Consider the following 70,627-nt stretch of genomic DNA (forward strand, 5'->3'; position numbering starts at 1 on the left):
GAAAAAAAAAAAAAAAAATTACAAATATAACATTTTTTTTTTTATAACAAAGTACTTTCTCTGCAGTCAATCAGTCAAAGGCTCTTCAGCATTTTGGTGCACACAAGGACTCCCTGAAGTCAGCCAAGGAAAGCTCACTCCCTTGCGCACCTCACACTCTACAAGCGGCTCTTTCTTTGGTTTACCTAGTGTTCCAGCCAGCCAGATGCTCTTGCCTTTTAAAGAAAGATTAGATTTGTTTAGGAATAGTTTGTCCAATTACATCAGTGAGTCTTTATGAGTAACAAGTCAAAGACTGAACTCTGCAGGAGTTACTAGGAACTAGCTGTTCAGCAACAGACTTCCATAGTTTTAGTTACCACCTCTTAAAAATGTTATTTTTCACATTAATCAGGACTTACATGAGATTATTGCTAAATCCATGACCTAGCATTACATTTAAGAGCTAACATTTTTTGAACTGTAATACTGGAATTGCATAGTTTCCTCCGAAATACTTGAATGGTAGCCTTTCCTCACATTTTTCTGTAAGAAAAATGAAACAGACCATTGTCAAATATAGAAACAAAGTTGTCTAACTTGAGGCTAAATAACCCAGACCTATACCAAAGCTCATTTCACTACAATTTGATTACTGAAAGAAAGCTTTCACATTTCAGACATCGTTGTGTAGGAAGCTAAAGTCTTAGCTTTTGTCTCAAGCTACTCACTGAGCATCTTAGACAGGAGCATGTAGTACATAGCTCATGGGTTCAAATAAACAGACAGATGGTTCTTCATGAGCATCATGTGTGATAGGAGGAGGAGCTTAAGCCGAGCATTTTAAAAATAGGATCTGTGTTTGCAGAAAAGCATGGTGCATCACTCTGCTTCTGCTGTGGTACTTGTCAGTACTGGAAACAAAGTTTTGTGTACCAGGAGAGGAGATTCCATGTATTTCTGCTTTTGCAAGTAGGGCAAGACGCTATTTCAACACGCTTCTGTGTGCCATTGTTGATAAATAGGAACAGTAATTATCAGGTAGCTGCAAAAAGATAAAATTAAAAAAATCATGCATCATAATATGCCTTCTTCTCTGCTTACTAGGTTGACTCATTTTCTTCATTAGATTTTTAATTACCAGTGGTGAGACTTGATTTCTGAGAACAAGCATATATTTAGCATTTTAATCAGAGGTTGATTTCCTGGCTATTTGAAGCAAACAGAGTTCTTAAAATAATTATCTCATTGTTCTATTCCCAGTTATTAAAACCTCTACTTTGTTACTAATACCTGAGCGCCTAGTTTGGAGAGATATTTATTCCTTAAACTAAAGTCATCAGCTTTTGGCCGTAACTTAGCCAAGTCATCTTCATTTTGACGTCTGAGTTTCTCTTGTTCTTCTGCTCTGGAAAAGAAAATTGGTTTAAGATATTTGCACTGAGGAGTGCAAACCCAAGCAACTTCTCTTGTGTATGCAGTTTTATTTTTAATAACTAGAATATTCTTGTAAAATTATAGATGAATACTGGATATCAGATTAAGTGAGACTAAGATGTGTATGGATTACTCTAATTCAGTGTAAAAAAGGAGAGAGGCTGTTTTCTGCAGTTTCCTTTTATTTAGATTGCAAGACTTTGGTAGAAAGGTAAACTTTTTGGTTTTCACAGATTACAATGTGCTCAGTGAGCTTTTCCAACAATTTTTACTATTTCTTTATTAAACAAGCTTTGACTCCTTAAAATAAAGATTACAATACAAAAAGAATCAACTGTCAAAAATGCAAATAAAAGACTGCTCAGCAGTCTTCAGAATTAACAGCAGTCTCCTACAAAAGTATTTGACCAGAGCATAATAGCTCTTTTCCCATACAAGTCTTAAAGAGAAACTCAAATGAAGCTCTAAATACATTCTGCTTAAGACAATGGTTTGTGTTAAGACAGTGATAAAGGCAATAAGTGACCCGTTTTTAAGCTCTGTAAGGCAATGAACCTTACTACAGAACATTAAATGCTATTACATTTAGAATTCTCAACCCTCAAGATGATAGTGCTGCGCATAAAAGACACTTTCGTGCTAGCCTTTATCTTAAGATGAACATGTTTGTCTCAGATTGCAGACTACCCTCTCCAATGACAGAGCTTAAACAGTGCAAAACGCTATAAACCCACTCTGTTCAAACTAAGAGATAACTTGGTATTGGTTAAAACTGATTACAAAGCATAAAATTCAGCCATTTACTGTAAACCCCCCTTGCATGTTAGTGGTTTTTCCAAAGAGCTAGTGTGCAGTGACCAAACTACACAACACTACAATTCTTCAAGTTGTCATGATGCTGATCAAATGCTCCCCACTTCTGGATGATATTTGCTATTCAAATTTCTTTTCTGAAAAAAATATTGTAATAAAAATTACTGAAAATATTGTTCTAAAGCACTATATCCCACAGCATACACAAATACAAAGCCATCTTTCATAGTAAATACTGGAAGTGTTACACATCTCACACAGGCCAGACAGACTGATAAACAGCTCTGCTTGGACAGAGAACTCCTCCTGGGTGCAAGGCTTTGGGGTTTGTTGGTGCATTTGCATTAAAAACTGCCTGTGACCTTTTTACTCGAGGATGACGTTCATCACAACTAAGCTAGGACACTCACCAGGTCTGGTGAGGTTTTAGTTTCCTTGAGTTTTCCTCAAGACTACTGTATAAAAAGCCCACAAATTAGGACAAAAAAAAAAAAATTCACATTAAACCCCACAAGTCACCTAACTAGACCTTACTGACAGGCGTTTTGATTTTTGTTTCAAGTCAACCCCAGTTCCCTTAGCCATTCCTCATCAGACTTGTGCTTCAGGCCCTTCACCAGCTTTGCTGCCCTTCTCTGAATATGCTCCAGCACCTCAGTGTCTCTCTTGCAGCGAGGGGCCCAGAACCGAAGACAGTATTCAAGGTGTGGCATCAAAGTGCTGAGTGCAGGGGGACGATCACTGCCCTGGCCCTGCTGGCCACGCCATTTTTGATACAGGCCAGGGTGCTGTTGGCCTTCTTGGCTGCCTGGGCACAAACTGGCTCATGTTCAGTGGCCGTCAGCACCCCCAGGTCCTTTTCCACCAATACATAATTAAGTACATATGTTAAGTACATAATGGAGAAACTGGAGCAGAAGAATCTTTTGTTTCACCTTTAAGGTGACATCTGAATGGACTTTGCCATACAATGCTTTTCCCTTCCTCTTCCCCTGATACAAGGCAATTATTCTGAAACCCTTGACTCCCTTGTACAGCAGTCCATATGCATCAAGAGCTTTACCCTCATTTAGCATTCTCAGATAGCAAAAAAAAAAAAAAAGAAACAAGTATACTTTCTACTGTGCAGAGCGGATAAACTTAGGAGCTATCCCAACAGCAAGGGACTGATACCTTCATGTTTGATCAAGCAACACTTAAAAAGCAATACTACTCCATTCCAGCAGTTAGGGCTATGCACAGCAAAGGACCTTTAACACGTCACCCATGTTTTGTCAAGACCAAGGAAGAGAACTTTGCAAGTTACTATTCTGAAGTGTCACTTTCTTTATTTTCTGTAGAGAAGGAAGTAGGACGTACAAGTCTCCCACAGAATGAAATCTGCTTAATTGGATGAACAGTTGAAATTTGCCTATTTCGACAATTTCTGCCCTAAGAACACCTCAAGTGCTCCATCTCCTTTTAAAGGAAGTGGATTCCACATTATTGAAATACCAGCCCCATTTTCTTTCTAAAAATTTGAATTCTTTCACAGTAATCAACAATATCTGACAGAAATCTGATCACAAACTGTTTCATATTAGCATAGCAATTTAGACTCAAGTCACAGTTTTCAGAGACAAGCTGAATTAAGACTACTAAATAAGATAGCAACAGGAGCATGCTGAAACTGAAGGGTAAGTGACTGAAGTGCAGTTTCTTCTGAAGAGAAATCTAGCTTTTAATGACACTTCAAAAAAAGTTGGTCTATGCATTACCTAACATTAAATCCAGGTCACGTTTGCTGCTAACTGGGCCAGTTGCACACCATAAATGAAGTGCATTTTTAAATAAGCAATACAACATTTTTTAAACACACTTCAGTTCCACTCAGTTGGAAGGCCACTAAAACAAAGAAGATAGCAAGGAAGAGTGCCAGGAAAGGACACCTGGTTAATTGCTACTTCCTCTAATTATCCATTTAGAGGAGGCAGGAATATGAAATCCTACTACTAACCGGTAAGAAAGAAAATAACATTCAGTACAAATGTCAGACCTACAAGAGACTGACTTCAGACAGTAATCTACTTAATCACTTCAGGTTAAACATTTCCTAAGGACACTGTTCTTTATACTTACTCAGCTGCAGCTGCTTTTTGCAGTTTTTCCCTTTTCTTCGCAGACCAGTTGAGATCACCACCTGCAACAGAAGTAGAATACACTTGAAACTTTTAAAATTGGTCTTTTTGTATTGTATCTTTGGTATCATACCTCTCTACAGAAGTTCTCTGAGCACTTTACAGAAGAAATCAGCAGAGTAATTACACAAAAGTAGAAACTGAGGTAAAGAGCAACGTTTTCATAATCATCTGAGCACGCAAATTCAGAACCCAAACTAAGCTCTCCAACCTGATCCAGTTTTCTGTTGAATAACAATGAAGTTTCTCTACAACTCACCATAACACTCCTGAAAACTAAAGAAAGTGGAAGCAACTTTGAAAAAAATAAATTAATATCCGTTCCAGGTCCTTCAGTAGTAACTGCTTCAAAAAACAGTTGAGAAAGAACACTGATATTTGAAGAAAAGTCTACAGAATTAAGTTTTCATATTTGCAGATATGCACACAGTCAAGTTTGATACACAGTTTAGAAAAAGCTGCAGAATACCCCACACATCTGTTCAAGCCAGCTGAAGGGATAGGTACCCCTGCCCTGTGACAAGGCTTCACATCACAGCAAGGTTCAGGGTGTTACACACTACAGCATTGACAAAGATGATGTTACAGAGACTGACTTCATCAAGAGATGCTCCTGGTACCAAAGCCATGAGCTATACAACACTACCTGCATATCAAGTTATCAAACTCAGCTTGATAACTTCAAGAATTATGATAAAAATAAGTATCAAGAGAAGCTGAAAACACTTGCTTACCTGTAAGGTGGTTCACAAAATACAGCATGACTACAGCTATTAGTGACACTAAAAAACAAACAAAAAAACAAAACCAAAATAACACAAAAAAAAACACAAAAAAAGAAAGAGGAGCAGTTTTAGCCGACAAATTTACAACAGAAGAACAGCTTTAACATACAACTGAGCAACAACCAAGATTTTTCATGACAGTTGTAACTAATGGGAGATTTTTGTCAGCGGCATCTCTTAACTCCTTTGGAAAATTCCATTATGCTTGTAAGTAGCATGGTAACTCAGAAAAGGTTGCTCTAGTTTTAGTTACATTAAAAACAGCCCTCAGACACAGCCTTTAAGAGTATCATTTACCTACCCTTTCACTCACTTCTCTTTTCTCAAGACATCGAAACTACTTACAATAAATCACTTCAATAAAACCACAAAACACTTCACTAGGTTTCAGTTACTTTCAACATCGCCCCAGTTGAAACCTCTACCTAACTGTAAGAAAGGAGGTATTACTGTCTTACAAGAAATATCAAGAAAAAAGCCTGATAAAGCTTCCTGAATGCACAGAATTCACTTTCAATGTTTTTAGTACTTACAGCAAACACAAGCACTGAAGAAGACTTCAAGAAACAAGTATCCTCTTGTGTCCAGAATCATCCCTGCTGCTATAGCAATAATTGCCAGACCGAGATTCTGGATGGACTGCATGCTAACACATAAACAAAGGATTACCACTGTGTAGAAATTCCTTTTTAAAGAAAACATTAATGACACTGGTCAAACAAGAAGATTAACTTCTCTCCGTTCACTATGACATATGACAGACACATGACTCTGCATTTTTGCAGGTTTCTGTGCACTGGATGGAGCTTTGAGCAACCTGGTTGGAAGGTGTCCCTGCTCATGGTGCAGGGTTGGAAGTACATGATATTTAACCCCCCTTCCAATCCTAACCATTCTATGATACTATGATCTACACAACCACATGCTCTACTACACATATGCTGAAACTACACTTCCTGCAAGATGGAACTTGGAGAAATTCGTAACCATTAACATGTAACTGCTTGATATTCAGTGGTTTAATAGTATCAGGACATAGTCACTGTAAAGCAGCACAGATGGACAAATTTAAGTACTTACAAGCCATAAGCAGTTCCCAACTGGTGTTCTGGAACAACAAAGGCCACCATGGGCCACAGGGCACAGGCAAGCAGTGAGTACGCCACTCCTAGCAAACACTGGTGTGAAATAAGAACAATTCAACAGATATTAGATGACAAGCATTTCTGCTCTAAAGTTATAACAAATGAACATATTGATTTTCCCCTTCTCCCAAAAGGGAGAAAAACAAAACAAAAAACAAACAAAAAAAACCCAACACTTAACACCTTTTGCAATATTGGTCTAAATACATATGCACATTTAGAAGGAGAAAGAAGTTTTTCCAGGAGTGACCCACAAACTAAACCCTAATTAGCATTAAGAGCCTGACTTTAATACCTAATGGAAAAGATCAATGCTGCAACTCACTAGAAAATACCTGAAAAACAAGGTCCCTATTTTTAAACACTGATACGCTGGTAAGTACTGTATTTAAGCCTGTAAACCTTAGTTCAAAAGCAATTTCTTAGTGAATCTGCCCTAGGAAGGGGAAATCAATAACAAAGCTTTTTACTGAAGTTTCCTGCTATCCAATACAGCGCATTAGAGACAGTTTAAGTAATAGTAATAAGCAGAACTACACCAAAAGAACAAGTTTCAGGAGAAAAGCAAGCATCTAGCACAGTAACCTAGCAATAGCTAGTGTAAGTAGTGTCCACAAAGCATGAGAACAGACCTCTGCAATACAGCACCATCAAAACACAGATACTGCGATGAACTAAAGACTTCTCTGAAAGGACAAGGAATTGCCACTCCATACAGACTTCCAGTCTAATCCCACCCTTCTAAGAAGCTGAACATCTCTTTGCACTAAACAGCTATAGAACTATTGCTACAGGCAGCAGCTGCCAGTCTTTTCCACCTCAAAACACACATAAATATCTAGTGCCTCTCTCCACAAAACACCAAAACCTGAAATGTTATCTTTAGGCCACAGATAGCTAATGATAGTTTTGCCTGTATTATGCATCCTTTGTTTTTTCACCGTCTTCATACTCACTTTCAAATAGTGTATCCTTCTTAAAGTTGGGGATATCAAAACAGGTTTTGAAGACTTTCTAAAGAGTCAAAGACAGTGGCTACTTATGCAAAACAATTCAGGATCAACTTTATTTCTCGTTTTATCATATATAGCTATAAGTCAGAAAGAATAGTTACCATTGCTATCCAGGGGTTCCAGAAGGTAAAAGCCAACATAATATGAGAAGCTAGTGTAGTTATTACAGCACATAAAACCCAGATGATATTCTTCCCAAGTTTATCCACCAGGAGTCCAAAGACTGGTGACATGGGTGCCGATATAATATACACAATACTACAAAAGAATAAAAATAGAGAACTGAACACTGTCTAGCCAGGGATAGCTTTAGGTGCTATACAGTACAGCTGTTTCCAGATAAAACACCATATTACCTTGTTACCTGTGAGGCCATAAGAAAAAATACACCAAAAATCCCCTGTAGCAACAGACTCCAGATTTCAAAACTCCCAAAATATCTGAGGACATGAAAACACTTGACATCCAAGGAAACAGTAACATACTCAGAGCTTTTGGAATCAGATACCACCAAGTGTTTTGTTGTTTGTTTTTATTTGTTTGGGGGTTTTCCACATCAAATATTCATCTTCAGACTAGGAAAATTTAGTTTATTTAGTGTTGCTATTAAACTGCTTTTGTTACTCAGAAGAAAACAATAGCCTTCAGACAGAGCCTTTTTTTTCTAATTCCTCAGTGTGAATATGCAAGACAATTATGCCTTGAGACATCTGAAATCTATCTATCCACTTAATACAAGTCACCACATACAACAGTAGATCCAAAACCTCCCACATGGTCAGAGCCCAAAGATACACATCCCCCTAGAACACAGCAGCAGCACATTTACTTACTAAATCAACCACAGTATACCTGTTAATTGCACTTGCTTCTTGAGGTGAGAATTTGAATTTCTCAATAAAGAAAACCCTAAAGAAAAAAAAAAAACAGATTTAGAAAAATGCACAGACATGAAAGCAAAATTAAGCTAGACACAAAATTAAACTAAAGACACAAGAACCTAGTGTACAAGAAAATTTAAAATATATATTAAAGCTATATAGGTTTGACATTAACATCCCACCACAGAGCGTCATTTATAATTCATTTAGGAGCTTATTATCAGACTCTACAAATTTGTGTCTAAGGACTATTCAAATTACACTTTGGGGAAAACAGCCAAAGTACATAACCAACATATAACCCAATAATAAGACATTAGCAGTAAGAGTATTCTAAGAGAGTGAGAATTTTTAGAATACAGAAGGATGCACAAGCAAAAAATAGACATCTGCATTGCTGACTGCAATGTCTCTCAGACTTTTCCATCTCACTCACTATAAAACACACATTGAGCTCAAGGGATCTGTTTCTAAATCCAAATATATTCAAAAGCCATTTGATGGAGATTGTAGGTCAAGTAATGTGGCTCAAAAGGGAAACCTACATATGAATGCCCCAAGTTTCAACATGATAAATATACCAAAGTCAGCACAGTAAGAGAACTTCAGTCCAAAGCTGTAACTATATTTAAACCCCCATGTCTCAGTTAATAGCTTACACATATGGAAGGAGTTCTATACAACAGCTGTCTGCAGCTTCCCACACCAAAACTCACACCATGCTTTAAATCTGTACCAACTTTTAATCAGGAAATGGAGCATGCATTATGCTTTGGAGTTCTGACAGCTCAGCCTATGTTAAGCAATGGCATTTCCCACAAAGCTCGACAGATAAGGAAGACGTAAGAGCTGTGTTTATTTGTATCGCAAGTATAGTGAACAATGTCACAGAACTATATGACAAACCACAGCACAGACTTGCTGGGAGACCAGGGATTCTGTAGGCATCTGTGATTCTTAAATAGTAGTAGCAATAATGCTAGCATTTTCACCAGCATCTAGTTAAGCCCCTAGCCACATTCAAGGGGAATAGCTACATAAGTGGAAAATACTTACTTTCCAAGTCCAATGAAAGGAAAAACTGCTGCATAGTAACAGACACAGATTACAAATATAAGCCACAAGGACAAAGAGAAGTCCTTCACATCAGTTAGCTTAATCACTTCACCTGGAGTGAGGCAAGAGACAATACTGTTTCAGCCAGCATAAGCATAGCTAAAATTCATCCACATTGACTAAACATTAAGGTGATCACAAGTCATTACTAACGCATATATTCCTGCCACTGTCTACTCCCTTGTTTAAAATTTACACAGTCAGTTAAGAATATACAAGTGCTAAATCAACAATACCAAAGTCAAGAACAAATTGTCCCTTTTACATTAAGCTGAATGTACGAGTTCTCTAAAGCCTCCAAAAGTCTTATGCATCAGAATTAAATACAAACCACTTTTTCAAGGAAATCTTTACCCAGCTAGCAAAATTCATGTCTGAAGTTTCATGTTAAATGCTCTTACCTGGACCTCAAATTGAGTTTATTTTTTTACTTAGTCTGAATTCTCTCACATGGAAAACTCAAAACACCACATGCTGACAGAGAACAGCTGCATGGTTTTGCACACCTACAAAATTCTAGACACAATGATGCAGATCAAATTGTTGTGAAGTGGGAAGCTCTCCGCATGCTTTATAAATAAAGCAGATTACAGTGCATCTGCCTGTAAACTGGTGTTTAAAACTCTGAAACTTCCTACTGATATTAAAAGGAACTAAAAATTATTATTAAAGACAACTGCAGAAAAAGACACAGCAGCCACTGAATTACCTAAAACACAAACCTGCACAGTGCACAGAGTGTAACTGAAAGGGTTTGCTCTAGAATGAAGCTGAAGGTAGGTTCAGCCACACCACGCTCCCACTCACCTGTTTTCCCTTGCTCTTTAGAAAGGAGCTTCTCTGCTCTCTTGTCCAGATAAGCAAGGATTAATGCACACATCAGTGAAAAGAGACATGTTACGCCACCTGCAAGAAGGCAATGCGACATGTTTAGTTGTTGAGTCAAGCAGCAATTCAGCTTTATGCACAACTAGCTTAGCATACCTTTACATATCTAACAAAAACTAGGTTTAACACCAGCTTCTCTTATATGTAAGACTTAATAGCTATACAACTCAAAGAATAAGGTGTAAATACTGAAGCCTACCACATGAGACATCTACCTTTGACTGGATTACAAACATGTAACTACATTCATTTTCTTTAAAATATTTATTTAAAACATTACCACCACTCCCACTCAGCACAGCCAAGCTCCTTATCTGCACCCTGTAATAAGAGAAAAAAACCTGTGCCTTGTTACCAGCACCAGGCCCTCAATACCCACAGCTGAAGGAAAAGATCCAAAGGCAGTGGAAATTTCACTTTTACACATCAGACAACTACATGCAAGCTTTGACATGATACCCTTCAGAAGTATTTTTCAAGTCTGTCCCTTACTCAAAGCACATGAAGTGTTTCATCTCCATAAGATATAAACCTGAGTTTGGCAAATAATCACACAACATTATAGCAGATGCAGTAATCATACACTCTGTATAAGAATATTAGCCATCGATACAAACAGTATTTGAACTGCTCTTCCTAGTCTCAAGCATACGCATCCTACTTTCAAGTTAGTGAGAAAACATTAACATGTATGCATTCTGTTAACATTCACAGGCCCAAAATAGCAGATGACATCAATTCGAAGTATTACTGACCTATCATGAGAGTTAACCCAAGAGTACTGGGACCAGTATACCCCAGAAGAGCTCGAACTCTAGAGTATATCCATCCCATGATATTCATGTTCACTGTGCTTCCCTAGGCAGAACAGATTCATGTGAACAATTATGCATTTCACAATCCTATTAATTCAAAAGGAACATTAGGCAAACTGCTTATGGAACACTGTTTCAAACAAACAGGTAAGACGCTACGCAGGGATCATAAACTATCAGCACCAAACATAAAATTATTTCCTGCTGTTTTGGTCACTTTTGTAACAAATTCATCATTGTAACAACAATATACCATCACAAACTGAAATTTTATAGAACTGTGTTTCAACAGAGATATTAAAGTGACATAAAATCCACATCATACACTGTGTTGGCTCAGAAACTAATTTAATTAAATTTAGTATCTCATGTTAAAGTAAACAGGATTGCCACCTGACAGGCACCAGGAAGAAGCACCTTCCCCCAACTCCCTTCTGTCCCTAGAAAAGGTGTCCATAGCTCCAAAATGAAGGCTAACAAGACAGTTAACTGCAGCTCAGCTGAGATGCAACAACTGATAGTTAGCAACAGCCTGACCCAGCTGTGACTATCTAACTCTCTTTTGCTGAGGCAAATAACCTGCAGTGGTTTAAGATACCACAAGCTGCTGGAGGAGCCCTAACAGAAGAGGGATGTCTCTGCTCTCTTCATTCCCAGCCTGGTATATTAGTGTAAACCCAGCTCTAGCAGCAGTTTAAGTGCTTGTACCAACAATCAATCTGATGAAAAACAGCAATGTGACTGTCCCACCCAGCAGTCTATATTAATAACACCACCAGTCTTCTAAAGAAGTTTGACAGGTTCTAAGAAATCTTATTAAACCATTTCCTTGTGTATCCTTTGCCTATTTACTACAAAAACTACTCAGAAGCATTAGAAATGCTGTTTCCCACCTGTCTCACTGCCCATACAAACCGCACACCCTAAGGTCTACAAATTAAAGCTACACAGTTTTACACTTACAATTCTGGCCATGCTTAGCTGTAATCCAAACACAAGATTTAACTCCTTGCCTTTAAACCAGCTGACTGCATACGTGTTTTGTGCCACTGCTAAGGACTCTCCACCTATTCTAAAAAAGGAAGGCACAAAAGAAAACACATTAACTGCAACAGGCAAAGCAATAGGAAGCAGTCCATCAGCTGCTGGCAATTCCAAAATGACTATTTCAGAGAAATATATCTGTGTGTAAGTAGATCTAATGCATATATAGAAGACAACAGAATTCTTAAAAGGCAATTCAAAAAAAGAATTGCAAGGTCTTAAGAATAATTGAGAGTACAAGGTATCTTAAGTAGTCTTGAACCAATTATAATTGCCTTTGGTCATTTAGAGAAATTAAATCAGTAAGCAGCAGTTTATAATTTCTCTTCTGCAGTGTTATAAAACCTGACCTAAATGAAACCAAAAGCAGGCATCTTACCTGGAGTCAGAATTTCATAGAGTCATCTGCCCACCCCCCAGTTCAGTTGGTCAGATTTTGTAACATTTTCATGCTCTGGCACATTTACACCTAGGAGGTTTTTCTTCTCACATTTGCTGCCACTGTAGCAGCCCTGTTGTATTTGCTGTTGCTTTCCTGAGTCTAAAGACTCAGGAAAGTAAGAATTAAAAAGAGGAGTAACACAGTTTTATCAGCTTACTGAATGTACTATTTTTTCTGTTTTCTAACTTCAGACTAGACTGGGAACACAACTGAAGATCTTGCATACCTCAACTTTATAGATGCCTCAATATCCAGCGATTTTGTCTCCGAGCGTACACATGGTAGTGGTCTCTAGGACACAAAGCCAGTCCTTACCTCAGACAGCAAATACTACGCTCTTCTAGACTTACCCGAAAATGAATCTGCCTGCATCCATCAGCCAGAAAGTATTAAGGAGTGCTCCCAAAGCAAAAACTACCTGGCAAACAAGTGTTTAAGGAAAAATCTTGATTTTATATTTGAAGTATGGAACAAAGCAGAACCATCTCAAAACAGATACAAAAATGCTCTTTCTTTCCCAGATCTGCACAAATACTTCACACCCACTTCATTCCTAGCTTATAGCCTTTGCTCCCTTGGCCTTGTTCATCATTCAGCTGGCTAAACGATATCCAACCTGACCCACCCTGAAACTTAGCTTAGAAACACCTCTAAATGTTCAAGTCATGTTTCCACCATACCGTCATACCCGACCCAAATACACCTACATAGTAGTTTCACAACAAACAAATAAAACATTTGATTCCTTTACATTATTTCACTCATCTTCCAGGTCCCCTCTTCCCAGGTACCTCATCTGTTCCCAACTGCCCCAGTAAAACCCAGGGCTCACCCGTTTCATTCCTCTTCACCTGCCTACTCCCATCTGAAATACCCACCACTACACAAAAGGCCATCTGGGCTTTTTCTCCCCAGCCCCAGTAAAGAACCTTCAGACAAGCATCACCCTTCACCCTCTCATTTGCACTTACCTGCCCAGCACAAACGAAGATACTAAATATTATAGTGCCCAACCTGTAAGGAAATTAAAATCACTTAATGCATAGCTAGAACCTTTTTTCCCTATAAGACACTACATTAGACCTACAGCAAGGGAACAAGTGGAACTAATATGCAATAAAAGATCCCTGTAATAAATGCTACAACTTGACAGCTTCCTTAAAAAAATGGTAGTACAGGATGCCATTTTTGAAGGAACTTTATTTAAGAGAAGGAAGCTCATTTATGCCAGTGGAATTTCCAAGATCATGTGAAAAAAGTTTGGAAAAGCTTATTATAATTTGAAAGGCATTATTATAATTTGAAAAACTCTGTATTACACAGCCTATACTTCACATGCACTTTAAGTTTTACCACCCATTGAAGGTAAGTGACACTATGATCACACCTACCGTATTCCAAAAGCTCTGTCTATCAGAAAACCTCCAAAGAAGCAGAGAACCACATTAGGCCAGGAATACCAGGCATAGAGTGCCATGAACTGAGCTGTGTTCACCTTCATATCCTACATAAAGGAGGGAGGAATTAAAAAAAAGTACTTACTCTCAAGGTAATTACAGGGACACCGAACAAGTATCTAAGCAAAGCTACTTAAGGAGCAGCAGCACGTTGTCCGACCCCGCCGCTGCCCGTGCTTCCCTCACCCCGTAACCCCGTTCTGGCCGAAGGCAGCCACTCACCCGTTGAACCTGCGTTTGGAGAGCCGCTGGATTGTCGTAGCAGAAGTAGCTGCCTGCAAAGAGAAGGGGATGCCTCAGAGCCCTGCCCCCAGTACCACAGGCACCCGCACGCCCCCGCCGCCACCCACCGAAGCCCAGGAAGCACATGAGCGTGAGGACAATGAGCCGGTGCGGCAAGCACCGCGGGTCGCAGGCGGAGGGCAGGGAACGGACGGGCTCCGCAGAACCGCCGCCATCGTCACCACCGACGGAACCCAGCAGCGACCGCTCCTCCTCGGCCATCGCAGCCGCCGTCACGTGATCTGCACACACGTGATCTCCCCGTGGCTCACGTGTCACGTTTCCATGGTAGCGGTCCGGCGGTGGGACTAAACCTGCTCCTGAGCTAAACAGGAGCCTAACAGCGGCAAAAAACTCCTTCAAATGCCCCCAAAGCAAACCCCTAAACAGACTTAATGGTATGGTGAGAGCATCAGCTACAGAAACCGTGCCCAGCATCGCAGCAATGACAAAACCTTATCTTAGGCACGCAGCTGGTGGGACATTATTCCAGGTTTCAGCACCTGTAGCCTCCTATTCTATGTAAAAGCATGTTAAGGGCAGGCCTGTCACTGACAAACGGCGAGCGAGGTCTGTGGAGAACGGTGCCTCTCTGCCCTCCGGCTGATTAAAGCCATAAAACCCGGGAGGTGTGTTTCGTTTTCCTGCTGGCAGATTGCCCATCCCGCGTGCTGCCTGTCTGGAGCTGGAGGTGCCAAGGAATAACGGCAGCCAGCACTTCGGCCCTGATATGTCCTGGCCTCCTCCACAGTTTCACCTGGCTTTCTCCTCCCATGATTAAGCTTCGGCTTTTTACCCCAGTATTTTTCTTGAGACACTCAAGAAGAATAAACCTCTTGTAACAGGTCTCAAACTCAAAAAACCCAACCACCACCACCACCACCCCCCAAATAAATAAAATACTAAAATAAAAACAAAAGTAAAGTAAAAAGAAAGGTTAAGGGGTACATTGCAATAATCCTGTAATAAGCACACAGATGCAAAAGCTTGTAAAATTTCTTCATTGTCCCCCGTCCCGTCCCCCCGTCCCGTGTCCCCCCCCCCCCCCCCCCCCCCTTTTGGATAGTGAAGTCTTTTACTTTTTACTTTACTTTTTACTTTAGGTCCTAAAAGGTATTCCCATATTAGAGAAATCCTTGAAAAAGCTATTTATTCAATATAAAAAAGTCCAGTCTTCCATCAAATTTTATCTTCTTACACCAAAGATGACCTGAACCCACCAACTGAGGGATGGTGCTTTTTGATTAAAACATGTTCTTAATGATGGCAGAAATATTTGTTATTTAAGCCAAAGGATTTATTTACCTTTTCAGAGTGATAGAAAAAAGTGTCAAGTCTTATCTGAAATGACATGAACCAATATGTCCACCTTCCAGCTACTCAGTCATTAGTTCTATCTGCAACCATTCAAGAAAGTAAAATAAGTTTTCAAAACACGCTGGAACCATGTGCCTGTAGCGCAAACAAGCTCTGTCACAAACTACTATGGGGCATAAAATGCTTACTATTCACTTGACACACGTTTTTTTAACAGAACTGTCAAAAGATAACTATGTTGTGAAATAATAGTGTCACATTTCCAACTGCCCTGAACTAGTCTAGATTTCTTGAAATCAGAACAGCTCTTTCAGTTTAATATAGTCGCTTTTAAAAAACATGGTCTTAAACAGCAAGGCTTCCTTGCGGGAGCACCCACGCAACAAACCTGAGGGTTTCATTGCCGCTTGAGGGAGCTCAAAGGTAATGCGTGAACGTGCAGATCACCTTGAGTTTCATAGCGGGCATAATTAAAAGGAAATAGTTTATATACACAGATAAAGGGGATAACTTTGGAAAACGAAGTTATATGTAGCGAAGCCTACGTAAATATAGTCTTTTTTTTTTCCTAGCTAACCAGCCCAATTATTCCAGGAGACCGTTGTCATACCACCCAGTACTTTTCCAGGTCTCTGTGATCCCCAGAACATTATTTGTTCATGCACACACTCTGGTTTCCCTCCAGGACACAAATACGGCTGTTGCAAAAAGCCAGAGCCCCCAGACTACACTCCCACTGTCATTCTCAGTAAGAAAACGCTGAGAAGCCTCAGGACACATCTGGATCCCTTATTGATACGGGTGAAGGGAGCCCCAGCCCACCCTGATCATGAAATACAGAGCCAGAGTCAAAAGAACTGACTTCTCTATGGCTGACAGCTGCTTCTTCATTATTTTGATTATTTTGAGCATAATCTTAAATCACAGGTATTTCAGAGGCATTATACTGTAAGTCAAGAAAGATAACCCTCACAACAAGAAACAAAACAGCCTATGCTATAAAATTCCAGGTAGTTGTACCCAGCAAAGTTCAACTCAACAAATCTGTAGAGTCCCAGATTAGTATCATCAGAAACATGTCCCTGTAACTATTTCTAAATGTCAGTTCAGAAGGCACAAGTAAATTCAGAGAAGTAGTAGTTAAAGCTGGAAGAGAGGTAACCAGCACACACTCAGAGGAGCCATTTTAATGCCTTATCACTGCTTAAGCAGTAATACTTCGATTTTATTATTTAAAGTATAATACTTTCATATTGATTTCAAATAAACCTAACATGTAACTTTCATGGGCAGTGACATAATGCCAGCACTTTGACGAAAGGACCCCACACAAACTATCTTCTGTAACTTTGGATCAATTGTATCAGTGAGGATATTTAAAGGATATTTAAAATCCCAGATTTCATCTCCTAGGGCTCAAAAAGGCTTTCTATCTCCATAATCATAGTAATAGGAAAACCACATAGTGAGTAGACCTATTAAACTGCAATTTCTCATGTAGGATGATAATATTATGGCCCAGATTCAGCTGTGTATGCCAATGGAAAGCATAGAAGTGAACAGCTTTCAGAGGCTTTAGGGACATCCTCACCAAAGCTCTTATTTGGTTGACTTCAATTAATCAATTAACTACCACAAAAAATTTTACAATCTTTCAAGCTGACTTGCGGATCAGGATTTTATCCTGGGCACCTCTCTTGCAGTGCTTTTTACATTAAAGACCAAAAAAATGCACTCTGCAAAAGCAGTTTTGAGAGCTTCTGACAAGCATGGTAGGTTGGCTCTGCCAAGTACCATGGCAAAGGATACCTGGAAAAATAAATACTCAGCAAAGGATATCATCTTGACTGTCTGCAAACTTAGCAGTAAAATTTTAAGCACTGGCTTGATATCTTCTTGTTCCATTCAGTTTATGGAAAACTCTAACATTGCAGTCCAAGGTTTCCTTACCGTAAGATGTCCTGTGTGCCACTGTTCCATCAACATGTAACAAACAGAAAAAGACTGTCTCCTTCCTTTTCCTGTAAAAACAGCGATAAAACAAGGCTAGATCAGCACAGGCGACCTGGAAGGTTGAATATTGTTTAGTGATTTCTCTCTAACTTTATTATTTAAACTAAAGAATACTGGGTTTGTTGTTTGTTGGGTTTGGGTTGTTTTTTTTTTTGTTGTTGTTGTTTTTTTATCCAAGTCATTACCCAAATGAACTGTACTACCCTGAAAACTTCAAGCTCATGATTTTATAATGTGTCTTGCTTTTTCATGACCTCTCTTCTGCTTGCTCTTGGGAAACCAGAGATCCACCTGAATTCACATATTCTGTGATATCCTAAGAAATAAACTAATAAGTGTTAACATCCCACTCTGCCAGTAAAGCCCTGTCATTCATTCGTAACAATTCCATTCATTCCTAAACACTTGCATTATTACCACTCTACGAACACTCTATTACTATCATACAAAACATATTCAAAGATGGAAGGATTAAACTATTTAAGCTATTAAAAAAGCTACCCAAATAATTTTAAAATTACCACTTTGTGTTACTATTAAGCAGCTTCTAATGAGCATAATTAATTCAATACCAGAATAGTGAAGGTGATAATGGTGGAAGCATTCTTCACATGGACACCGTGGCAAGTTGTAGTACCACAAAGGGTTTCTGTGCTTTCATCCATCTGTGAGGGAATTTTCATAAACCTGAAACACATGCAATTAGATTATATTTAAAATCAAATATGTCAGTGGGTTTTTCATGTTTTTTTCATGGCTGTGTGCTTAAATATTTCATATTAAGCAAGACTGGATTGGTACTTTATCTTGTTCAGTATAACGTAGGACTCTTTACAGTACAGTAAGAAATTACGGTCATGTATCTGGAATATTGAACAGGAGAAAAAGAATATTTTCCCATTTGCTATTTCAAAATGCTTGCCACACCACCCCTCTCTTCCCAGTCACTTCTGTCTTCACCTTGGATATGACCTTGCTGTTTCCTGAAGCTTAATGGCTGTAATGTGCAGTGTGAGTTAAGGCTAAGACGATTCTCAAATGCATTGCAGGTGAGTGTTTATGTCACAAATAAATACAGCAGATTACTCTTAAACTCATACTTTAAAATGTTTATTACAGATGCAATTTCTGTCTTAACATAAATCAAAGTACTTAAAGTGCCATATGATACCAAATGCTTAGTTTAACAGCATAAAATTGAGTAAAAACTGTATATAGTACTTTATAGGTGCTATAAAATTCTTGTGCTTGTGGTCTCACCTTTTTGCATTGCCCAGATCAATCAAGTCCACTGAACACTCTTGGTAGTAAATACTCACGTGAAACAACAATTAGCTTTCAGAGTTTAGTTCTTCTAAGTTATTACTTTCTTCAGTGAACATGCTTCAAAATGTGACAAAATTGCAAAGAAGCAGGAACTGCATTTAACATGATTAAATTTACTTCACCATCATTAGACTATTACCCATTCTCTGAAAGAATCCTGTGCTTTGCCTCCAACATTCATTAGCGACTTATTATGAAAGATCTGTCATACATAGGCATGCAAACATTTTTTGAATCACTTCATGTGGTAATGAATGTGTTATTATAAAGCCCTCCATCTCCTGCATTCTTCCTGTCTCACTAAAATATTATTGGACTTGTGTACAATCTCCTTAAGACATGTCTCATTTCTGTAAACAGCTGGGAAAAGGCTGAGAAAGCATTTTTGCATCATAAATCTATCTGAGACCAAAGATCTTGGCCTAAGGAACCTCTTGAGATTTGAAAGGATACTTTGCCGAAGCAAACACCTCCTCCCTTCTCAGCTGAGTCAAACAGCACTGAGCTTGGTGGATTTATTGCTCCTTTTTCTAAGCACACTCATCAGAAAGATTGTTCTTTGTATTTTCCAAAATTACTTAAACCCCCTAGCTCTTCCCTAAGGCAAAGTGGGTACTAGGCTGTATCTCTAATAGCCAAATCTGCTCAGGCAATGTGTAAAAAAATACCTGCAGTGAGAGTAGAAGAGCATCATTAACTATGTGTGGCTTCTCAGCCGAGCCAGTACTCTCATGAGGGTTTCTTTTTAGTATTACTATCTGGGTACTTTGACGTAGTAGGATGTAAAGAAAGAATCAGAGCAGACTGCTATAATACCTGCTAATTAACTTAATATTAAACTTCCTGTGAACTGGCTATCATTTGAAATAAGGCGATGCCAGAGACCTCTAAACCTTCACGTGCCATTCCCTTTCTGGACCACATTGCCCTGACTGCCTGGTTTCAGTGCCCAGGGATCTGTTTGCTCTGGTTTCCAGCACTGACCCTTCCTAGAGAGATGGGTACATGAATGCCTGCACTTCAATGGGCACTCATGTACCAACACAGACCAAAGTGAGGGACACTCACCAGGTGGATGCTCACTGCCTGAGCCCCAGGGACAGGCAGAAAGACAGGTACTGGCTTCCATGGAAGTCACATGGGCCAAAGCATCACTAAGTCGTGTAGCTCTAAATGTGGTGGCCGCTGTACATATATGTAATAACTTCCCCCTCCAAAAGGCCTCTGGGTCTATCACCTTTCCTCAGAAATCACCATTTCTGCAGCTTTTTACTGTTTTTTCACAGGCTTATCTGCACAGGTGTTATTTTGAAGCTAGCCCATTCCCCAGCTGCTGGGTCTGGTGGCTTTATTGTATTGCTGTGAGAGAGTGCTTTCCACTTTCCCTGCATCACAGTGGAGACAGAAGCGAACAGAACAGTGTGATTTCAAGCACTCTGCAGGAGGGCACTGTATATGTTCTCCAGAGCTTAATTCACCTCTCTTATCCTGTTGCCTTCCTCAGTGCACCCAGAGAAGTTCACTTTGAAAAGAGTTATTATGTCTAATAAGCCTTCTAAGGAAAAAAATAGTTTATCAGAGGCTGCTTAGCATATATACTAATAATAAATATGTCCATGTAATAAATAAATATTACAATAATAAATATAAATAGAATAATATAGTAATAACTATAAACATAAATAAATAAACAATAATAAAATGTCCAGAGTTGGGAGAGGGGGGAATTCAGAACTTTTGGCTTTAGGGACTGCAGTTGAATTACTAGATAACACTTCTACTTCACTCAGCGTACAATTTTTCCTTTGTGCCTGCAAAAATTTTCCTCAGGATACACATATTCCTGTCTCTCACCACAGTAGCATTGTTTGTTAACAGCGCTAAGCTTTAAAACATCTCGAATTTACTTGGTTGAAATACTGAACAACTACAGATGTCTGAGAGGCATTGAACCGAAGTGTTTACTGGGTAGTTCATCACTGGGAAGATGCATTCTTGAAACACAAACTTTTTAGAAGCTCTACCGCTCCTTTCAGCAGGGTGGACATGAAGCACTCTGTAACTAAGCCCAGCAATTTCGGAAGGAAGCTTTGATTTTGAATAAAATGCTCAACCTTTGGTGTGTCACGCCACCACTGCTTGCTAGCCCGCTGCCCTGGGAATGAAGGAAGTTCACACCCTTGACAAGGGCTCTGTTTCCCTCCCTCTGGCTGAAGACCAAGTGAAGTGATGTAAAAGCACTCTTTGTCACCAGGGCTAGACTTTCCATTCTTTTGAAATGAAAGCATATAGAAATGCAGAGACGGCCGGGAGAAAGAAGCTGATTCCCACTGACTCCATTGCAGGCCTTGCTGTACACCCTTAATAGCCCTGTAAATATATAATGTGCATAGTTCACTGGACAGATATTATTCTGTTCTTAAATTGACGTATATTACTAATTTGGCTAGCAGGTAACTTTGGTAAAGAACTGGCAATTTGGCTAGCAATAGGCTGTCACACATTCGAAGTATCCAACAAGAACTTTCTAACTGCAACATAAAGCCTCAGGGTGTCGCCACCTAGCTCTGAATTTATCTCCCTCAGTAACTTGTATTCCAAAAGCAGACCTCCTGTCAAATTTCCCCTCCCCCCTCCCAAGACTGAGTATTTTATGCACATCAGGCAGTTCCTCATCAGGCATTTCCTCCACCCTCAAGTTACTGACCTTTTTTCTGGGGAGTTTCCAAGATGTGGGTAAGGTGGGTTGTTTTTCTTTCCTTCTCTTTCTAGACTGCAGCCCAGAGTCAAGCAGAACATTCCAGACAAACAGCTTTATTAAGTGGCACCGTTGTTCCCTGAACTTAGTGATTAATTCCTTTGCTGATACACCCAATCACTCACTTTCCTTTCCTTGCAAATGAATCCTCCTACCTTTGTGCAGTTCGCTTTTCACTGTCTCTCCTAGGCCCCAGATCTAAGGAACTGCTTTCCACTTCTGAACTGTGTATTTGTTTGAAACTAGTCTTTCACTATGCAGCCTTCTACTTGGAAGTCCTATTTATCGAGGTATAACCTGCCTCAGAATATGAGCTCTTTCCTGACAACACCCTGGTAACTGTTGCTCCACTTTTCACACAGTCTTATCTAGCAATTGTTACTCCAAGGAAACACCCTGCCATCAATTTTTTGTTTCCTGATTTGCAGCCACTTCCCCTTGCTGCATTTCCCCAACATTTACATGAATTCTTATTCTAGCTGCAACACTTGCAGCAGGTAGCACAGAATAAGTAGATATTTCATTCACTGCAGGAATTCTCAAAATTCATTGAATCCTAGAACTGCAGGAATTCTCAAAATCCATTGAATCCTAGAACAGTCTGTGACCTTGTCAGCCCCTTTAGGCACTGGAAGCTGCTCTAGCATCTTCCCAGAGCCTTCCCTTTGCCAGGCTGAAAAACCCCAGCTCTCTCAACCTGTCTCCATAGGAGAGGTGCCCCAGACCTCAGATCATCTTTGTGGATCTATCACTCAGTATTCTATACCTGTAGTTGACTTGGTTATCTTAAATATTCTTACTGGGTTGAGACCATTCAAAACCGGGATATGCAAAATCAGTATCATTCTAATAATTCTGAGTCAGCTCCACATATCCAGCTTTAACTCTGAGAGTAAGAGGCTTTGTTCTGTTTCATGATCCCAGTAAAGTGATACTATGGGAAAGAGGAAATAAAAAAAACAACTAAATCACAAAAATCTCTCATTTAGAAGGAAAAAAGAGAAGTGGGAGGAAGCACAATCCTTTCCTCATTGGCAAAGAACTGGAAACTATCAGTTTATCTACCTGGAGAGGGGAGGAAAAAATTTCACAAACTGGTAATCAAAAATAAGATGAGGACAAAATATTCTGCCTAAGCATTTGTTAAAGGGGCTGGAGAAGAGCATGAAATGCGCAGTTTTCTTTTTTACTTCCCTTCAAAGAATGAATGAAAAATTATTCTACACAGCAAGAAAATCACTTGTAATATAATTCAGAAAATATATTATTTCCCTTAGAAGCATCTTGCTCAACACTTGATTTCACATTTTCATTCCTTAGAGATTACAGTTCTTTGCATTTTTATATCTGTGTTCACCACCTTGTGGTTTTGAAGTACAAACAACTTCATAAATATTATTCATAGCATTAGAAAAAAAAAAAACCAAGTAGATTCATGTTCTTCCACACAAATGACAAGTGAATAAATACAAGTTATATGCGTGACTAACTGAAATATTACACTAACATTTCCTGGCACTATAGGAGTACCATGATTGCTACACACAGCTGTAATCAATACTGAGTAAATGCATGTTAAATTAACAGTATCCCTAGGCTAGAGTTTCACTCAAAGGTCATTTTAGCTTTGTTAGCTGGGAAGATTTCACCTGGTGTTGAGACACTTGGTTTCTGAGACCCTCCTTCCCTCCCTTCCTCCCTCACCTCCCTCTGGGCCAGAGCTGGGAAGCTGCCTGGACCCCAAGCTGGGGATCTGCCAGCTGAGGCTGAGCAGAGGACTCAGTTCTGACTCACTGCCAAGTAAGGTGCCCTTCCTTGACTTACACAGGTAGGAAAACCCATTCTGTCCATGTCACCTGTTTGCAACCCGAGTCAGACCTACCCACAGCAAATCACATGTGCTCCTGAGCTTCTTTCAGAAAGGATGAAATGAGCAGATTTCTTTGAAAATAGTGTTATATGAGCTAAGCAAATGAGCAAAAGTTCTGAGATGGTTCTTGTTGGAAATCATGCTATGCTTGCACAACCTTTCACTTACAACTTGTTTTATTTATATATTAACTTTTTCCATTTAGGGAAATCCTAATTATATCTACCTCTTAACACCAGCAGTAAGGCAGAAAGCAAAAATGGATCCCAGTGACATGAGAAGGCTGTGACCTTACCTCTCCTTGCTTCCATCAGGAATGAAATTGCCAATAACGTCAATAATTAAGTTACCATAACTAGATATATAAACCATGATCTCACTTGGATGAGTAAGGCAGATTACACTACGCTGAACTGGCTGTGGACATCTCCTGTGGACTCTGTTTTGATTATACACTGTTCAGACATGAGGTTTTTCCTTCTGAACTAAAACAAGTTGTCTGCTTTTTTAAACAGAAGATCAAACCTTCAGAGACAACCTCACACCACACTGGTGTCTGTATGGGAAACTTCTGAGCACCCCTCTTTGTCCCTTGAACATCCCCAGTATTCCCCATTGGCCTAGGAGGGATGGCCTGGAAAGGACCTGTATTGGCTTCTCCTATCCCGAGCTGCTGGAATTCCTTCTGTCTCAGGTGTTCCCAGTGTAAATAACTGCATGTACCATGAGTAGCAGCTTATGGATCCTAGCCTGTCCTGCCTGCATGCTCTGCACCTCAGCAACCTCAGGTGAATGCCAGCTGCCTGCTCAGAGATCCCTTGCATAGCCAGTGCTTTGCTCACACTTATCTTAGCCAGGGACCACATGGTAACCATTACATGAAGTCTTAGTTAAGAAAAAATTGAAGAGAAAAAAATACAAAATTATCCTTTCTTGTAAGGAAAGCAAGTGCAATATTTTTTTTCTGGACATTTGGTCGGTCAGTTCATGTGACATATCTACAATAAGATCCACAACCACAAAGCATTCAAACAAAATACAAGGCAGTGAACTGCTGTGACACTTTTATTTCAAATATCTAACATCTAACAACAAATGCCAAGCATACTGCTTTGTAAAATTATAGAGAATGTAAAATGGAAAGAGAAAACTGAACTAAGAAAAGGAAACAGATAAAAATCCAGCTTTTGAGAATGACGCCAAGTAGTAATATCCCATCCTGGCCCCCACACAAGACCTGAATTGTTTGCTTCTCTTGGCAAACTGCATAAAATCACACTTCTTCCAGTATGGTTATGCTCTAAACAATAAGTGCTTTGGGACAGATTTGGGCTCCAAGATCTCCACTTCAGTGCCTTGCTATCCAATTTACATATAACCCACTGGTGAACAAGAACTGACTCTTAATTTCTTTGGGGAATGTGTTGCTCGGAGTCTTTTCAAGTGCTGGTAACAACTGTATTGTTTTGCATGGCTTTTTCGTGCTGAATGGCAACATTTGCATCACCACAAAAAGAGAAGAAATAAATTAGTAGACCTTATATAACTTCTCTAAATCTGATTATTCCAGGGAATTAGAGAGTGAGTAGATTCATAGGAGGTGAGAGGGGTGGAAAAAGGTGCTTGCATCTAAAGCCTGATTTCTTACAGGCTACGGAGGAGGGGTGGCACCAGCAAGAACAAAGTACCCATGCTTCCTTCTCCTCTCACAGCCAAGCTGCAGACACAAGGCTGACCTCACAAAGGAACCAGAATTATATGGGGTTCTTATTAAAAAAAGAAAAAAGGAATATTTTACAATGACATTTTTAATGTCATTAAATTTCAGTAAAAAGGACATTGTCTTTGGTCATTCCCCAGACCAGAGTAACATGTACAGAATTCCCAAAGATGACACTTCTCTCCAGTCATTTAGTCCTGGATCATCTCAGTGTGACTGAAGATCTAGATCTGTATGTCTGAATAAGATTTAGATATTTTACTGTTTAGATTTAGATTATTTAGTCACAACTAATCACACTGAGGTTTGATAGTCAGGTGCTCAAAATCTCACTTTCCAAAGTCTGTTCACATGTACCAAAGTCATGCTGCAAACAAACCGTAATTCTCCACCTTTGTATAATTTTTTTCCGTAGAACCTAAATTTTTAAGTTTTCTTCTCATTTAAAGGCTCCCTCTTACTATGCCCAGCTCTGCTTTTCTTGTTGAGCACTGATGAAACTCTTCTTGGTATGAGTATGCTCAAACAGATCTGTTATGGTTATTAAAAGCATTGTACATGCCAAAATGTTTTGTCTGATAAAGTGAAAAACATTTCCAGGACCCTGAGATCCCTATCTGCTGTAAGCCTTGTGAAGAATTGGCCTAAAATAAAGTTACGTTGGTGGCTATTACCACTGGCAGATTGGTAATTTGGTAATTACTAGGAAGCACATCAGCCCAGGCAGAGCTTTAGCATGGAAAATTCCCAGGGTGAGGGTGGGATGTTCTTATCCCCAGACAGCAACTCTTTACCTTGGTATGTGCAACACACAGCACTTCTGTACAGCCTAGACACTGGTAAAATGAGCTTCACTTACTTGCTGCTGAAAGTTGCTTTGCCCCACAGAAGAACAAAGCAAAGCCAGGAACCCTGCACTTGTAACAACCACCCTGGGAGAAGGAGGCTAGAAAGAGGCTTTACCAGAAAACACAGCCTCTGGGTTTACACTTCCATGCTTCCCAGACTGTGCTTTTTCATGAATGTAATTAACAGGAAAACAAACTATCTTAATATAAGCTTTCACTCAAGTACAACTTTTCATATGGATCTCCCATAAGGGACCCTTCTGCCTCCTTCTGTAGCTACCCCAACATCATTTCAGCTTCTAGTCCAGTTTTTCATAGCTCTGACTCCCATTTTGCTGCACTTTCTGCTCAACAAGAAAGAACAAAGGTTTTTTTATAAGTTCCTTATACTGACACCTGAAAGAGCAATGCTGCTCTCAGCACATTCCCAGCCTTTATTCCCTGAGAATATTTCCCACAGACAGCCTCACACCCTGTGTTCCTCACAGGAAAAGTAATTTTCCTACAAAACTGAAGGGCTGGGATTTTCAGGGAGATTATGTTGTGGACATTAGGCTCAGGGGATAATGTTTTGATGGCCAGCCCTGGCCCCAGTGTGGACGTGGAAGGTGTCCAGCAGCACTGTGTAGCCCAGCAACCTGCCCCAAACACCAGTGCTTCCAGGAAATGGAAAAGAAACAGCAGTTTGAGCAACCCATGCACAGGTCCCATGGGACTGGGAAGAACTGGTGGATGAATCACTGCTCACAACACGTCTTCAAGGAAGTCAGCAGAAAATTAAATGGGCTCCAAATGCCACAATTAGCTCCCAGGGGGCCGAATGGGACCCTTTGCTGGAGCCAACAGCCAGGTTTCAGCCTACAACCATACCATCCTGACCTTGATGTATGCAGCAACTGGCTTTGTCAGAGTTTGGGCAGGGTTGGCTTTAAGAAAAGAAAGTGTCCAGCAGTAAATGGTCTTGCTGATGCTGCATGATGTGTTGAATTGGTAAGAATATCTTTTGTTGCTGCAATGCTTTTCTCATTTATGTGTGCACTGGGTACACAGCAAATAGATTTAGCAACCAGGCATTGTTAAACTAAGTTATGCTCCTCCTTCAAGATTTATTTTATATGCTTACTATCAATATCTGCCACAGCAATCCTGCAATTTCTCTGATATAGCACTGCATGCTGTTCACAAAGTAACAATTTACTGTTGATGCTGTTGTCTTAGCTAGGATAAGCCATAGAGCCCAACAATGGTGCATCTAAAGTTCAGCTCCAGACAGCAACTCATTCCCAGAGCTTCTCACATGCTCCTGCATTCCCACCTGAGAGGCTGCTGCTTGTTCTCATTGCCTCTCAGCTATCAGATAATCAAGAAAAAACAGGGGTAAAACCGAGGAGTTGATGTCTGCAATTCCTTTTCTGACCAGCAACTGCAAAGCTGCTCCCAACCCTGGAAACATGCTGGCCCCATAAACAGGTCATCTTTGGTTTAGTCTGACAAGTCTACCACAGCGTACTTCAGAAAAATGCAAACATCCAACATCTTTTTCAATTCTGGGCTTTTATTTAATTAGACAGATTGATCAGGGAAAGATAAATTGCTTAAAGTGTCAGCAATACTGTCCTGAACAAGCCTGTCCTAAACTCATGCTGCCTCTTTACTTTGCTGCCAGATGGAAGCACAGTAAAAATAACTGCCGGGAAAAAAAAATCATTTTCCTAACACTTCACAGAACTAGTGAAAGGATTGGATGTGAATATTCAAGATGGTTATAAATATCTCAACAGAGAGATCGTACCTTTGTGTTCACATTTAAAATTTTGTTCCCTTCTCAAGCTCTCTGATGACCCCATGACTGACAGTGAGCTTTTAGAAAAGGACATTGCCACACTAAATCCTCACAACACAAACCTCACAAAAAAACCCAGAGAGGAATTGTATTGGCAAGGTGTAACTGTACAGTATCTAGCAGTATAAACAGATGCAGCTATCTAGAGACTTGGCAATTAATATCTGTCATATCCAGTATATACATATATATATGTGTGTGTGTGTACAAACATGCAGAAACACACATATGCAGACGACAGCAAAGTCACACAAATTGCGGGCTAAGATCATATGCTCTATCAAAGTTATGGCTTTTTATAACCTTTACCCAGACAAAACCGTGGCTTTTCCTGTGATAAACAATCTTATTCTTGGGAGAGTCAACTGGTAAAAGATGGGCTGTGTGACTTCCTCAGGTGCATTCCCATCCCACTGTCTATGATTTTTGGTGTTATCTTCCACCATCTCGAATTCTGTTAATATAACAGCAGATTTCTGTTGTCATTTCTAGCTCATTTAAAACGTTTTTTGGTTTCATGATGTCATGTCATGATACGGTCTTCTATTTTCAGGCACCTTCATTATTTGTATAAGAAAATGTTTTCTGCCGCAATTAGCATAAGCAGTTAGATCATTCCTGCCAAAAATCTGTTTGAGTTAAGAGCGGGTGCCTGTGACTCTTTCACTGGGATTGCCAGGCATTTCCTCTTTGAATCAATAGGCTGCCTTCATAAGTGAAATATTAATATCAAACCCCCCGATTTAGTTTTTATGTCTAAGTCAAATTTACTCTGCTCCTTCTAAAATCCTACATTCACTGCAAATACGCAAAGTTGCTTAATTAGAATCCAGAAGGCTAGAAAAAATAATTCATTAAAAATAAATACCTAAATCATAACATCTGCATGCTGTCAGCAAAACACTAATCTATTCCAGTAGATTTTGGTTGTCTTTATAAACAAGCTCACAAACAGAAAAACGTGTCACTGAGGGTGCCTAGTTTGTAACACCACTTGTGAAAACCAGCTAGAGGTGCTTCCTTCTACCTTCATGTACAGCATGTTTCTTTCTGCCTTTTTATTCCTAATTCTTCAGTTACAGTAAAAGACATGCAGATCTGAGAATCTGCCCTGCCACTATAGTCAGACCCCTGAGCAGTGCCAGTGTTCACAAAGAGGAACTTGCACAACTTCGTTAAAAAAGGTCACACTTCACCGATTTTATACTACAGAACCACGTAACTGTACTGGGCTCCACGTAGAAGGCTGAATGAAAGCTCTGCATGAGTAATATGAGGTTAAATCTGCCATCTTCTGACTGACAAATGTTCAGAGTGCAAAATGGGGCTGGCATTTATGCCCATGAGAAAAAGTGGGTTAAAAGTATCACCCTCCCCGCTTTCGCTGCCTCCAGTGATATATTACCAAGCAAAACTCCATTGCTCTCACAAGTGCTTTGTAAAGTCCCTGGCCTTTTCCTCCCTGCCTGCTAACACATTTTCCTCTGCCTGTGCAAACTTGCAATTGCAGTCCGCACAGGGCCAGGCACTGACTGCTGAAAATGCTCAGCCACTAGGAAAATACTTCATTTTTCTCCATCTGTCTGCAGCTTTTGCATCATAGCAAAGTTATAGCAGTTAAAAAGACATGTTTAACCTTCTGAAGAAAGCCTCTAGACTATGACATAGCAGCATATACAGAAACCAGAGCAACAAAGCAACTTGCATCCAACTTCTCAGTTTAAATCATGTTACTTTGGTAACTTTAACTCATATTAGTACAACAGTCCAGTTAGAATCATAGAATCATAGAATAGTTAGGGTTGGAAAGGACCTTAAGATCATCTAGTTCCAAACACCCTGCTGTGGGCAGGGACACCTCACACTAAACCATCTCACCCAAGGCTTCGTCCAACCTGGCCTTGAACACTGCCAGGGATGGAGCATTCACAACCTCCCTGGGCAACCCACTCCAGTGCCTCACCACCCTAACAGGAAAGAATTTCTTCCTTATATCCGATCTAAACTTCCCCTGTTTAAGTTTGAACCCGTTACCTCTTGTCCTGTAACTACAGTCCCTAGTTAAGAGTCCCTCCCCAGCATCCCTATGGGCCCCCTTCAGATACTGGAAGGCTGCTATGAGGTCTCCACACAGCCTTCTCTTCTCCAGGCTGAACAGCCCCAACTTTCTCAGCCTGTCTTCATACAGGAGATGCTCCAGTCCCCTGATCATCCTCATGGCCCTTCTCTGGACTTGTTCCAACAGTTCCATGTCCTTTTTATGTTGAGGACACCAGAACTGCACACAATACCCCAGGTGAGGTCTCACAAGAGCAGAGTAGAGGGGCAGGATCACCTCCTTCGACCTGCTGGTCACGCTCAGTTTGATGCAGCCCAGGGTACGGTTGGCTTTCTGGGCTGCAAGTGCACACTGAAGCCGGCTCATGTTCATTTTCTCATCAACCAGCACCCTGAAGTCTTTCTCCGCAGGGCTGCTCTGAATCTCTTCTCTGCCCAACCTGTAGCTGTGCCTGGGACTGCTCCAACCTGTGGAGACAGTGTTCTCACGGGAGAATGCATAATTAGTACATAAACTCTGAATAATCCTGAAAGACACAGCAAGGCCATGAGAGGCCCAAAGAAGCTTAAGCAAGCAAGATAAGAAGAAGCTGGAATTCACTGTGTTAATGAGAACTGTGGACTGTTGGCAAGCTTTCGAGGTCGAGTTCTCACACCTGTGCTTAACCAATTATATGTTAGTCACTAAGGGTCTTCAAGACATGTATCCAATCATAATATGCCAAATCACTGTAAGTGCATGTAAGAAATAGTATATAAGAAGTTAAGGCTTTGTAATAAATTTGGCAATCGCTTGATCACATTGATCATCTCTGCGTTGTCCGTGACTCCCGCATCAACACTCCAACCCAGGTGTAGGACCTTGCACTTGTCATGGTTAAACTTCATAAGGTTGGCATCAGCCCACCTCACAAGCATGTCAAGGTCCCTCTGGATGGCATTCCTTCCCTCCAGCGTATCAACCGAACCACACAGCTTGGTGTCATCGGCAAACTTGCTGAGGGCGCACTCAATCCCACTGTCCCTGTCAGCGACGAAGATGTTAAACAAGACCGGTCCCAACACTGATCCCTGAGGGACACCACTCGTTACTGGTCTCCAGTTATTAAAATTGATCTATTGTTGTATAGAAGCCAATAGATAGCAAGACTTCTAAATTTCCTCTGTCCAAAAATGTGAAGAAAATAAACCCAAGAAGTATGCAATCAGCAGTGTTTTTATTCAAAGTGAGTATTAACAGTATCTAACCAAGCATTCATTAGAAATCAAACTGGAAGATGCTACTGGGAGAAATCTGTTAGTAAAAATTAGCATGTCTGTCATAAGCAACAACCTATGGATGCATTTTAAAAATGTATCTTAGGCCTGTTTTGTTGAGATTTCATTGTGCTCTTTAAATGTTACCACTAGAATATATGTTTTTAATACTTATAATAGTTACCTTACTGAAGAGGCTCAGGGAACCAGAGGCCAGTAGCACAATGCTGGGGACAAGCCATAGATGTTGCCAAGGGAAGGAAATGGACTCGGTGGCAACAGGAGCATTTCCCATTATTGTGCTTTAAATATGCTCAACATTCACTCCCCTGCTATTGTTTTTCACATTCACCTTTGGAAGCAAGGTCAGCCAGGGCTACTTAAAAAAAGTCAAAAAAAAAGTCATTATAGATTTGAGCATGGAAAACTGCAATAATGTCATGTCTTGCACAGAAAAATGTAACAGTTCTCCCTCTTTGTCTTTGACACAATAATTTCCCTTAAATCTTCTAGATTTGTTTAGACAAGATCAAGAATGGAATACTACCCTCAGTTAAAAATTCTTTCAAAAGGAAAGGATGAATGCAATCAGGGATTCAGGAAGGAAATGTTAACCACAATATTCACAGCAATACTTCAATCATATGTTAGACTTCTGTCAGTATATATCTATTTTGCTTCATATATGTATGAGGGTATGTTCTTTTCACAAACATATTACAGATCCGAAGCCCAGCCCTACAAAAGAGAAGATTATAGTGTCAGGCTCTAAAACTGGCAGCAAATCATATCATCTGAGAGGTTGAAAGAAATACTGCAGCACTTTATGCCTAATAACACTGATATCAGGCAAAATAAAACACAATGTTGGATATATTTTTCTTTAAAAATAAATAAATAAATAGATAAAAAATAACAAAACCATCCTAAACATAGTTTCATGTTGTAACCCAAACAGCAGATCTCACGCTAACACTGATTCAGTACAGACAGTCTGACATTAAAAAGCAACTCCCCCCAAAAAGGAAAATGGCAGTTGTGTTTTCCAACAGAAAATGTCAAATTTGCGTCTGTAAAATACAAAATATTAATCCAGTTTCTGCCATAAATTGCATTTTCTTAAAGTCCTGGGAGGGTATCAAGCCCAAATCCCTGACATTTCATTTTGATTTAGTGAAACAGCAGAATAATTTCCCAGATTACATTGTATTCCTGAGCAGAAGCAGCTTAGCTAATGAGATGCGTTTTGCTGGTGATAACAAACATAATGCAGGAAAGGTGGTCTCCAGGTGAAAAATTATGCCTTCTACACATTTTGGGAGAAAGCTGGTGACTGCTGAATGCCATTATGTCTGGATCTTGATATGCAAAAAGAAAAGCAAACTCAAGAAACAGATCCATGGTTTGTGCTGGAGCTGGGCATAAACACCTCCTGATATATACTAATATGTCAATCATTTCCAGGGAAGAGTTTAGTATCACATTCCCCATCAGTATAATATCAGTAAAAAGCTATAAAATTCTTAGGTCTTGACCTACCAATCTGCTGATGTGCAAAATTAGAGACCATGGTGCAGATTTTCTTAAAAATTGAAGATTTGAATATACCAAAGTCTTCTTTTCCCAGATCAGAACTACTGTTTAAGACTACACATGACATTTCTGGTTTTCATTTGCTCTATTTCTCATAGAAACTTGTAATATAAAGGACAAATGCTAAACAGTAATGCCATTACAGGATTTTCACCTAAACACAAACCCCCATTTTTACCACAGCATGTAGTGAGAGGTGATGGCACAAGCGGTCAGCTCACTCTCTGCTGTAGCATGATGCAGTTGTGCAGTGTTCAGCTCATGGCAGTGGAGCTTTGCCAGATACACAAACTCACTGAAATTTAACAGCAATGACAGTTGAAGAACTTTCTCTTTGTAGTCTCTCCAACTGGAATTAATGTCACTGAAAATTACTGTTTAGGGTTCCTCTACTGTTCTTTACAAACTCTTTCTTCCTTGAGCTTTAAATGACTGAAAGTCTTTTAGTCAGTCTTATTACAGGATCAAAGCTGCCGCCAAGCTTATAGCTTTCGGTTGTCACACAGATGATTTTTTTTTTCCAGTATATACAGTGTTTCAGTGACTACAATGGTCATGAAAAGCACCACATTGGCCACACTGAAGTCTGTGCTTTGTAAGCAATGCTGTTTCTCCATCTTTTCTTTAATCCTTAAACCTCACAGAGAGATTTGCATTTTGACTCCACAATCAATACTGCTGATTAAACCCAACTACGCAATTTGAAGAAATAAACACAATAGTTCTTATACGTTTACATGAGGAAACAAGTAGGTATTTGTTTGAACAGTATGACTAATCAAGAAAGAAAAGATCATTTTCCCTGAAGTTCTGGGAACATACAGTGATGCAGAAAAGGACAAAGGAGGAATTATTCCTAATCAGAATGAAGAAAAAGAGATTATCATGAGATAGAGCAATGATAAGAAAACTGCCATTGACCAATGACAGACATGCTGAGAAATGAAACTATTCATTAGGATGTAAAGGAGATAATACCTAGATATGTGAATTACTTAAAGAATGGGAGTCAGTTGCTCTGGTGATTTTATTTTGTATTCATCTAATGCTCAGAGTAAAAATCTAGTTCCAGTTTTTTTTTAAGACACATAAGTAGTATCTACAATAGCCAAATATGAACCTCACAATCAAAAAAACCCACCATAATATGGATTTTCGTTGGTTCTGTGACATGGTTTTAGAAGCTACTGAAGAGTAACCTGCCTTTATTGCTATCAGGGTGGTCAATCTGCTTCAGGACTGTATTTCCTGGGGGTACAGTAAACCCTGCAGAACAGTAAAATAAGTGTCCTGCAAATTGTCATCACACCATTTTATAGGTGTGAACTGGAAATTGAGTAATATATCTACTAGCGTAAATACAGATGACAGTATTTAACTTGGAACAAATCATCAAGGGCAGTAAGTACAAAATTCAGTATTTGAAAATGCCACACATTAATTAGTTAATCTCCAAAATGCCTCCCTGTAACAAAACTTCTTACTAGAGAATTAACAATACCTATTTTCCAGCCTAATTAATATCCCTAGATAATCAAGAGAACCTTCCAATGGTGAATATGTTTTCGTCTGTGTTTCATCTTTTGTCTGAGAGATATCAGAAATTATGAAAAAAAAAACCCCGAAAACACAGGATCACCTTATAGGTCTATCTGCCTAGAAGTTTTTGTTCAGGAGTGACAGAGCAGGATTGTCCCCAGCTGTGCTTCTACCAGTGATTCTCCCATTTTGGCTTTCAATTATACAAGACAGGGACCTTAGAGCTCAGCATCCACGGCTCCTAGGGAGAGCAGACCCTGGAAACAAGCACTGCAAAGGGCAGAGAGAACAGCATTCATAAAGGAGAGGACAAATGGGAGGGTATAGTGAGCAAAACACAGAAAATGTGTTTCATCTCAGTTGTTACTTCTGCTGGATCCTTTTAAACGCATCACCTTGCAAGAAAGACGGTTTGTGATACAGTGTTGTGGAATTTAGCGTAAGAATTCACTCGTTTGTCCTTACCTTATTTAAAACACTGAGCCGTCATTCCCTAATTATTGTGCAAATATTTAATGCCTTGTTTAAACATTGTGAAACTAAACACTTCAAAAATCATTGTTCTGTTGCAATAGTCATTCAGCAGTGATATACATCGAATCTTTATAAAACCAGTGTCAAAAAAGCCAGTATTTCCAGGGGATTTTTTGTTGCTATCAGCTATAAGTAAACGTTAAGCTCAAATAAATTAAAAAAGTTAGTGTGTGGGGCGAGGGGTTGTGACTTGGCATCCATCTGGATCTGCTGGGAGATTTAATTTAATCCAAATAGTGCATTAGGGGCTTTATTTTAGATCCCATCATTTGGAGATCTGAAACACTGCCCAAACATTTCTGGAGAAGTAGTATGGATGAAAGAGCAGAATGAAGGAATGAGAGACTCTAACCAAACATCACAGCTCTGCCTGACCTTACAGCTCTGACAGACTCTGTGACAGCCACCAGTGGTGTAAAATACTCAAATATTCTTGTAAACCTATCAGCATTTCATCTTTAATGGCTACTTTAATTTCTGTCAATTTTTAAACAGGCCTGAGCATGTGTCCAAGATCTATTTGTTACAGTTTTACAAGGCAGATTTGTGATCTCAGTTTATTAATAGGTAGTTTTTATTGCTTCTGTTTATTCTTGGCTCTGTGTGACTATATCTCACTGGGCATGTAAGGGATTTGTTTGTTGGGGCCAGTCTATAAACTAAGATTTCTTTGTTCCATACCTGTTCCATAATCAAGAGAAAATTATCCAAATAGGTTACCAAAATGTTCTTTGTCTCCTTTTTAATGTTAGAATAACAGTGATAGCAAACTGTAATGATTTACTCCCACTGGTTATAAAATATGGCCTTTCACTTTTCTTGGATTTAGGTAATTTTGCATATATTCCTATTTTCTAGCAAGATATCATTTCTGATTCCATTATTTAGCTCTTAAATTTATCCATCTGCTATAAGTCCACCTCATTTTTCCAGCCCAGCAACTCCCAAGCAAAGTCCATCCCAAGAAATACCCTCCAAACCTGTGATACTGACACACTGAGCAGCTTACTTTTCTGCCAAACTCCAGAAATGTGGCACTCATTTTGTATCCTTGATGAAGGTTAAGAAACTAAAAATAGCTGTGAAAGTGGTAAATCTGAGCTTTGTGACTGTTCCCCAAGGTGGGTGACTTTAAATATGGTCCTATTATGAAAAAACAGCCCCAAGAAAACTGCAAAGAATCAGTGATGTGTATTGCATGAGTGGCTTGAAATGGCTGAAGATGCAGCACAGAGACACGCTGTTTTGTGCTGACTTCCCCAGGGGCATGCAAGACCACCAGTAAAGAGAGAAGATCCACACTGCATGTGCTTTGTGGTACTAAAATTGATGCTAGCACATCTACACTGCAACCACTGTTGATTTTGGGGGAAGTGCAATAAAAGAAGACCCTGTAAACGCTTACGTGTTTGAGAATTTCTGTGCTTCTCTGTTTCACTGGGTTCACAAAGGTTTTTTCTGCACATAAATAGTTGATGCTGTAAAAGATATTGATTTGACACACTAAAGCTATGGTAGAGTGAATCCCATAAGGCTTCAAACACCTTAGCAAACAGAGTGCAATGGGAGATTAACAGTGATCATCAAACATTCCTTTTGAACTAGAGGAGCTTCCAAGCAGCAAGACCAAAAGTCCTAACAGATAGTTCACTGGAAAAGTCTGCTAACAGCACAGGGGCAGTTAAAAGAGAGCTCAGAAGCATACTCATGACTGAACTTTATAGGATGTTGGTATGCATTGGAACAAGTCCAGAGAAGGGCCACGAGGTTGATCAGGGGACTGGAGCACCTCCCATATGAAGATAGGCTGAGAAAGTTGAGGCTGTTCAGCCTGGAGAAGAGAAGGCTGTGTGGAGACCTCATAGCAGCCTTCCAGGGGCCTATAGGGATGCTGGGGAGGGACTCTTCATTAGGGACTGTAGCAACAGGACAAGGGGTGCAAACTTAAACAGGGGAAGTTTAGATTGGATATAAGGAAGAAATTCTTTCCTGTTAGGGTGGTGAGGCACTGGAATGGGTTGCCCAGGGAGGTTGTGAATGCTCCATCCCTGGCAGTGTTGAAGGCCAGGTTGGACAAAGCCTTGGGTTCGTGTGAGGTGTCCCTGCCCATGGCAGGGGGGTTGGAACTAGATGATCTTAAGGTCCTTTCCAACCCTAACCATTCTATGATTCTATGATTAGAAAAGCAATATAAAACCATACAAAATAATGGAAACAGGTAGCATCAATCATTTTGCAAGGTTTTGGCTGGAAGGGGCTACTAGACCTTCTGGACTTACATAGGTATCGCAGTCCCTTATAAGCCAAGTGTTAATCCTGTATTGACCCAACTAAGTTGCACTTAGGATGTGAAAGCCATCGCTTTTCTCTTTTCTTCATTTCCTGGCTCCAACAATTCTGGTAAAAAAAAATCCTGTAAGTTTAATAGCAGACCCAGTCAAAGGCCTTGAAGGTAATTCATAGTGAGCATTTACTGGCTTCAACTGCTTTCTCCCTTCTTGTTTATTTTAATGTCAGTTCCCTATGGAACTATTACAACTACACAGCAAACTTCCCCAGAGGCCAACTGACACACGACACACAGGTTTTTATATAACTTGTCTACTGTACACTGACTCGGACCATAAGAGACTTCATTTTGGCTTTATCATAGCCTGCCCATTTGTCAAATCACAGCATATCATATATTTTGGGCGACAGTACCTGCAGGAAACAGTCTGTGTTGAGTCACATATACAAAACCCACTGCGAAAATTCTGATACCTGTGTGTGCAAGAATGGCATCTGCCACTGCTGACACCAAACATACTTGTCTATCTTTATTAAAAAAAAATAAATTAAAAGCATTCATAACCAGAAAGATTTAAAAATAGCCAGAAGCCTTCAAAACCAAGTTTCCCTGAAAAAAATGAGCCACACTAAAAAACATATGTATTTTTATGCCTACGCTTAACCATAGGCAAAATCAGCCCAGCAATACATGAGATGATCACTTACTCAAAGCTTGATTTATCCAGCAAAAAATCTGGATACTAATTAGACGGAAAATAAGCTCTTGTGATTAATTATTGGGAATAAAATAAAACCATAAATATTGTGGGATAGGAGGAAGCCATAAACAATTCAGTTAAAATCAAGTAAGAGAGCTTACTTTTAACTACAGCATGATGCTAAAGCTAGAACTGGAAAAGTTGAAAAACAAAATAAACTGAAGTTTGTCCAAATTCATTGTATTCATATGTATTACAGTCATCTGTCAGTGATTACAAGCCAGTGGGGTCTGTTGTATGCAAAGGATGTAGAAACAGTCTTCAAATATGAAACAAATTAGAAACAGCCTCTAAACAAGTGTTTGATGTATGAAAAAAGATAGTAAGAAAATTAAAACCTCAGAATGCTTTTTAGACCAGCTGCCTGAAACAAACCTCCTTTCCATTTCCAAAAGGTCTGAGTCAAATGTGACATAAGCATGATGCGAACCACCACACAATGTTAATACTAGGAAATTTGCCATCATGCAGTTAGCTAAAGAAGAACAGAAAAAGGAAGAGTGAGAGAGGCTTATTGATGGGTAACTTAGACCACTGCCATCCTTTGAGTCTGTATCAAGTTAACTGGGATGAGAGGTAAAAAGATATTCTATAAGGACAAAACCTACACGCACCACATACTAACTTAACTAAAATACGTATCTCCCTTCAAGGTAGATCTTTCACCCTGGTTTCTTTTGTTCAGCTGTTACATGCTGTAGAGCTCCATTTTCACAGTCACCAAAGAGTCTGAAGCAAATGAGCAGCGCCTAGCTTGAGGTCTGGCTGGTAGAGGATGCGCTTTCAGCTTTTAAAGGCCTCATAAAATCAGGGCTTAAAATAAATATTCTAAACATTATGTCTGTGTTTGCACATACTTAGGAATATCCCACTAGCCCTGACCTGGCCATATTCAGCATCTGAGCTTGTATTTCCCATGGTGAAATGTTTTGCAAATTCAGACTTGCATTTGATCAACAGCAAATTATAGCAACATAATCTTTGCAGTATTTTAGGAAACTGCCACGGATTGTCCCTGCTTTGTGATAGACTTTCTCTGTCCTTGTCAAACTGACCCTCAGGTCCTGGTTACTCACAGCCTCTTTGTTGCGCTCAGGAGGAAGGAAACAGCTGTATCACTGACAGCGATGCTGACTGAGACAGCAGGAAAAGGAGAACATAAGGGGGAAAAGGAAGCACATAGAAAGTCATAGGTGGGTCAGAGCCTCACAGCTCAGCACTGAGACACCAGAGGTTTGCAGGCTTTTACAGCACAAGTGGCAGAGAGCCAGATTTACAAGCTTTTACCTCTTTTTAAGCTCTTACCTCTTATTTGAGCCTCTGAACTTCCACAAAACCCAAGCCATCAGTCGTGAGCATGAAACGTCTGTGCAGGGTGGGTTCAACTTCTTTCCTCAAACAGGGACAGCTGCAGCATGCAAGTACGCTATTGTCATGAGCTGGAAAACTGGCCCCCTGCAGCCCTCACCTCCTCCCTCCCCACCCTGTTTCACATCCTGCACCAAAGCTTTTCTTACCAGCCATCCCTGCTTGACCTTGCTGCTTGCCCTTCATGGCCTCTGCCCTACCTTCAGAGAGCCACTGTGAGAAATGTAGTGCACGAAGTGAACTGGTAGCATCAGGAGACCATTGACACTGATCAAATCCCTCCAGTGTCAGCTAAGAAGAATCACACTTTGAATTTAATTAAAAGTAACATCAGAGCTGTCATCGCAGCTGGGATAAATGAGAAAAGACTAGATCGCAGTTTCTTCTGGCTAAACAGAAAACACTGGAGAAAAAAATGGCACGTATCCCAATAAGGAAAAAGTTAACCTGCTCCCTTTGCAAAACTTTATAAACACTTTCCCCCTAAAATATATGAAAAATGCCATTATCCTCTCATAAGCAGCTGTGTGATGTCAAGACAAGCAGTGCATTGTAAAGCTGGGAGAGGTGCCAAATTAATCTAAAGTTAACCTTTCTATATGGGATATAACTCAAATGAAGATGAGAGGTTTGGCTCCCAAACTAGATAAAAGAACCTTAATTTGCTGCTTAAGTTATTGACTGTACCAGTTAAGACTGAAGGCAAAAAAAAAAAAAATAATCCCAAACCTCACAGTTGCACACTTTCTCATGGATGCCGAACTTACTGAAATTGAATTTACAAAAAACTTCATCATCTTCTAGGATGATTCATATCAGAAAATAATTCTTCCATTTTTCTGTAGTACAAGTCCTGGGGGAAACTGCTACACAGATTCTGAGGATGAAGATAGAAAGCTAAATAATGTCAAAGAAAGAGATGGGAAAAACTAAATAATGTCAAAGAGAGAGAAGGTTCCATACTTTTGTCTGGAACCAAGAATAGTGCATGACAGAAAACCAACCATTAGGGTACAAGTACACTCAGATTAAAAAAAAAAAGATGGAGTAGTGTTCAGAGCCTTGCCTGCACCTGACACAGGCTCAAGGGACAACTGGACTACTCTGCAGAAGAGAAATCTACTGAAGGTTACTAACCACCCAGAAAACACCCCTACCACATCAGGAAAGCAAAGAGCTGTAAGTGGCAGAAAGCTGGGAGGGTATTCTTGGGAAGCATGAGCTATTTTTGCCTTGTTCTTCTGGTCCTCGCAAAGAAAAAGCTCTGTCCAAGGGTACTGGGTGAGATGAGCTCTTGGCTGGAGTCCATATGGTTGTCTTCATCCTACATTTTCACTCAAAACACAACCCATTTTTCTTGAGGTGCTTCAGAAATTGTAACAAAGAATTTGCTAACAAGCAATAAGAAGGAATAAACCAAGCTATAGAAGGGACAACGCAGAAACAGCACAGGGTTTCTAGGAAGGAAAGCTAAAAAAGAGAGGAATTACATTTGCATCTGTTACCCCAGTGGAAAGAAAGAAAGCAGCATGCCAGAGGATGTGAAGATACAAAATATTATTTATTGACAATATCTCAGGAAGGAAAATCATAATCACAACAAAGTGAGGGCAGTTAAATGAGTGAGGTGGCACAGAAAACAGTGTAATGAAGATTTTTTATTATTTTACTAATTATTTCCCTCACATAGGAAAGCCTCAAAAATACTGAATTTTAAGTTCTATGAAAAATCATTACAGTAATAAAGGCAACTTAATGCTCTATGGGAGACAGTTTGAGTCTTTAACAAGAGTTCTGATTTACTACTTTGATGCCCCAATGCAGAAGCATGCCCCACATGCAGAAGCGTAAAAACAGGTTCCCAGCTGTGCCCAATACAACCATCCATCTGCTCAAATGGTAATAGAGCAGACCATTAAAAACCCAGTATTTTTAGCTCAGGAAAAAACCCATACATACAATATGTTATACCATATTCAGTCTCTCCAAAAGAGATGCTTCCAGCAGTAGCACACAGCAAGCTCACGTGTGTCCTAAAAATCATCTTAAGGGAATCTGGCTGCCAGGCTGCTGTCTCAGTTCATTTTCTTCACACTACAAGAGAGATGACATTCTGGTTCCAAAAAACTTCACTTAGTGAGATCTATTTCAGGGAGGAGTGCTTCATCTGCATCTTGTGCACAGTTTTTGGAATATTTCAGCTGCATCTCAGGGAAAGTCTGTCTATCTGTAAGCGAACCTGTTGAGTTTTAGGTAGTGTTGAGTTATGATAACTCTGAGGAGGCGATAACTTTTTTTCCCTAATAATTACCTGTATTTGTTCACATACGCATTATATGATTGCTCATCTGTCTCCAAGTGGCAGTCTCTCACTTCACACTGGCACTTCTTCTGGCTGAGGGGGCAGCGGTTTGTCTCGAGGGAGCCCTGGGGTCTCAGACTCCCCCAGTCCCCTGAAGCCCCCATGCGGGCTGCAGCAGGTGGGAGGGCTGAAGGGAGTAGCCGAAGAGACAGGAGTTTCCCCAGGCACTGACAGCGGAGGGAGGGGAGGGCGGGAGGTAGCGGGCCGGGCCCCCGCTATTAGTACCGGCCCTCGGCGGAGCCCGCCTCAGTGCGGAGCCTCCACGGCCTCTCAGCACCATGCAGGAGCTCAGCGCCGCGCCGCCCGCCGCCTTCCTCCTCCTCCTCTGCCTCAGCGTGCTGCTGCTGCCGGCTGCCGCGGCTACGGGCACCGAGCAGAAGCTGAGCCCCAGCAGCCGGCTGGCCGCGGGAGCGGCGCGGGTGGCCCTGCACTACCTCAACTTCCAAACGGCGTCCCCCGGGGCGCTGCAGGCGCTGGGGCAGGTCCGCAAGGCCACGCTGAAGGTAGGCGGGAAGCCGGCGCGGCAGGGCGGAAGGGTAGCGGGGTGGCTGTCGGTCCGGAGGAGAGCGGGGAGGGCGGGCGTGGTCTTTAAAACAGCGCTGGGAAAAGTCTAATTAACAATAATTACTGTAATAAAAGAGCGCGGCCCTCAGCGCGCCCCCTTCCGCAGGGGGTTCGGACCACCGGGTGCCCTCAGGAGGCGGCAGTCCCACCGCCTCTTCCCTCAGGGGGCACCTCCGAGGGGATCCGCCGCTAATGGTCACGATTTAAATAACCCCAAAATCCAAGCCGAGCGCCCCGTATGGTGGTTGAGGGTGCCCCAAGTGCCCTGGCTTGGAATCAAAAGCAGCATAGCATGGAAACTGAGGAACAGAGCGGGCACATGAGGGAAAGAAAACAAGTTTGATAAGGGAATCTTTCCAGCAGAATCACTTCTGGAGTGATCATCTACTTTGTGAGAGTAGGGACAGAAAGGAATTGGCTTTCTCCTTCTAGAGACTGAGAGCTTCAACTAAAGGCAGCACAGTTCCCATCAGAAAACATGTCTTTAGTTTTACATGTCAAATTGAGGTGAGAGGCCTAGATAGAAGCAGCTATAGGGGCAGAGCTTTCATGTCATGAAGAGCTAGTCAGGGATGCTTGAGGCACCCTTGTCATGCTCTGTTCTCATCTTCTGGCCACAGGTTTTGCATCCTTCTCAGTTTCTGAAAGTAAGAGAACAGGGAAAAAAGCCTGGGAAACACTAAAAAAAGGAGATCTTACAACATTTGTCCTTCGGCATCTGCATGACATCTTCAATTCAGACCCTCACTCCTCAAACTGAGAATAAGATGCTGTAGTGTGAAATCTTCCAAGAAAGACGTTCCAAGCTAGCCTAAAACATTTAGGATGAGCCTCAGTCTTTCACATGTATCCCAGCTGGTAGCTGCACCAATTCAATGTGAAGCCTGTTTGAGTTGCACACAGTATTTAACAGACCAGAATAATTTCCAATTAAATTTGACAAAACACAAACTACCACATGAAAATTCAGAATGTGTGTGCTCTTTCAGCCTTGCACTATATGAAGTAAGTATAGTGTTAGCCGTGCTACCTGTCAGGGAATGCAAACACCATGTCCTGCTGTGGATTTATCTGAGACACCACCCTTTAGGTAACCCTGTTCTCACCACCATTCCCAAACATGTCATTAAGCATATAGTTTAAAAGGTGCTGAGCATGCATGTGCTGGAATGACATTTCATTCTTCTTATGAAATTGCTGCAGACGCCTATGACAGAAATTTACTGTGATACTTGACACTTCTCTGTCGAAACTTACAAGTGCTCCTTCTGTATTTACTGGGCACTTTACTGGGTAGTGTGCATAGGTATATATGTGTATATTTACATATACAAATGCTTGTGCCTCTTTAACAGTATGTGCTGCTGGAAACAGTGCACTTGGCTAGTAAAGAGACATATCAGAAGTAAGGGGTTGGTGCAGATCCTCTTTCCAATCTCCATGTAACTATTTGCAAGGTAGTTTTGGTTGCAGGGAGAGAAAGGGATTTTTTCCTCCCGCAACGAGCCATCTGTCTTTTAATACAGGAAATAAAAAAAATGGTTCATAGAGAAGTGAAATGCCTCATTACTTCCTTACAGTACTGGATGTTGTAGGAGCTCTCTATAACCACTTTCTATAGTTTATTTCCCCTCTTTCTTTGCACACTGTGAAAACAAGAGGAGAAATGTACTAGACATGGTCACTTCCTTCTTTTCTGTCCTCCACTGTAAACAATGAAAAGCATTTCCTGGAAGGAATGTGCTATATTATGTAAGTGGAAGAGACAGAAATGTCGAGGTTTGGGTTTTTGTTTATTTTTAAAGAAGGTTAGCTTCATATTGGTTGGTATATTACTGTATCTAGTAAAAACAGGATAACTTTATAATGGGATAATAGGATAATTTTATAATGGGATTCAATAATGAGCATCGTATTTTAAAAACTAACATTACTAGCCCACTAGCCAGTGGAACTGTGGTAATTAGAAACAGGACTGGAGACAAGTCACCAGTATGATAACTCTCTTAGATGTAAAGACATTTTCAAGTTCAGGTGAAATGAGACTTATGTAATTTTTTTGTCCTAGCAACAAATAGTAGAGATACGCAAAATATATAATAAGTCCTACCTTGCCATTGGCTGCCGTTTTCTTTTTGTTGTCCCTTCTCATTCATGTGGGTTTTTAATTAAGTGAGTATCTTCCAGGAAACAGCAACATGCACCACATGGAATAGTTGACAGAGGGACTTTAAAATACATGTTTTTAAAAGAGAAGCATTAGTGTTTGCCAGCTGCCTAGAATTCACGAGAGAAACTTTCAGAACACTGATGTAATAGCAGTCTCCTATACCAAGCTGCCCTGGAATTAAATCATAGCTGAGCAGAAGGTATGTGGACCAGGAGGCGAGGTGCAGAGGTAAAGCTAGGTAACGTCTTGGCTGAACTGCTACACTTGCTTAAATTGGACTACAAAATACAATTTTAAAGATATTTCTCTTCACAAGCTCACCTTGACACAAAACAGCATAACACCGTAACCATGATCCTAATATTAGAAGTCAATTAAAAGATTTCTATTTATTTCCAACAGTCAGTAGAATCCGTGGCAGGGTAGGTAAATTGTCTAGGGAAAGCTAGGTACAGAGAGGTTGAGAAATTATCCATCTCTGCTGGGTTTTCCTGCCTGCATGGGGTGACCTGGCTGCTTGTGGATCCATCCCCAGAACATCCTGAAGCTGCAAGCCACCAGAGTGGGCTTGCAGGGGCAGTGCTAGGGCTGCGAGGTAGGAATCCCCATGGGTGACGCTGCTCTCACTCCTCTCTGCAGTGCTAGCACCTCTACACTTAATAAGCAGGTCAGCCCTCTGATCTGGCAACCGAAAACTGGTCCCAGGGGAGAAATTATAGTGGGGAAACACACATAAGAGATGGAAACCTGCAGCAACGGGTGAGAGATGGATCACCCCTTTCTGTGCCAGTGGGGAGTTACAGCAGTGTACATCAATTGCAAAACAACCTCCTTTGGGACCTGGAATGAAACTGCTCCTAAATTGCTATTTTGGCCTTCACAGTACTAAAAATCTGTCATGAAAATTGCATTAATTTTGAGCCCAGAAATAAAAGAATCCCGTGACCCAGATATTCAGTGGAAAATTGACTTACTCACTTGTTTTCTTCTCTTTTGGACACATTGGCTGCTTTCAGCCAGAAATCATTGCATGATGTCGAATATTCCTGAGCTCAGATTTAACTCACACCATGTGATGGTTTATAGCGATGCACTTTGAAATTATAGTGGAAATACTTTTATAAAAGTTAAAATTGTTTCATGCCAAATATACCTTCTACCTCTCTCTGGTAGGATCAAAGTCCTGTGGGATGTATACCCAGACAACATGTTTTTTAGCTTTGTAGCACCACTTGAAAGCTTGAATCTAATTACTATTTTCAAAGTTATCACAGCTATAAAAATAGTATTTTCTTTAGCAGAGAGACCAGGTAACACCAATGTGAGAACAAAGAATATGGAAAGAATAGCTGAACATATTTGAAATGACCGAATATGCTAGACAGAAAACATCCAGTTTAACTATAAAAGTTTTGTTGCAGACTTTAAGACCCTGATGTTGTAATTGTGTTTAGGCAGCCTGTGGCACTATGTCCTTCAGGAAAAGTTTCAGCAGGAACCATTCTATCCCATCCATTATCATCAATTAAATCGGAGCTAAGTTTCTCCTCCTGCTTCAGAGGTGTTGTAGTCCACCTATTTCAGGTTCTCTCATCTGTGGTACTGGTGTCAAGAAAAGGAGTAAGCCTAGGTCACTGTGCTTAAAAAATACCCATACTTAATTAAATGAATGTTAGAAACAACAGCGGTAACACAGCTCTTGGGTAGCTTTTCAATAAACAGAAACTTAGGACTTAACTGTAGTGATTAGTGAGAGATTAGACCTTTCTTTCAGCCCCACAAATACCCAATTCTTTTGTCAGCCTGCATTTCAGAAAGACAGCTTTTACTATTTTGCTGTATCTCTTCATGTCACGCTCTCTGTCATTTCAAGGACGGCATTTTAGCTGATACACAAAACAAGGGCAGGAGAAGGGAAGAATGGAGGGGTGGAGAAGAAAGAGATATCTGAATTTGCCCTCTGTCCATTTCCTTCATTCCCTTCACGGTGTGATCAGGGTCCAGCTCCAGACTTGCCTCATCTTGAAGTTCAAGAGGGTGTTTTACAGAATTAGAGTAAGCAACTGAACCGATTTGTCCTCCTACCTGCAGCACATAACTCCATGTGTGTACTAAAGGCAAGTGCTGGGCTGATGGCCTTGCCCTGGGAGTGAAATTTTGCTAACGTTACGCTATTAATGGCTTCCAGGAAGAAAGTATGATGGTAACACAGAGGCCCAAGTTTAGATAAATAAACCATGTCCATTTGCTTTGGGTTCTAAGCTTCAAAATTATGCAAACAGCCAGAATTCCCTTCCTGTTTATCTGAGGAGTATTGTATTTAAAAACCAAATAAGACTAATAAATCAGCGCTGTTGCTGGAATAGTCACTTGATTTAAAAATATGCTTGAGAAGGCAGCTTGCTGCTCCGGTAAGATGCCTTTTCTACATTCTGCCTCATGCGCCACACAAAGAAAAGCCTGTGTAAAGATATATCCCCCACCAGCAGCAAACAGAACCAAGAAAAGGTTTATGACAAGGGAGAATGCCTCTTATTAAGCCAGGCAATAGATGCAAAAGGAATAAACTTTCAGACGCAAAAGTGACCTTGTATATCAGAAAGCTTGTCTAAGAAATCACAGCATAGCACACAGAAAGACTTTAGTTTACTTCTAGCTGATTTAATCAAAAGAAAGGATTGGAAATGTACCAAAACGTTAGATAACACATAATGTTATTTTATAAGGAAGTAGTTGAAGAAATAGAAACTTTTCAATACTATTTGTTACTCAGAGTCCCCACTCAAAAATACAGGAATTTCTAAAGTTAATATAAAAGTTGGTAGGAAAAGAAGAGACTGACTAATGAAGTATAGACCAGATAATGCAGATACTTTTAATTGGCTCTGCTCTTTCATTATGGAATGAGACACTGATCCTGTTTTAGCGTAATTAATAGTTTTTATTGTCAACATTAAAAGCTGGTTTCTGTTTCAGCATGCTTTGGGCCGGGGCAGTCTCATATCCCACACCAAAAATATAATTTGTTAACTGAACAGTTTCTGTCAGCAACAGCAAAAAAAACCCCACCCAAATAAACAAACAAAAAAACCTGATAGCCAAGAAAATGGCATATCTCAAAGTTTACTCTTTTAAGGCTTTTCTGATGCATTACACTATAAGACATGCTACTGGCTGCTTTCCATAATCAAGGAGTATTCTTTTATTTCTTCCTTAACAAGCAAAATCTTGGATAGTTGATTGAGCAAGTTAGTGACTGGTATTTCCAGGGCAAAAAGAGCAGATCAGAATCCTGCTCTGCCATGCTGTGTAACAAAATCAGTCTCTTTCCAGTTGCTGTAGAAAAAAATAACTAGAAAAGTTAGCATCCTTAAGGCTAAATTAGTGTAAAGCCTTAGTGTAATTCCTGTTCAGCTGTGAATTAGTCAGCAAGATTTGATTCATTTATATATTCAGGGGCACTCTGATGTCCTGTGCAAAAAAGAAACCTCCTTGGAGGCTGAACACGGATCTGTAATTTTATGATTTTTAAAGTTATTCAGTATCGATCCACCCCATGAAGGACTTAAAGCTGCATTTTTCTACTTGTGAATCTCTCTGAGGAAAGGGTGCAAACCATCCCTTAATGTAAGGGCTATTTAACGGTAGTATTGAGATTCTTCGCAGTTTGCTGCTTAGGACTGTCTCAGTGCATCTCATCTGACCAATTTCCTTGAGGTAGCCATGATGCCCTTGTTTCCATTATTCAGCACTCATGGCAAGTTACGCTACATAAGGCTATAGTTATGCCAATTGCTGAATCCTTCTCTCTTCCAGAGCATTCCAGATTCTGGTCACAAGTACTACCTGCAGTTCACTACCGAAGACTACAAAAGTGGGGTGAGTTTATGGTCCTCCATGTTTCTTCTGATAGTGTGTTAAATGAACTTCAATATCTTCATAACAGGTTACATTTAAGCGCTGTCATAAAAGGGTCTTTCACAACGGAAAGACTTACCTTTATGGTTCTACCTGTCTATCCAGCATGGGGTATGGCTTGCGCTTGGAATCACTTGAGTATTTCATCTCATCAGCCCTCAGTCTCTGCCTGGGCCCAAGTGGTCAGAGCACAGTAGTCACCCACTTTGCTCAGTGCCTGAAGAGCCTGTTGTGTTTCAAATCACATTAGTCACATATAAACACCTGAGTGAAGTCCTGCAATGGCCCAAACTCGACATGACAGTATGGTCCCCATTATCCAGCTGTACCTCCTGCTGTGTACACCAAAATGAGAATACAGACTTAACAAGTTGTGTGTTTTTTTTCATTAGAGCCCCCCCTCCATTCATTCTGTCAGACAGTTGTCATTAGCAACTTTACTGTAAGCATCTGCTTTTCCATTGCACACACATGTGTTTTCAGAACTTATTATGAAGCATTATTTCAAGGCTGAAGTACAAAAGAGTCCCTGTTATCAATTGAGGTTATTTTTTGAGAACTCAAACATATTTCCAAGTCGACTTAGTGCTTTTCTGACACACTTTGATTAAAAAGGTCTGTTAAATCACTTTAGCCTCACGGGTTTAACGTATTTACTTTTCTGGGAAAAAAAACAACAAAAGAAAACCCCTACCAAGAAAGAAAATTATAGCCTTCTGAAGCCTCCTTTCTTGACCCTGCGCAGTTTTATACAAAGTATCTCACAAAGACATATACATATTCCATATGTATACTTCACATCATGTATCAAGGGGCTTTTTAAGAATGTGTTGCTGGTAAATAAAACCTTAATTAAAGACAACATGTTTAAATTCTCTCTTTCCAGGAAAATGCTGGGAGCTGCCTTGCTACAGTGTTGTATCCGAAGACAAAGTCTCCACCTGTTGTCAGTATCAAGTGCATGCAGAGCAAAGACCAGAGGCAAATCCAGGAAGAGGACAACAGACTTTACCAAAAACTCAGGCACCAAACAAAACCAATAACTGGAAACAATATTCCAGGTATGTTCCTCCAAATAGTTGACTGTATTTCATTTTATATTAAAGAGCCTGGGTGCTTTTAAGAACAGAAGCAAATGTACATGCATTTTAAAAAGGAGACACATGCATTTGCAGTAGCACCCTAATACCATAGAACTAACTATCAGAACAAGTCTACCTTGACAACAGTTCTTGGGGAGAAGAAAACCCACAACCCAACACCTGTTGTGAAAGTGTCTTGGATTTAAGAGCAAAGCCTGTGCAGTTTTATATTCAAGTAAATGCAGAACGTCCTCGCGCGGTAACAGCTGCCTTAACCCACACCCCTTCCCCAGCTGAGGGGGCAATTCACAAGGGATGACTAACAGAATTTTTCCATCCTGGAAACAGAGCACTCCGGTCCCTCTTTTCCTCCCCACTAAGTAGGGGGTTCCACTGTCATGGATACTGGGCTTCTCCCCTCCCAGCAGGGACCCAGTAAGCAGAGTCTCTTGGCAATTTCAGTCCTGTCACGCTTTCATACTCTGACTGCAGGCTCAGCATCACTTTCCTCCCTGTTCAAGACTAAAACATCAAAAGCAAATGTTGCTTCCCAGGAGTAGTGCTGCACCAGGCAGAAGTGCTACGGGTTTATAATTTTCCCACTGGACAGAATCAGTCATTTTATATTACTCTTTCTCTCCCTTGCAGACAGCCATGGCAATATTGAACCTGCCCTGGAATCAGTGTGGGCTTTGGCTGTTGCTGGCAGCAGCTACATAATGTGGGAAAAGTCAAGAGAAAACTTGGACTATTTCATGGCACAAGTGAAGTCTGTGAAGCAGTGGGTAAGTGGAGCTAAGTGAAGTGGGTAAGCAAAGCGAAGCCTAGCCAGGCTGAAAGACAGCATCAGTCAGTGCCCAACCTGCATTCTCAGGGAACACACCTTACACCTGCAGCATAATGAACAGGAGTTCCCAAAGCTTTGTTTTCCCCCCATCGCCTCTGATCAATAGATAGCATTCAGTTTTTAATCCCTAGTTATTTAGAATGAGATCTGAGTTATTTTGAATGAGAATCTCTCTGAAGGAAAAATTAAAAAGCAGTGAGAATTCTCAAAGTTACTTGAGGGTTAGTCAATTAATTAGGACCAGAGTCAGCTGAGTTTCAGGTCAGAAAACAGATTGCACAGCCACGCCACAGTTAGTGCCTTCTAGGCAGGATATGCTCCTAATTCCCTGTCTCTCCACACACAAAACCTGCCTCACTGACCACAGCCATCTCGAGCCCTGTTCACCTCACCTCGCTCTCTAAGCAAGCTAAATACAGTCAAGTAAATCTGAGTAGCCTCTAAACTTTAACAGTATAACTTGTGTCTTTGGTAATTTTTTTCTTTTTGAAACATGCCCAGATAAGGAAAGATGATTTTACTGAGTTTGACTACACCGTCCTGCTTCATGAAATTCCAACACAGGTAAGAAAGTGCACGCATACACTACCTCCTTTCATTCACTGAGGAACAGCATCAAAATTGTAAGAGATGTGTATTTTTAATTCTCTTCTCCAGGACATTATCTCATGTCACATGCGCCTCACTTGGCTTCCTGGTCATCCTCTGAAAGTAAAATACTTCTGTGCTTCAGTAAACCATGGGCTGGAAGATGGATCTGGAATGGAATCTGGATCAGCTGCTGGGGTTCTACATGAAAAGGGACCCAATCTTTAAAAGCAATTGTCAGTTTTACATACCTATATTAAATGAGAAATCCTTGTATCAACAGACCTGGAGCTGCAATTTTTCTATACAAGCTGAACCATGAATGAGTGCTTTTGCTACTCTGTCTTGTTCCAAAATTAATTCCCATAGTTTCTTAAACTGCTGCACTCGTAGAGTTCTACATAAGAACCTTTGCTACTACATATATACACAGAGAAACATACACAAGTTCATTTTATGTCACTGACTTACCGTAGCTTTGAATAACATAGTTTGTAAACAAAGTTAATATATTGAGATAAAAAAACTTGAGAAATGTATTAATCTGTTGCTAAGAAATATTTGTTTACCGACTTTTGATTTTTTTTTTTTGGGGGGGGGGGGGGGGGAGGGTGGCAGGGAGGGCTGTGCTAGGTCCATGCTGATTTTTAACTTACAACTCCAATAAACCCAATACTGTTCTGCAGGATGGAGGCTGGGTTTCCTTCTGACACTGCTGACCTCAGCTGTCCATCTCCTGCTGTCCAGCCTCTAGAAGGACTCAGAGAGTGCAGGCTGCAACACATCTCCCCAGGAGGCCCTGGTAACCACCTTCTGCACAGCCTCATCCTGCTGAGGCACTGCTGTGCCCTGCAGCACCAGCTGACAAGAGTTTCTTCTCTCTTACTTGTGAAGGCAACTCAGAAAATACCAATATAAGGAAAACATGTTTTGGGGTCTGCCTGTGCTTGTCCCCATCTGAGAGTCCTGCATAGCAGTGCTGCTCAGGCAGAAATTGAGGGCACTAGCATTGTGTTTGCAGTTCTTTCTATTTGCAGTTCTTTCTATTTCCCTGAACAAAAAACTGCCAACAGGACAGCTCTGTACGGATGAATTTCCACAGTGGGGTTTGGGGTGCAGAACACACCATCAAATAGCTCGTGGATTAAAGCTGCTACATCTTGTGCCTATCCTAAACACAGCAAAGTCCTCTGGTAATTATGTGATTTTATCCCATCATGCCCAAATCTCCACTTGCGGTCCAGCGGAGCTGCTGCTGCCTTGTCTCCATTTGCTCAGATAGTGCTAAACTGTCTCCAGTTTGCTTTTTCTTCCCCCCATGAGCAAGATTTCTCCCAGGTTACATTAACTCATTATCAGTAAGTACCTCTTCCTTCCGGAAACACGGCCTGTTTCTGGGATGATTTTGTTCTTTATAATTTGTGCTACATTGCGCTATCATTGATCTGTAACTGGAAACCATGATTTAAGATACTTAACATGACAGCTTTAACTATTTAGGCAGGTGATTTGTTAACCCCCACAAATTCAGGCATTTTACACAAGTGTATTACAGTCCAATGTACTTTTACTGACTGAAGCTTTTTATATCAGCACATAACAGGCATTACAATAAATTTCATGAAGCAGCATTTCACATACTCCTGGTGTTTTCCTTCAAGCTGGTAAAACATTCTCCATCATCTAAAGCATGAAATCAGAGCTTGTAATGGCAACGTTTCTTAAAGAAACTGGTGATGAAAACATTTTTTAGAAGTAAAATAGCATAGATTTTGCACTTTGGGGCTCTACTTTAGCACACACCTAACTAACTGCAAGTTCAGTTCCCTTACCTCATGAGGCTCTCCAGACACCAAAGAGAGGATTGGGCACTTCTAACTTGCCAGACTGGTGTAACTGATTACTAATAAGCAACACAAACTCATGTCAGATGAGAAGCTGCACCGTAACTTCTGGAGAAGTAGCAAACCTGTTGGAACTCAAAGGCAAAATTTTCACCAGCTTCTTTAGGGCCAAGATTTCAGTCAGTGGGCCAGAACCCAGTATCATACAGCAAAATTCTTGGTTACATAATGCAGACATGGTCTGAGATAAGGCCTGGGCAGGTTCACAGTGAATTCTCCATGCTACAAAACCTACGCAGAGCCTGTTTGGAAGAGGCAGAGGCAAGAGAAGAGGAATCACTCTTTTCCCTCTTTGCTGCTAGGAAGAGTTCACCTAACTATGACATAATGTGAGCATTACCTAAAATTTGACTAAATAAAAGCCCCATCATGCTCAAAGAAACAAAGGCCAGGGTGTCCCAAGGCTCTCGCTCTCCACCCTACCTCCAGTGCCCCCTGTTTCCTGTGAGCCTTCCCTCACCCACAGATTTTCTTCCCGGTGCTTGAGCTGGGCCGACCATACTGTGCCAGGTCTGCAGAGAACCAGCGCTCCCCTGGATGCACCCATGAGCAAGGAATTCACTGCACAACTGGCCTCAACCAAGCACAACATAGAAGCCATATATATAAATAATAACTACCCATTTCTTCCTTGCATTGATTCTGCTTTTATAAGCCATCTTCGACTTTCGGTAAACATGCTGTATTTGCTTAAAAAAAATCTCCAAATGTCACAAGAACCTGCAGGGCTTTTTGAGAAACAAGTCCCAGCTGAGTATTCTCACAAAACCAAAGCTATGAGTGTAAGGGAATCAAGAAGGATTTGGCCCAAAGCAAATCGTACTCATACACATTTTGCCTGTGTTTAGACAGCATTTAACCACCCATGACCGACCTCTCACTGTTCTTGAGGTTAAAGTAAGTAATTTTCACTGTCTGCCTGCAAAGGCTGAGAAGATGCCCAGCTGCTACAGTTCTGTCTGTGTCTGGTAACCATCAACCCTGATCCTGTGCCAGGAATGTGGCTAGTTTTGAACTGGAAATTCATTCTCTGTTTACTGGAAGTCTGCAAAAATATTGTTAAGCTGAGCGAGACAGGAAGGGAGACCATGCAAAGAAACCCCAGTATGGATCCACTGGTAGCAATTAACAAAAAAGTAAATAATGATAACTACTCTTTCTCACCTAACTATAGTACCCTTGTCTCAGCTCTCTTCTGAGTGACCAAGAACTATTCAAATGATTCCCAAGCTAGCATCAGCAGTAACATGTCCTCTTCATTGGAAGATTCTGGGAAAAGTAAACTTTGGTTTAGTTCTCTAACAAGAAAGCAAGGCCATAAAATAAATACATGTCACAGTGTCAGAAAGAGTTAACTTCTACATATACATTCTCCTCAATCCTCTTCAAATACCCCCTACTCTCAGCGACAGGCAGATCTGGTGACAAGAAAGACTCTGGAGGCTTCTGGCATGGTTTCTGAAGGATGTGGAGGGAAAAGTGACATTCATTCTCTGGAAGGGATGCTGGAAGTGCCGAAGGATCTGTGCTTGGAGGACATGTGAGAGAACGCTGAGCATGGGGTTGTGGCTTATCCCCCACATACCTGCCCAGCAGGTCAGCGTTTGCCAAGTCTCCTGAATAAAAATTTTGAAACTTTCAAAACCAGGGAAACAGGAACTGGCCTAATTACAAAATAATGATGTATCAAGTAAAAAATTAAAATTATTTTACTACAAATGGATTAAGACAAATTAACATCTGTGTTTGAACATTTATATATTTTGTTAATGAGTAGCATTTACATGTGAACAATTGTGTAATCACCTGGTGGCTTCTGAGAACACCACAAAGGAAGGATACTACGACGAAATGCCAAGTCCAAGCCCTGCTGCAGCTTGCACTTATCCAGCTGGGCTTGACTGCTGCCACAGCTTGGGCAATGGAGCTTTGGGAGAATATTGTGAAAAAACATTCAACATACACGAGAGGAAAGGAGTCAGTTTTTGACTTTGCCCTTTTTTGCAGGGAGTCGCCCTGTTGCTTCGAGGTATTTGTTAATTACTTCTTCTTGAGTGCTGGGCGAACAGGGTTGGTATTTACAGTATTCCATTGTATATTCACCCTTTCCCTGTAGAGTTGGAGAAAGAACAGTCAAGGTAAGGACACAAACAGTGAAAACTTATTTAGCAGGCCACATCCTCATCTGTGAAATACATGCAGTAAGTGTGTATGACGAACCATACATCATGTACTGAGGCACATACATATGAGATACAAACTCACACAGTATCTGGACGTTGTTCCTGTGAACAAGACTTTAAGATCACCTGTGGTTCCTACCATATGAGTGTGACAATTCTGCTTCAAACCTAAAAGTGACTGTGGTATTAATACCAACCCATTTGAAGGCCTACAGAAAACCAACACTTTTGTGTCATCAGATGTGGAACAGTGGATATTATGTCACACCCAGACTCACCCAATTCAAATGCATTCAAAGAGCATATAACTACAGCCATACAGATTCTAAAAAAAGGACACCTTAACTTTCTGGCGCTGCTGCAAAAAAATCTCTTCTACCTGCAGACATCCATAATTTGAGGCGCATGCCTAAACTTTTCTAGCCTGTAAATTTAATACCTTTACTGATACCAACCACTTTGTATCGCTTACAACTCTGAATCTCTTCTATCCTCAAAGCATGAAAGAATTTTCTGGCCAGAAATGACACAGCTAATGACAGCTATGCTACTCAAAAAGCTACAGTTAACGTAACAGCAAAACCTCTAAGCTTATTTTCTGATTCTGCACTTGATTCTTATTGCTTTTACTGTTGCATACACTGTGTACAATGATGCAAATTAGCATACTTATTTACAGAAATAAACACGTTTTAGCAGAAAGTCCAGTGAGTACATACCTCTGTGCAAGATCTCAACTCAGTAGCATATCCGAACATATCATTCAGTGGCACCTAAAATCCCAAAATACTCTTCTTGTAAAAACAAGATGTTTTTCCATTAACTTTGGTTATCATCCAGTTAATCTCAATTACAATTGCAGAGTCAGCAAAATCTGGTGCTCTTTTTAAACAGCAGTGATCTAATTATCTATTTTTGTAAAATACCTCTTATTTCAACTGATTTGTATTCACAACGTTTTTCCAGCAGGAAACCCCCAAAATTCCATCAGAGTCTGAATGCCCCACATATTGAAATACCCCAGATTCAGTAGTCTGTGACAGCAAGCATGAGATTAAGCTTGAAATAACTCAAGACTGCACCTCTAAACAATTTATGAAGCAGAAGCAATGCAGTGTGTAGCCTGCCCTTAGCTAAGGCAAATGATGATTTACCTGATCACCTGCTGAGAACACACAGGTTTTTTTTGCGGAAAAAAAAAAAAAAGGAACATTGACGACAAGTAATTTGCGTTTATCTGCAATTATGATGTTAATGCAGGCAACAGCTAAAGGAAGACAGCAGACAAAAAGATCTTCCCCGAGCTCTGTGTGCCTGTATTGCTGCCCAGATTTGTTTCGGGTAGCACAGCTGGCCCATCCTGAGCAACCAGGGTGCTGTTTCTTTCTCTGCCATCATCTGACTTTAGGTCAGTAAACTGGCTTCTCTGGAGCAAAACAAATCTACAATAGGTTTACTAACACTGCACAGTACTTATCTGCTGAAAAACTAATGTCATGTTCATCCACGGAAAAACACAGCTACAAGTTTACATACATCAGACAGGAAGTAAAACAGTAAAGGGAGTTGAAAGGCAGCACAAGAAAGGAAAGGTCAGGAACCAGTAAACAACACAAACCTCAGCATAAAGAGTAAAGTAATCCTCTGCGCCATCTTGTCCTGTGATCACACCATGGCGGCGATTAATTCCAGCTATCACTGCTCCTTGGAATTCCGTGGGTGCCATCACCTCCACCGCCATAACGGGTTCAAGTATACGCACAGTGGCATTCTCCATAGCTGGAGTGGGAAAAAATAATTAAATAATCAAACATAAAAGAACAAGCCTGATGTAATTCAAGGTACCCCTGTGCATATCAAAGAGGTGTTTTATGGTTAATGTTAAGTGCTTTTCACATCAGTGGGGGAAAACAATAATCAACTATGTGAAATTTCAGCTCCCCTGCCTTTCATTCCTGAGACTGCAATGCCAGAAGGCACACAGTTTGATAAAATGTTCTTTCTGTAACTGTCTAAAAATGAAGCTGCTGGTATTTCTGTACTATAAACAGGATTTCTCCAAATAACCAAAAGAACTATTGTGCCTCCCTTAAAATTTCTATAAACTCTTGCAGATATTCTTCTCTACACAACTGTCTAAACTTTGAGTGTATCCATAGGAGACAACAGGCAAACAATGAACCTATAGAAATGAGTACATTAGATTCAGCTCCAACAATCAGGAAGCGAGCAGGACCACAGATCCAAATGACCAGATTTATACCTTGCTTCAGGGCTCCTTCTCCTGCTCTGATGAAAGAGATTTCATTGGAGTCCACCATGTGATGTGCACCATCTTCTAGGGCAAACCGCACTCCTGAGATCCTGTGCCCTGACACTAGACCTTTTTCACATGCTTCTCGGAATCCCTGTGAATAACATCTCCCAAGTTAGCAGTCTGTAGACCAAAACAAAGCCTAAAAAAAGAGCAGCATTAACAATAGCCTGCAAAAAACATTAAACTTAAAAAACGAAGCAGTAGTAACAAAAAAAAACCCACCAAAACCTTTCATGATATCTAACAGCAAACCTGCATCTACCCAATGGACCTTCTTGCTTGGTAAGATAATGGGAGAAAAAAACAGCAGGGAAAACTTCCCATTCCCAAGCATTTGAAAACTTTGTACTATCATTCATTGGCACCTCAGTTCAATATTGCTCTTTTTAAAAAACAGAAATCATGTACCAAGCTAAGGACAAGAAAAGGAAATGTCTCAGCTCAAAACTTTGCGTTGGTAAGAGACTGTACGATCAAAACCTAAAAGAATGCTCTTTACGGAAAGAACTACTCTAACCACTTAACTAAAGAACAAGAGTCTTTAAGACTGCAGGCTTTTTCAAGGATTTGGCAAAAATCTTTAAGTGTTGCGTCATGTAGCAATGAAGGAATTGTTTTGGGTGAATCCATTATTGTAAGACTTCAAGGATCATGGTAGGTACTACTTAAATTAGGACATGGCAAGTTATACAGTTTCAGAGAGACAGGCAGAGAGGAAGGCTGAAGAAGAGAGAAAAATAAAGAACATCTGGTAATTCATGTAGGAAATCCAGCTTAATTACAGTTTCCTACATAGCCGGCCTCAGAGAAGTCACAAAAAAAAGGTTACATATTTCAGGGTTAGAGATGAGAATCGTGGGGCCACAATCAGAAGCAGAAGGGGGCCATTAAAAAGCAGATTCAACAGGAGGCTTGTTTGACTGCAAGACAGGAAAGCCTACCTTCTGTATGGAGGCACTGCTGTGTAAATAGAGCAAGCACACACCACCAAAGAAAACAAACTGCAGCTTCTAAATTAAGTGGAAAACCTAGGAATGTCAGAAATGAAGAAAAACCACACAAATGTTTCTGCTTCCACTGAAGTAATGGGAAAAGCTGCGTTGCCTTGGGTAAGACAGTCACAGTAAATGCGGACTGTATAGCAGGAAAACAACCAGTATTTTTTATATGTTATACACACAGAAAAATATTTTGTACCTTTTCAACAGCAGGCACGAATTGTTTTGGAATATTTGTCCCAATGGTTCTGTCTTCAAACTCTACTTTTGTGTAGTCCTCTGGATCCAGGGGCTCAAGCACACCTATAACTTTGCCATACTGGCCTGCTCCACCAGTCTGTTTCTTATGCGTATACTCAAACCTAGAAACAAAACCGTGTTACTCATTACACAAACCAGTTTTCTACAGAAAAAAAAAGTTCCCATTCTTCATGTTGTTTTATTTTGTTTGGTTCTGTGTAAACAAAATGGCTAAACGCCATGTAACAGCAGATTAAACAGCTTGAGGCTATTTAGCACCCAAAGAGGGAGCACCAGGACTCATCTTGCAAGCGGGAAGCTGAGAGATTGCGGTGAGTTAAATCTCACAAAACACAGACTCGGCAAGCAACGCTAATAAAGCCTGCTTACCTTTAGGCGTGTGCTTTTGTTGACTTGAGTAACAAGATTCTTACTGCTGTTTCTGCACATACCTGAATTTTCCACCCACAAAGTACTTTGATGTTAAGCACAGACGCTGAACAAGGGGATAATCAGGGAAAAAGCTTGTGAACACGAACTGGCAAACGATTTTTTTAAGCGAACCTGGAGAGATGTGAATCCTCTCCAGAACATCTGCCCGCGGTCCCACCGGCTGGGCTGCCAGCGGTTCCGCCCGTGAGCACTCGGTGCGGTGCCTGGGCGGTGGAATAACTCTCGTGTGTCAGGGCTGCTCCCCGCAGCGACCAGGGCTGGAGGGGAGAGGCCAGACCCGGGCAAACCCGACCCGGCCCCGCTCCGCTCCGAGGCGCCGCGGGGGTGTGAGCCGCAGCCGGCGGGGCGGCCCCGCTCCGCCCCGGTCGCTTCCTGCGGGAGGAGGAAGCGGTTCCCCTTCGCCATGGAGCTGCCGCCGAGCCACTACTCCGCCACCCGGGCGGCGGCGCTGGCCGCCTGCTACCTCAGCTACCGGCGCGGGAGCCCCGGGCGCGGCCTGGCGCTGCGGGCCGTTCGCAGCGGCCGCAGGCAGGTGAGGGGCGGGCGGAGAGCCGGGGCAGGAAGCCGCGCCGGGCCGGAGCTCGAAGAGGGCGGCTGGCAGGTTATCTGCCTCCCGAAGGCGGGCAGGGCCGTCGCGTATCGCCTCGGAGGGGGCGGCTGGCAGGCTGCGAGCAGGGCAAGGCTGCCTCGGAAAGGCAACAGCACACACAGGCTTAATATAAGGAACCCAGTTAAAACTTACTTCGGTGTTAAGCCAAGCTGCACATTATTGGACAGAAAGACACAGCGAGCCCAAATACTGGACAAACACGTAGAATACAAGAATGGAGATGGATGAAGAGGTACTGATCAGGTGCAAATTAAACAAGTGATCTTAACATGGCAGGAAAAACTAGAATATCCTATCTCTGTATAGACCCTGTAGAGAATCACACTATTGCAGCACTTCACAGTAACTAGAATATTTTACACAATGCAAAGTCATTTCACAAAATAAATGTTCTTAATGTTTTTCTTATTTAGGACATTGATGGTGTTGGGCGTAAGTACTATCTGGAATTGGTGTTAGAAGATGTCCTTGACAAAGTGAGTTCACATGTATTTAATTAACACATTCTGTGGGCAGAAGTTGGCACTACTGGCACCTAATAAAAATGCAGCAGTTTATGCTGCTGATCCTAGATGAGGCCAGTGGACACACCAGTTAATAATACTTGACATCACGGTTCAGATTTTTCTATACCGCAAATCGGGAAGAAAAAAAAAAAAGCTAAATTTTACCATAACGGAACCCCCATTTCTTTCACCATAAAAGCCCTGAACATCTGGTACCTACCACTGTAACACAAGAAAATGTTTGAGGTATCACAGGGACATTTCAGTGTCATTCAGTTGAAAACTGCAGTTATTTGAACCCATTACTCCACCCGAAGAGCCCAAGTAACATTCTTTTGCACCACAATGATTGCCCCTTCTGTCACTGCAGAAAGAAAACTGCCCTTATAGCATATTCATAGATATACTATGAATTTAACCGTTTCTTAAATAATCAGCAAATCTGTATGGGCCAGACTTAGAGAAAAATGGCAACTACATAAAGAAAACAAAAATTTTAGAACTACAAATTACCAATATTATACGTCTATTTAATCAAATATTAATACACATAATTAACTCTGTAACAGGACAGTACTGTTAACTGCACAGCTGAGGTTCTTCATCATATGGGCAACAAAAACATTGCTCCAGATGTGCAATTCACAATTGAAGGAGAACTTAAGAACACAGATGAAGCAGATAACATATTCTACAATCGAATCAAGAGCCTGGAAAAAGAGCTTGTGGCAGAAAACATACCAGGTACAAAGAAGGGGTTTGGACAAGAAGGAAGGTTTTGAGGCAACATCTCCATCACCAGAAGCAAACCTAAGCTCAGCTGGTAGTGGTCCATGATCCCTATGGGACCCCTACTATGAAAGCCAGAGCTGAGGGGGATCGGGCCATTAGCCCTACTCTGAACACATGCTGACTCACTTTATCTTATTCACAGTGGTGTGTCAATCACAACACTAGTAGTTTTATTCACCATTTATGAAATACACAACCTCTATATGATTTATATGTGACTTCTCTTGAAAAATCACCTGCTACTGCCACCTCTTCCTTTACCAGCATACTGCTTACTGCTTGCACCTGTCCTTGGCATAGTACATCAGACACCCCCGCTCTAGTACTAGGGTCTGCTCTTACTTTAGAGCAACTGCTGCCTTGAAGACCTTATAGAATGTATATTAAGAGAAAAAAGTGGGAGAAAAACAGCGGTGATGCAGCAGCTCTTCCACAATTATAAAGAAGATCTGTGACACCCAGTGAGGAACCTAAGTGACTTTAGCACCAAACCTTACTATTAGGTGATAAGGTTCTGTTAATGGCTGCAACTCTGTGAACTTTGCTTTGTTATTTATTTTGTTTGCCAGACAACCACGGCAACACATCCCCAGAAATGGAGCCCATCCGGCTGCTAGCATGGGTTGCCTCTGGCTATGTGATATGGCAGAACTCGACTGAGAACACTAAGTTCCAACTTGCCCAAATTAAACATGTGAAGCAAGTGGTAAGTTATCATCAACGCTCTGAAAGAAAAATACCATCTATGAGCTAAGGAGTTGTGGCATGTACTGGATTACAGCTGTTAAGCAAGAAACCTCAGATGTAACTTAACTTCTCTGTCTGGTTCATTTTTAAGCCAGTGTTTAGTTTTTTTTCGACCTAATCCTTCTCTCTAACAAATCATAAATTCTTCAGTGTTTATTTAGATCACTTCTCTTCATAATTTTGCTTATAGAAGCCATGTTTTCTTGGCAAGAGCAGCATTTTACATTTGCTCAGTTAAGAAAATTGACTCTCCGCTTTAAGGTCATCACATTGATTACAGTTTTATATTACTTTCCTGCCTTCCATCTTTAATGCAGGCCAATCTGACAGTGTTCTTGCATCTGCATAATATGCATTGGAATACTGTCCTTTATATCTTGATCTACACCATGATCTAGCAATCAGTCACAGTAATACTGCTTGATGTCTCTGCAATAGCTGTGTCCAAACAAATAGCAATGGGCTGCACCTCAGATTCAGTAAAACAATCTACAGTGCTTCTGTTTGCACTACTGCAGTCTCCATCCATTTGCTAGTTCACCACAAAATGCTAATCAAGAAAGAAAGCATTGATGTAATTCCACTCTCATTATTAGCTGGTTTACTTTGTTCTCTCCAAACTTACTAATTTTTAAGTATCTGGGGGGTCGGGGGGGGGGGGGAGGTAGGGTTACAGTTAGTAGGGTTAGGATACTTCAGAGCAAAATATTTTCTGTTTTCACTTATTTCTGAGTGGTTACAAGTGAAGTGTTTATTTTGAGCAGATCTGGATCTGCCCTAAGCTAAGCAATAAAAATAACTGGAAAATCTCACTGTAGCTGTTCAAATTAAGTCAGTTACTAGCTGCCACTATCAACAGGCCTTGGAAATGTCTTGCCTGGAACAGGCTTAACTAATAAAGTGACTTGCTTTCAGAAAAGCTGTGTTAGAGCAGGTTTGGGGTTTGTTTTTAAATTAACAGAATTTAATGGTAGATTCTCCCCATTCTTCTCTATTTGGAGAACATATAAGTTAAGAATAACTCTTACAGGGATGGTCAACTTGAAATTCAAGGAAATTTAGTATGCAAACTAGGGTAAAGAAGAAGGGTTTCATATTTAGAAAACCCAGTAGATCAGGATTCTTCAGAACCGACTTTTAGAGCCCAAATGTTCTGCCACTCAGAACAGACAGTGAATTCACATGAAATTCTGAGGATGAAAGAAATGCAGAAACTCATTCTGGGAGCACTGTTTGTTAAGGTTTTGCTCCCTCTGATGGCTATCTTAAAGCAATTCACAGATGCTGCAGGGCTGTGCATGAGCAAGATTAAAAAAACCCTCTTTAACAAACCAGATGAATTTAAGGACAAGGCAGACATAAGACTATTAAAGTAAACCAGCTGCCATTTCTCTTCGATAATTTTGTTCCTTTTCTTTTCCCTGAACAACAGATACATAAAGAGCATGTTCCAGTGGCCAGTGTATGCACTGTCAGTCACACAATCACTGGTAATTTGTAGAGCCTCTTATCCTATTGACCATTTTATTTAGTATTATTTGGGTTAAATTGACATCTTCTAGAATCAGGTGTTGCCTTCACAAATGAGTTCCCGAAGCTGAGATAAATCTAGCTTCTTTAAGGGAGGAATTAGCACAGGTTCCACATTCAGTCTCCAGTGCAATTTTTGACATCACAGAAATAGAAAACAGTATCTTTTTGTTTTGTTATAGTGACTAAGCTCCATTTGCTTTATTTGTTTCATTTGGTTATCATAAAATTTCTCTGATGTATTTCAAAGAGAACTGAGTCACTTTTTTTTAAGGCAAGGGGAAGCCCCTCATTCAGCCCTTTTCATCTTGTCTTTCCAGAAAAGAAGTGATGAGTATCTTGAATTTGACTACATGATTCTACTTCACGAAATGGTGTCCCAGGTAAAGTCTTCATTTCTAAAAAGACCTTTTTAGAGCAGACAGTAATTTTCAGCTATTTCTGGGCCTTCTTGGGAATGGCAGAAGTTCAATATACTGGTCATTCATGGCTCTCTCCTCCAGGGAGGTACTACTGCCAAACTGGCCAGAGATAAAGGGAAGCAGCAGCTGCCTGCATCCAGGACTGCTTAGCTGCATTCCAGCTGGAGCTACGGAGCGCTTCTATGCTAGAGGACAGCAGTGCTGGACCAGTATAGAGAGGCATCATCTAGCCCAGCAGTTCATGGAAGAAAGCAGCAGAAACTTTGGTTCCTAAACCAGCATTTACATTGGATGCTATTCTCCATCATAATTTTGAGATCTGAGCAAGTGTTTTCATAAGAAAAATACAGAAAACTTGAAAGAGAAGTTCCCAATTGTGCAACCTCCTGTAATAAATCATCCACTGATAATAGAGATCTCACTCCCACTTACAGCCCCACTGCTTCCTACCCCACTACATTCTCAAGTCGAGGCACCTGTAGCGCTTTTAGTTCCTAAATTTTCCATGAAGAAAAGATTCCAGAGAAGCAGTAGCTAACTCACTGCAGAACAAAAGCACAGGTTTTTCATTGTGCTCTGCAGTGAAGGGCAAGTGTCCCAAAATAGCAATAGCACTAACAATAAGAGGGGAAATCCAACACAGACATGCTCAAGCTGCAAAACTTGCTGAGATGAAAGAAAAATGTAGTTGCAGAAGCATGGAGCACAACACAGGCTGAAAGAAAACTTGCAGGAGACCTTCAGATATTTGGACAGGTCACAGGACTGTGTGTTACAGTGCCTACCCTGTGCTGTTGCTTGATCAACTACTTATACTCAGGCCAGGTATGGCTGTATTGCAGCAGTAAATTCCTGTTTGGTATTGCCCAAAGTAAATACCACTTTCTACAGTGTTATTTTCTATCCACAGGAGATCATTCCCTGGCAAATGACAGTTCTCTGGCACCCACAGCATGGTGTTCAAGTGACACGGGAGAGCCGTCAGCCAAAACATGCATCGGAATAACGAACCACCCTATACAGCAATGGAAGAAGCTCAAATGCTACAATAATCGTTTGAATGGAGGCCAGATAAGTTGATGATGGTGGATACACAACCAAGGTACGAAGAAGTTAAGGACTTTGACTTCTTCCTCAGCTAAACTTTTCCTGTACATTGTGCTTTGATCTGATGATTCAAAGGGCAGTTTTCCTGCTACATAATCAAAGTCTGCATCAAAATATATTTAAATAAGCTGTGTTACCAGAAAGAATACTTACGGCACAGGGGCAGAGATGTTCTCCCTAAAGGCAACTTTTGGCTTTCCCATGGTGCAGGGGCAACCATATTCCCTTTCCATTCGCTGCAGGGGAAAATTAAATACATAATTATTCAGTTGGAACAATTTATTGGAAATCATTTTACTGACAGATCTTTTCTGACATGAGAAACTTAATCAGGGTTAACCAGGTTTTTAGGTTTGAGGTTGGAATGATTTTTGGTTTCTTGGTGTTTTTTTTAACATCACAAATTATTAACTGTCATTTTGCAGGCAACCTTGTTTAGGGCCTATACCTTTAGATACAAGAAAAGGGAACAGCATTAGTTATTTTACTCAAATTTAAGTTTTTAAAGACAAAATCCATTTTTAATTCATTCTGTCGGCGTTTCAGATACATCTATTGTGTTAGACTAAAATACAGACATCAACTTGAAAGAAACAAACAAACCACTAACTATTCCCTCCTGCCTGCATAATTTCTTATTATGGAATGACACATTTAAAACCACAGAAACAGAGTATTTCTCCTGTAGGAAACTGCCAACAATAAAATTAATTATAAGCAAAGGCTGCTAAAGCAAAGTGTAGTGCTTAATACATTTTTAATGGATTTGAACCAAAGAGTAAAAATATTCCAGGCATAAGTTTCACTGAAACAGTTTACAAGGCTTCAAAATAGAACCACTGGAGAGGAAGAATCTTCAAAAGCTAAGAAGTTAAACTCTTCCCTAAGCAGCTAGCATTCACATTAATTAGTGCTTTCTGCTGGGAAGATCTCAAAATAGCTGTCACATGATAACCCTGATTACACTAAAGCAAATGGAGTTGTACACCTCCAAACATCTTGTAAACTTGATGCCCAATTACAAAATCGGGCATAAAGACTGGCATCAGTTAGGCCATCTGCAGATAAGATTCTGGTCGCAGCCAGAAAGCAAGGAGAATTCTTGATTGGAAAACCAGCAAAAGTAGAATCCATAGAATCTGCTTCCCACATTACCTGGGCATAGATTTCCAAGTGCAGTTCCCCCATTCCAGAAACAATGGTCTCTTTGCTCTCATCATCAAAATGGGTTCTGAAAGTGGGATCTTCCTTTGTAAAGCGGCCCAGGCCTTTTGCAAATTTATCAAAGTCATTCTGAAAAACAATTACACACGCAAGAAAACATTAACTCAATATCCAGAAGTTGCACAACAAAAAGGCCTGAAATTTTTCCTATTAACTGCTTAGCACTCTGACTCTCATGAGGTTACTTTCTGAAACACAGCCACACATTTGTAACTGTATTTATCCTTCCAGCTACTTTGAGTCCATGTTTACACAGGTCAAAGATGTGCATCTTCTTTATGGCTAAGTGATATCATTTAATGCAGTCACATGCTGCGTTATCTGAATGATATATTAAGTACTTCAGATAAAACATTTGAAAACACTGCTCATTTTAGTCTGCAGTTCCATATTTAACTGCAAACCTGCATAAAATTATAAAAGCAGCAAAGGAAGGTAACTCAGTCAGAAGAAGGTTGATTCAGACTCCTCCTACCTTGTTGGAAGGCTTCATAGCTACTGAAATGACAGGATCAGGGATGTGGATTGATTCCTGCAATGGCCATAAAGGAAGAGATCACACAACTGAGTTCCACTACACTTGCTGATGTCATTTCTCCAGAACAGTTTGGTCACAAGAACCCAGGCTTACAAACAGGGTATGACTGTTTTACTTATCTACCCTGTATCTAGTATCATAGTGTAACAAAACTATGTAACTCTCCCAAGGATTACTACAAGGCTGTAACATAATGCATGCTGTACTGGCAGCCACAGTATTTGCAACACCATTTCCTAAATGTACTGGATTTCACACTGGTGAGAAGTCTGCTTCCCGAGAGATTTTGTAAATATATATAAATAAAAAAAAAAACAAACAACCCAAACTGATGTATGTAAATACATAGACAAATACATAGCTTAATCCTTTTGAGTAACAGCATCCACTTCTAACAGTTTGCTAACACTGAAATAGTATTTGATTTCAAGCATAGTAAACGGGTGTGTTATCTCTCTTGCCCATACCATGCTTCCATACACTCAGGCTTCATGAGGTATAACAAATAGTCACAAGAAGTATTTGTGGTTGTATATACATCAGAAAATATTTAGACCAAACAGATGATTACAAACATACGACAAAATCCTGGCAGATTTCAATGCATGAGGCATACAGAAGAAAAGGTGTACTCACCATGGAAATGGCAGTACTGGTTTTATCAGTGAATGTATCCCCACTAGCGCAATCTATTCCAAACAGCGCACATATGTCCCCTGCATAAACTTCATTTACATCCTTAAGAAAGATAAGTTTACTATTTAGATAACACTGAAAGGCATCTTACAACCTACACCTGGTTTTAAGAAGATACATAAATAATGTGTTAAAATGCCTGAAGTTAAGCTCCTTTGAAAATTGAAGGTTTGATAAAATGCTCTGTAAATCTTTTTTCTCTTTATTCAAAGCACAAAAAAGATACCTCAGCTTGGATGCTAACTTACTCTAGTTTAAGGGTGTGAAGCAAGCAACATAGTATGTTTCATCAGGCAGTCCTGACCCACCTATAGAGTTCGGGAATCCTGAACAGGAAAGACTGGTATTTGCAGCTGTTTTCAGAATTGTATTCAGGAATCATGTGGAAGAAAACTTTGGCATGTATTTTGCCAATCCTATTTCCCCTCTCCCAAAAATACGGAGTATGAGGATAATACCACAGCTGGCTTTCTTTACCTATCACCTCAAAGCCATTTGATAATGCTTCTCGGGCAAAGATTCTTCCACTTCAGTGGACGTAATATACTAGAGATCATTCCAGTTTCTTGCAGAGCACTATTAAGTGCTAGAGGCAAGTATGAATTAACAACAAAAGCAGAACTCTCACATGTCACATCGTTCAGAAATAGCTGAAAGGCCGGCAGCTCGTTTGGTGAGAGCAGTTCAAAAGGCAACCCATGTGGATTGTACCTCACACTCTCACCTCCATGTTGTCCGAATGCATACGGACAAGTCTCTGTACGCGCACTCTCTTCCCAGTCCTAGTGTTATATATATAATCGGATTTCTTCAGCATCCCCTGATAAGCGCGAATATAGGTTAACTGCCCAAAACGTCCAGCCTGGAATAAAAATTCATTAGAAGTCAGATATAATAATTCTGGGAGACAAAACTACTACTATTCAAAGCATCATCTGTGCTGACTGACTAAATGTTTCTGGTTTGAATTTACATACTGGATACGTAAATGAAACTTTTTTTGACATAGTCTCAGCTTTCCCTGGAATGGAACTTGGCATCTCCTGGCAATTTCTTTACTTCACCAGCTTTACCACTCCTAGATGTTCCCAGCAGAGGCGTACGCTACCTACCAATCTAGCCAGCCTATCCATATGAAATCTGAACTGCTACTCCCTAGGTAGCAAACAACTTGTTTGGTTAAAACTGTGTACTTTTTCCCCTCTGACTCTCTTGCATTCCATTGTTTTCAACTTCAAACAAAACCAGGAATTGTCTCTGAAAGTATCTGAAATAAGCCCACAAAACCCCCAAATTTTCAGGTTTTAACTAAGAAAATCATGAAATATTTGAGGGACATAACCCATTTTAAAATTTCTAAATTGGCAGTGTTCGACACATTAGTGGACTTTACGCTTGAAAGCAGTTTTTAAAAAGAAATAAAATTTAATTTAAATATAAGCTGATTTTTTTGTTTGTTTGTCTACAGAAGTTTTGGTAGTACCATCTTTTTGGACTCATTCTGTTTTCTACTGAAATCACCAACAATGAATCTGAATACCTTCCCTTCTCCTTCAAGGTTAGCACAATGAGATTACAATTTCTGCTCCACAGAACTCAGATCTTGGTAGCATGGAAAACTTGCAAGCAACTGAATAAATTAGCTAGGTAATGCTCTGGACATCCATTCTCCAGAAACTTTCAGTTTAGCCCTACTATATACACAGCAGCCAAGTGAAAAAGCAGTCACATGCACAAACAGGCACATTGAAAATACAAAGCTTTAAATGTGTGCTTTTCCCCTAAAATGAAAGGCATTTCCCAGGCATTAATGACAAGCCATCAGTAGCTTGCTGCAAGTAGAACTTGCATAAATCAACTTTTGCAGGAAATGCTTTGCTTCTCTACTGGGTTTGCTGCATTAGGAAGGAAAATGGTAACAGCTTACCTCCAGTTTAAAAGCAAGGCCTATAAAAGGTTGGGAATCATCTCGAGCAGAGTTCAAGAGGAACTTGGTTTTGTCCTCAGAATCCCTTAAAAATAGGGATGAAGAGGGGGTTTACATTGTGAAGCAAATATAGCAGTGTCCTTAAAACATAAGCCCTACCCCAGCAAGTCCCAAGGGCCTTCAGTTTCACAGGTTTATAACAGAGGCCTAAAGATGCTGACATAATGTAGCTTCCATATGCAGCTCCCATATGCTCAGAAAGCATCTCAGAGAAACTGCAGCAGATCCCTAAAAGGAGGACAAAACCATGACAAGTTTCACTAGTCCTTCGTATCATCCAACTACTTTGCCCTGAAAGCAATTAATCATACGCTCAGACACAACTCATTGGCAAGTCTGGTTTTAGAGTGAAGAAAGAGACACTGCAGTATCTCTCCTGACAATGTGAAAAAACAATGTGAAAAAACATGTGAAGTTTAGTCTATTTTGCAGGCAGACATTAGGAGCAGTGAGAGGCATAGCAGCAGGGAGGAGTCATAAACTGTATTTATAGCACCATTTCTGTTCAGCTATGATTATACTGTCTGAACAATTTGAGGACATTATGAAGACCTGATGACCGCCTCTAAGCTACGACTGAAATGTTAAGGGCAATTTACTGGCTCAAATGTTGGGTTTCATGCTATTTAATTGTGAAGGTACATCTACTTCAACTAACACATCCAAAGAATAAAATGCTCTTTACGCACTGCTGTAAGTGTGAGTTTAAGGGTTGCCATTAATTTCTAACTACCTAATCAGATAATAATTTTTCAAATTTAACAAGTAACGTGTTAAAAATACTAGCATAAACCCTCAAATGAGAGATGAGCTTCCTTAGTTTTAGCAGTTTGTGCAAAATTATGGTGGCATTACTTAATACAAATGGGAAATGATCATGGATTTTGTTAATATTGCCTGCTACATATTACACTGCTTTGAAGCCAGACTGCAAGACCCCTCCATATGCTCGCCACTATACTTACTGCTTGTTAAGGATAGCGTAGTTCTCAACCTCTGAAGGATTGGGGAGGTACTCCAGGACAGCATCCAGCAATGGCTGTACTCCTTTGTTCTTTAAAGCACTTCCCACAAGTACTGGGGTAAAGGACTTCTTCAGTGTTGCTCTTCTGATTGCAAGCTGGAAAATACCAGTGCTTTACTCTCCTCCTGCAACAACTTCAGAATTCTGATGCAGTACCAACCAAGCAGCAGTCAGATGGTCTTTCTGCTGATCATCTCTACTCCTGGAGTAAAGCGCCCACCTCCACACAGTCTCCTGTACAACCCCTAAGCAGTGCTTCTCATAAAACTTGCCCACCACAATTCTAGAGAATTCTGTGAGATTTTCTTTATCCTTCATCTTAAATCCAACTTAAAAATGAAAATGCCTAAGATAAATACCAGGATAACCTCCAAATACTCAGAAAGAGTTTCTTGATTCTCTGCTGGTAAAGTCAGGGTTCCTTATTTCTGTTTTGGATGCCTCATTCCC

General features: G+C 40.5%; 4 protein-coding genes and 1 long non-coding RNA gene across 8 annotated transcripts in view; 2 read left to right on the top strand and 3 right to left on the bottom strand.

Moving 5' to 3' along the window:
* Window positions 1–710: 710 nt before the first annotated feature.
* Window positions 711–14,531, bottom strand: MFSD1 (major facilitator superfamily domain containing 1). Of its 3 annotated transcripts, XM_061452633.1 has the most exons (17): window positions 14,343–14,531; window positions 14,215–14,267; window positions 13,927–14,039; window positions 13,507–13,549; window positions 12,886–12,953; window positions 12,013–12,121; window positions 10,990–11,092; window positions 10,154–10,252; window positions 9,287–9,398; window positions 8,202–8,258; window positions 7,451–7,607; window positions 6,272–6,369; window positions 5,725–5,837; window positions 5,141–5,188; window positions 4,348–4,408; window positions 1,273–1,387; window positions 711–1,024 (listed from the first exon to the last, which is right to left on the bottom strand). In XM_061452633.1, the coding sequence occupies exons 1-17, from the start codon at window positions 14,494–14,496 to the stop codon at window positions 965–967; spliced, it is 1,563 nt and encodes a 520-aa protein (XP_061308617.1). In that variant the 5' UTR covers window positions 14,497–14,531; the 3' UTR covers window positions 711–964. The 3 variants fall into 3 exon arrangements, with proteins under 3 accessions (XP_061308617.1, XP_061308618.1, XP_061308619.1); XM_061452634.1 differs by lacking the exons at window positions 711–1,024; window positions 1,273–1,387 and adding an exon at window positions 1,581–2,366 and having other exon boundaries at window positions 14,343–14,530; XM_061452635.1 differs by lacking the exons at window positions 711–1,024; window positions 1,273–1,387 and adding an exon at window positions 2,522–3,563 and having other exon boundaries at window positions 14,343–14,530.
* A 27,427-nt stretch (window positions 14,532–41,958) lies between these two features.
* On the top strand, window positions 41,959–51,438 carry LOC133268871 (ovocalyxin-32-like). Its single transcript, XM_061452648.1, has 6 exons — window positions 41,959–42,233; window positions 48,281–48,343; window positions 49,269–49,443; window positions 50,113–50,249; window positions 50,813–50,875; window positions 50,969–51,438. Exons 1-6 carry the CDS (start codon window positions 42,009–42,011, stop codon window positions 51,125–51,127), a joined length of 822 nt encoding a protein of 273 aa, XP_061308632.1. The 5' UTR covers window positions 41,959–42,008; the 3' UTR covers window positions 51,128–51,438.
* Window positions 47,161–48,849, bottom strand: LOC133268872 (uncharacterized). The gene is made up of 2 exons (XR_009743197.1): window positions 48,462–48,849; window positions 47,161–47,800 (listed from the first exon to the last, which is right to left on the bottom strand). It is a non-coding gene; the product is annotated as an uncharacterized LOC133268872 (long non-coding RNA).
* Window positions 51,439–54,494: 3,056 nt separating the features above from the next.
* The window catches only part of GFM1 (G elongation factor mitochondrial 1), a 23,447-nt gene continuing 7,314 nt past the window's right edge, over window positions 54,495–70,627 (bottom strand). Inside the window, exons 7-18 of the mRNA XM_061452649.1 lie at window positions 70,119–70,273; window positions 69,094–69,178; window positions 67,891–68,028; window positions 67,107–67,208; window positions 66,408–66,464; window positions 65,864–66,001; window positions 64,862–64,944; window positions 58,501–58,663; window positions 57,250–57,394; window positions 56,605–56,765; window positions 55,706–55,759; window positions 54,495–54,913 (exon numbers count right to left, since the gene is read on the bottom strand). Of these exons, the coding sequence (XP_061308633.1) occupies window positions 54,782–54,913; window positions 55,706–55,759; window positions 56,605–56,765; window positions 57,250–57,394; window positions 58,501–58,663; window positions 64,862–64,944; window positions 65,864–66,001; window positions 66,408–66,464; window positions 67,107–67,208; window positions 67,891–68,028; window positions 69,094–69,178; window positions 70,119–70,273 (1,413 nt within the window). The 3' untranslated portion in view covers window positions 54,495–54,781. The remainder of the gene's footprint in view (window positions 54,914–55,705; window positions 55,760–56,604; window positions 56,766–57,249; window positions 57,395–58,500; window positions 58,664–64,861; window positions 64,945–65,863; window positions 66,002–66,407; window positions 66,465–67,106; window positions 67,209–67,890; window positions 68,029–69,093; window positions 69,179–70,118; window positions 70,274–70,627) is intronic.
* On the top strand, window positions 59,332–66,747 carry LXN (latexin). Of its 2 annotated transcripts, XR_009743198.1 has the most exons (7): window positions 59,332–59,526; window positions 60,018–60,080; window positions 60,680–60,854; window positions 61,472–61,608; window positions 63,500–63,562; window positions 64,512–64,703; window positions 66,164–66,747. XR_009743198.1 is itself a non-coding variant. In XM_061452663.1 (6 exons), the coding sequence occupies exons 1-6, from the start codon at window positions 59,398–59,400 to the stop codon at window positions 64,605–64,607; spliced, it is 663 nt and encodes a 220-aa protein (XP_061308647.1). In that variant the 5' UTR covers window positions 59,332–59,397; the 3' UTR covers window positions 64,608–64,839. The 2 variants fall into 2 exon arrangements, 1 of the variants encoding a protein (XP_061308647.1); XM_061452663.1 differs by lacking the exon at window positions 66,164–66,747 and having other exon boundaries at window positions 64,512–64,839.

This window comes from Pezoporus flaviventris, unplaced genomic scaffold, assembly GCF_033815535.1.
Source record: "Pezoporus flaviventris isolate CSIRO_AGI_PZ_B2104156 unplaced genomic scaffold, CSIRO_AGI_Pfla_v1 ptg000013l, whole genome shotgun sequence".
NCBI classification, from domain to species: domain Eukaryota; kingdom Metazoa; phylum Chordata; class Aves; order Psittaciformes; family Psittacidae; genus Pezoporus; species Pezoporus flaviventris.

Bases quoted from the DNA above. Each gene is read 5' to 3' on its own strand.
- LXN (XM_061452663.1), top strand. From the start codon at position 59,398: ATGGAGCTGCCGCCGAGCCACTACTCCGCCACCCGGGCGGCGGCGCTG. The intron at 59,527-60,017 runs GTGAGGGGCGGG...TTTCTTATTTAG, and splicing joins TTCGCAGCGGCCGCAGGCAG to GACATTGATGGTGTTGGGCG. The intron at 60,855-61,471 runs GTACAAAGAAGG...TTTGTTTGCCAG, and splicing joins TGTGGCAGAAAACATACCAG to ACAACCACGGCAACACATCC.
- MFSD1 (XM_061452633.1), bottom strand. From the start codon at position 14,496: ATGGCCGAGGAGGAGCGGTCGCTGCTGGGTTCCGTCGGTGGTGACGAT. The intron at 14,268-14,342 runs GTGGGTGGCGGC...TTCTCTTTGCAG, and splicing joins CATGTGCTTCCTGGGCTTCG to GCAGCTACTTCTGCTACGAC. The intron at 6,370-7,450 runs GTAACTATTCTT...ATTTCACACCAG, and splicing joins GGAACCCCTGGATAGCAATG to TGTTTGCTAGGAGTGGCGTA.
- LOC133268871 (XM_061452648.1), top strand. From the start codon at position 42,009: ATGCAGGAGCTCAGCGCCGCGCCGCCCGCCGCCTTCCTCCTCCTCCTC. The intron at 42,234-48,280 runs GTAGGCGGGAAG...TCTCTCTTCCAG, and splicing joins TCCGCAAGGCCACGCTGAAG to AGCATTCCAGATTCTGGTCA. The intron at 50,876-50,968 runs GTAAGAAAGTGC...TCTCTTCTCCAG, and splicing joins TTCATGAAATTCCAACACAG to GACATTATCTCATGTCACAT.